Genomic DNA, 72,089 nt, shown 5'->3' with positions numbered 1-72,089 from the left:
GGGCCTGGTTTGGGCACAATGGATCTAGAAGCAAAACATGTCCACAGAATCCAAATCTGTGCACACAAACAGGTAGTTGAATATGCTACTGCCCAATTTTCATGTGCAATTAACCTTCTGCATGCACAACTACGCGTGTTGGGTTTTGGAGAGCAAGTGAGGGGAGCAGCAAATATGGGCTAGATTCACAAAAGGACATAGGCGCCTAACTGCCATTTTAGGCACCTAAATCCCAGAATCAGGCCCAATTGTGATTTACAAAGCTCTCGCTCAGCTGCTCTGAACTCTGTAGGCACCTAAAGTCACTGGGCACCTAAATTTCTGGAGTAAAAATTCCTGAGGCACTTATGTTTCTGCCTCTGGGCATGCACACTGCATTCCCACAGCAGGCATCCAGACACCCAAGCCCAGAACAATGCACAAACCAGGAGAAGACAGATGTTCCTCTGTCTAAATTGCTGGCAGGGCCTGATATGGTAAGTGTGCTCAGGCCTTGCCTACCAGATCTGATTCCTGTAAGCAAGCTTGCACATAACAGGCAGCAGGGGAAAGAGCAGCTCCCTAATAACTTTTAGGGTGGTTAGGGTGCTCACCTGGGATATGGAATACCTCCTCCCACTTTAAGTCCCCCCTCTGCCTGAGGAGAAGAAGGGATTTGAAGTAGGAGCTGCTGCCTCTTGGGTGCATGCTCTAACTACTTGGCTATAGGATATTCTGATCTGGAGCTCCTTCAGTCTCTCCAGTTGAAGGTGTTCCACTGTGAATAAATAAATGGTCTGCACTGCATTTTGAGGTTTGGGGGCCATCTTAGCTCTTTAATTTTTAGCATGTAATGGAGCTCAGATGCATTTCCCAAAGTTGTGGGCTGCCTCCAGCTAGTTATTCCATGCGTGATGCCATACTGACCTTGTCAGAAAACAATCACCACATCCATGGCCCTCTAGAAAGGAGATCTGTTGAGGCTTAAGAGGGCAATGGGTGGTTTCCAGACTGCCAAATATATTAGAGAACTATTAACCGCCTTACTTCCTCTTCCTACTCAATCAAGGGAGGAATGGATATGTTTATATTTATATTTATTCCCTTTTTATATTTCACTTCTCTTCCTAAAATCACATAAACCTTTTATTTGCTCATTCATCTAGTATGTAGTTTGATTACATAGTTCCAAAGCATGGGTGGTGCGTGACTCCTGCATTTGGAGAGGCTGGGCGTGAGCACCAGAAGCTCCCTAGAAGTGGGGGAGCCACCGACACCTGGACCATGGCCCCGCCCCCTGCTCCACTCTGAAGCCCCACCCACGCTCCACTCCCACTCCGGCCCAGGCCTGGCTCCCTCCTGCGAGACCCCCAACCCACCTCTCGTGCCTCCTTGCCCCCTCCCTCAAGGCCTCCCCCCGCCCGCCGCTCGCGCCTCTCTGCCCCGAGTGGCGGGTGCGGGATCCTCAAGGGTAGAGGAGGAGTGAGGGCTGGATCTCGGGGGGGGGCGAACGGTGGAACAGGGGTGGGAAGAGGAGCAGTGTGGGCAGGGCCATAGGGGAAGAGGATGAGCAGTTGGGGGGCCTCAGGGCGGAGCTCAGGCAGGGCTACGGCCCGGATGTCCTTTCGGTGGCAGTGCTCCAAAGGCAGCAGGCCAGCACGCCTCCAGAGGGAGATCCTGTTTGGGGAGGCTTAGCCTCCCCTGGCCTCTTACACCTGCCGCCATGTTCCAAAGATATAAATGGAGACAAAAAGCCAGGCAAGGCCTTTGCTCTCAGAAACTTACAGCTGAAGTACCTGATCCCGCACACTTTGCTCTGACAAAATCTCCAGTGAAATCAATGGGAGTTTTATTGGAGAAAGGACTGGCTGAAGGGCCTTTTTTGTCTAAGCTGTTCTGTATTATCTTCTTGCTATCAGCCATCCCCTTCACCCAGCTATGTTCCATTGTTTCTTCTCCAACTCCTGCTATGTCTTGCTTGTCCCCGTGCACAACCCTTGGATGGCGAAAGCTCCACAAGTTACAGTAAAACGATCACTTGGAGTATTTACTGTTTCTCTAAGGTACTTGTGTGGCCCCCATCACTGTAATATCCAAGTGTGACGTTACACTCCATATTCTTCATAGAAATATTGTTATGATATGAATATGGCATAACTAAGATATGTTTTATGCAAGATGGGTCATGTGAGATATCATTGGAAAGGATATGATTTGCTGAATGTGGCTCTCCAATTTGTATGCATGTATCATTTCTGTATCTGGATTTAGGATTATTAACTATGTAACAATTACAACTGTGTTTTCACCTGGGAAACGCCCACCAGACAGGAGGCAAAGAGTCTGGATGAGCCATTAAGGAGAACAATAGAACTTTGAAAATGCTAATCTCACTCTTTCCTGAGAAGATTACTGGGACGCTGCATTGACACAGCAGGGTCAGGTGACTGTGTCACCTGGTACTGGACAATGTCTTAACTTGCTGGTACTTTTCCACTGTAGGGGGATGGGGACCAAACAAAGGATTCCCGCCTTAGGTAAATCCTTTTCAAGGCTGGGGAGGGGGTTAATTCACTCTCCTCCACTGCCTGCCGGGAAGGAAGCCTGCTAAAAACATCTGGAGGGAAAGACAGGGTTGAGTTCAGGCTGAGAGAGGGGTCCAGTCTGCAAAGACAAATAGCTGGAACTCTAAGCTACAGAAACTCTGCAACTTGCCTAAAACAACATTGAGGGTGAGAAATTACATTTTGTAACCTGTTTCTTGAGTGTATTAAACCTAGTTTGTGTGTTTTGTTTTATTTGCTCAGTAATCTGCTTTGTTCTGTTTGCTATCCCTTATTATCACATACAATTTACCTTTTGTAGTTAATAAACTTATTTCTTGTTTATAACATAACCCAGTTTGTGCAATTCATATGTGGGAGGAGGGAGAGAAGCTGTGCATATCTCTCTCCACATTGAGGGAGAGGGCGATTTTTATGAGCTTGCGCTGTGCAGATTTTTCTATATAGTGCAAGACAACATTATTTTTGGTTTACTCCCCAAAGGGGGTGGGCACGTGAGTGATTGGTGAATCTCCGAACTGAATTCTCTCACACACAGCTGACTTCTGTCTGCGTCTACAGCTGGGTGTGGCCTTATGTGTGTGTGCTAGAGAAAGCTTGAGGGCCTGGCACAGCATAAACAGGGTGAGGAAGCCCAGGCTGGTGGAACGGGTGGGCTCAGTGAGACCCCAGCACATCAAGTGGCATCCCGGATGGGGCGTCCAACCCGTCACACCAAGCACCTCACATTTTCTAATGTTTTTATTCTCCTAATACCCCTCTTACAGCTGGGAAACTGAGGCACGCACAGGCAAAATGACTTGCATAAAGTCACAGAGGAAGTCTGTGGCAAAGCAGGGACTTGAACCCATGTTGGCAGCTAGCACTCTAATCACACAACCATCCTGCCTATTTGGGGAGACCTGGGAGAGAGCGGCCATAGCCAATCTTCCTCAGCCTAAGCAGTGATCTCCAGGATGCAAGGGCCTTGAAGGTGAAAATAAAAAGTCAAAAACAATGCAAGAGAGGGATCCTTGAAAGTCAATGAAGGGTTCAGACTAGCCATCCTCCCTAGGTGTGGAGGAAGGAAAACAATTCTTCAGTTCCAAGAAAAATAGCCGGGAGAGTGCTCAGGGCTGGAGTAAGGGGTTGGGGTGCAGAAGGGGGTGCGAGGTGCTGGCTCTGGGAGGGAGGGGGTTCTGACCTGGGGCAGGGGGTTGGGGTGCAGGTGGGGGTACGGGGTCTGGGAGGGAGTTTGGGTGCAGGAGGGGGTTCTGACTTGGGGCAGGGTATTCGGGGTGCAAGCTCCGGCCAGGCGGCGCTTACCTCAGGCAGCTCCCGGTAGATGGTGGCAGTGGGGCTAAGGCTGGCTCCCTGCCTGCCTTGGCTCTGTGCTGCTCCCACCAGCGCCGCCCCCTCAGCTCTGATTGGCTGCGGATTATGGCCAATGGGAACTGCGGAGCCAGCGCTGGAGGTGGGGGCCACACGCAGAGCTTCCCTGATCACCCCTGTGCTTAGTGGCCGCAGGAACATGCCGGCCACTTCCGGGGGCTACACGGAGCCAGGCAGGCAGGGAACCTGCCTTAGCCCCGGGCCCCTGCTGCACCACCATCCAGACTTTTAACAGCCCGGTCAGCAGTGCTGACCGTAGCCGCCAGGGTCCCTTTTCAACCAGGCATTCTGGGTCGAAAACCAGACACCTGGCAACTCTACACTCCCACCCTAACTCTGTGCATTTCAAGGCAGTTCACCCAGGACAAGGAAATGTTGGAGCCTAAACCTCTTCTCTGTATTTCCAGGGGGGATGTGGAACCCACACCCACTTTGGACACGGGGGGTACTATATTGGATGCTTCACAAGTATGATGGTACTAATGGCTCCAAACACTATTCCTAACATCTCCTGGATTAAACCACTCTAACACACATCAGGCAGAAAGGAATCATTACTGGGCCTGTGATATGACCAATCAGTAGGCCCAGGAGGAAGTTATTAAAGGAGCAACAGCTTGAAAATAGGTGAGGCCTTTAATTTATGGAATAATTTCAAGTGTAACAGTTCCTAACATGGAGGCGGCAGGACAGTGAGCTGCAGCCCTGAATACATGAGAAGGTGATGGTTGTGGATCTGCCTTTATTTCTTGGGGTTGGGGGAAGAGGGAAGAGAATTCCTTTCCCCAAGACTGACTCATTACAGTCCAGGCAGCTCCATTCCGCCCCCTCCATTAACCAGGTGGTCTGGTTCCCTTGGCTAATCCATTATTTTCAGGCTAATTCTGAAGGGGAGCTGGCTTAATATAATGTCGAGCTTTCTGCTGACACTTTCACTGAAAGTATGAAACAGCTGACTCCCTACCCTGAGCTCCTGGAATAAGACAGACATTCTAACATGGAAGCTTTTATTCAGTCACATTGTGCAAAAAGGAGTCTTGCATCATATTTCTAATGTACTTCTCAACTTACTACTGTGAGTTATTAGGGGGAAGGTTTTAAGGTTTTACACAGAGAGCTTTTCACTGGAAATGGGATTGTGAAATAGACAGGGGCATTCCCTTTTGTGTTCTTACTGTATCCTCAGTTCAATATAATGAAGTATATACATCTCAGGATTTTTAAAACAATGTGTGTTAAATACCAAATAAGATTTGGAGAAATTCAGGCAGGACTGCTGTGGCATAAGGGCTGGTTATTTCAGCTGTACTGAAAGATGTGTGAACTAGCTATTTGGAGCCATCTAGTGATACTTTAATTGCATGCAACTTAACTAAAATAACGTGTTTTCCAAATACTGTATCTTATTGGGGGGGTTTATTTGTTTTGCTCTCTTTTCCGCTTCTCTTCCTCTGCCCTGGCTACTCTTATTTCTTTCGGCTATCAAGAAAATAAACATTCAGACAGGGCCAAACTAATCCCTGGTGAAACTCCAGTGAAATTAGTGTCTGAATTCAGGCAGTCTCTGTGGTAGGGTTACTCCTGAAATGAGTATGGCTCACCATACAGGAAATTTCAAAGCAGCAATAGCAAGCATGGTAGAACTGCTGAGTAATTAAGACAGTACTGACAATGTTTTTCCCACATGGCCAACCAGTTCACAGAAGGGCACTCATAGGCATTGCTTGCAGTGTTGTTAAATGTGGGTTCTTTTGGTAAAAGCAGCTCTCTAGAACTGACTTCCATGTTTCAGACTCCAAGGGAGAGGAAACAAACATTAGGAGGTGAGACAGCCACAATGAACAGGATCAGTTCAAACTGCAAGTATATAAATTAGGTAGATTACATTATGCAATAGAAGTGACATTCATGGATGTGAGGGGGGAGAGGTTATCATGAACAAATTTCTGGAAGGCTGGTGAAATATGGGTAAAATGGAAGGCTCAGGAAGTAGGATTTTGTTGAAAGAGTGTCATAGACCTAGAAGAAAAGAGAGAATTCAAAGAGTCAGGTATTCAAATAAGCACAGAGAGGCTGTTTTAGGTGGAGGGATCAGCATGGAAAAAGGAGGAGAGATAGGGATACAAGCAGTACGAAAATTACAATTTCTAGGGATAGAATAGAAAATATGAGACGATACGGCCAGGAAGATGGAAGAGAGTGCCAGTCAGTTGAGCATCTCAAAAAATGAAGGGACAGAATGTGCACTAGATTCTGGAATAGACAGGAAGGCCTTGAAAATCTTTGAGGACAGAATATTTATATGCCTGCTTTTTGGTACTGAGTGATGGGAGGGAAGTGGAGGAGAGTCAAGTGCTTAGTGTATATTCTAATGTAGCTGCAATGGAAACTTCCAAAAATCCATGCAGAGAAATGAGATTGCAAGATCCAGAAGATCAAGGCCACAAATGGTTAAAGATGAAAAAGTATTAGGGAAAAGTTAAGCATCATCACATTATCTATATGCAAAGGAGAGAAAGTATTTCTCCATGAACATGTGCTGTATTACCAATGCAGCATAATAAAAAGTTGTGTAAGCCCAATAATAAAATACATTATGTATAATTATCAGATTAGATAAAAGTAATAAAATAAATACAAGAGCGAAGGCAGAGGAACAGCTGGCTGGGGAATAAAGAGAGGACAGTTCTGTGGTTAAAGCAAGGTCTGAGTTGGATTCTCAGCTCTGTCCCAGGCTTCCTGTGTGACTTTGGGTGAGTCATTTAACCACTATATGAATCAGCTTCCCCATCCATAAAAACAAAACACTCCTGCTAGAGGTTTTTGAAATTAAATTAATCAATGTTTATAAATTGCTTGGAGATCCTTTGAGTAAAGCTATTACCTACGTGTCACATATTATTATTCTATAGATAAGGAAAGCATTATCTCTGTGGACTTGATCATGTGAGGGATGGGAGGGAAACAAATTAAAGAACTTCAGAGTGGTGTTTAAGGCAAGTGAGTTCAATAAACATTAGGTCAGATCAGACACTACAGCAAAGCCAACTTTAGAAGAAGGAAGTAGGTTAAGTAATTTCAGTTGCCATTGATCATCATATGATCAATCTGGTTCTTATCTTTGCCATTTGGAGAACACCATGTCAGCTTGTGGATTTCACCATGTTGGAATATGGTTCTGCCGATGACTAGATCATTCATATTACAGAAATCAACAAGCCTCTCTCCGTTTTCATTCATGGTGCCATACCCACTGCTCTGTCACTGTTTGTGTTGTCCTTACCGAACTTGGCATTCAGGTCTCCCATGACAATAGTTAGGTCGTGGCATAGTACTCTCTCTCTAACTCCACCTGTAATGTGAGATAGAATTTGTCCTTTGCTTTTCATCACTGTCATTTGTCAGAGCACTGAATCAGAGTAATATTATTGCGTTTCCCTTTCAGTCTGTCTCCACTCCCTTCTTCAAAAGGATGGCAACACCCTCATGGTGTTGTCCATCATCCTGTCCAGAATACAGCAAAGTTTCTCCCGAGGTTATTGTTAATCTTCCTGATCCCGTCCATCTGCTCTCACTGACACCCAGAATGTGTAAGCTGTAGCGTCTCATCTCTGCTGTGACCTGAGTTACCTTCCCTGTTTCATACATTGTCCGTACATTCAAAAAAACAAGTTTGGTTTTTGTCTTGGTGTTGAGCACTTCAGTCTTCATGCCAGTGGCTTCCTTTTGGCTTTCATCACTGGCAATCATACAGGTCATTGACTCCTGAAGGCCATCACACACAGTAATGGTTGATTTCTCCGCCGCTGTTTCCCTAACATATTTTGTTTTTTACGGGACAGGGTTGTTAGCCCTGTGCCTAACCCACAACCTGGAGGACCAGGGTGTCTGTTTTGTCTGACCCCTCCCCCACAGACCAATCCAGCATGGTTGAACCTGCCTGGAGCAAAAAGCCCCCACCGACACAGACTCTGGGGATTCTTAGAGCATGCAAGCTGTCCTGCCATGTCAAGGAACGGACACCAGAGGACACTTTTTTGCTTTAAGTGCTGCTTAATGCTTGGTTTCAGGGCCAGATGCGTCTCTAGATTCCAGAAATGGTTGGCACCTTTAATGAGTTGGCAAATAGTTTGCTTTAGGAAGGAACCTTAGAAATCACTAGAAATTAAAGGAGGTTTTAGTATCCGCACCAGTTCAGTATGTTTTTGTTGCATAATTTCATACCTGGATGAAGTCTGGATAATGATTTACAAGGACTGAGAATGTAAATTGGTTTCAGCTCCAAACTGAGCAGCCATTTTAGGAAGACTTATTGAGCACTCAGGAACTTGTTGACTCTACGCACTTTGAATGCTATTGTGTATCAAAGTAAAAGTAATACAAAAATGTTTGCAATGTAATTATTCACACCCAAATACCATGGTAAGATAAGGAGCACCTGACACCAGGAGAGCACTTTGCCTTCTGCTTTATACCTACTATTACAAGTATGGCTCAAACTCACCCCCTATGTGATATATTGCACAATGTCCTATGCCATTTCATTCAGAGCAAAATGAAAGACATGTTGCAATGGTTTCAGCAATTTTTGTTAGTAATAATTCCCCTGTGTGAGGACACAGTAGACATGAAGTTAACTGTGTTCTTTCCATGCAGGATTCAGTCCTCCTCCAGGATACGCAGGGCTGCTTGCTGCCCTGAAACAGGACAATTGCCTAGCACTTATGCTGAGCATGTGGGCTATTGAGCGGAGAAAGGGCTAATTCCACATGCTGTACTAAAATGGTGTCCATTATGTGGCTCTGGAAGCTCAAAACTATGGCCCTCAAGGGCAACTGTGTTTGAGAAGAAAATTTGTATTTGAATATGAATTGGAGATATGGCCCCTCAACTGTGCCCTGTGGTTTTTAAACTAAAATGGCTGAATCACCCCTGTCACCATGGAGAGGAGGTGGGGCACCAGCTGTCTCCCTAGGTGCCTCCTATCATATGCTCTACAGCCCCGGGGCAGCTGTAGTGTGAGCTGGGTGCTCATGAGCAGCTGCTTTCCCTTTGCTGCTACAGCTGCTCCTTTGTAGATTAGTTGTTCCCCATAATTATTTGAACCCCTGGTCCAGTAGCTCCTCCTTAGGCTGGGGGAGGGGCCTTCAGACACAGGCAGGCTTACGCCCCCCACCTCCTGACTTTCAATAGTTGTTCCTCTGCTGGCTGCCCACTGCATCTAAAGGGAGGGAGGGAAGAGTAGCTCTGGCTGCTCTGTTGCCTGTTTCCCTGCCAGGCTGTGGGATTCCGCAGGGAGAGCTGACTTGACTGTCTCTGCCTGAACAATGGAGACTATCTAGTGAAGGATGGTTCTCCTCCTGCATACAGCCATCCAGGGCATCCTAGGAGAGAGGAGAGGAGAAGCTGAGAACCATCCACCAGTTATAGCCCCCTGATTCTCTCCTGCAGACCTGGCACAGGTTAGAGCGCCCTGTGGACTGCTCTAACTTGCGCAATCTGGCTATGGTACCCACAGCAGAGCACAATGGGAGCAGAAGAGGCCAGATAATCTGCTTGTAAGTATTAATTTTGGCCTTTTTGAGGTAAAATGTTTGACCATCAGGCTTAAAAGGTTGCACACCCTTGTTGTATTACATGGTGAAGGCCACAGTCTACTTCATTCTGTGATGAGAAAAAGTAGGCATGTTTGTAGTGCAGAGCAGGGGAGGTGAATACCCAACCAGTGACACTCTGTTTGCCCTTTGTCAAAAGTGTCTGTTATGAAGCCACTTGGAAGTCCAGAAATTGCTTCACCTGTAGCCCAGAAGAAACAGCCCTTTCACAGTTATTCCTATTGGGGATCAGAAGATATTACTTCTTTCCAGGGCTGGTTGAGCCAGGCTGCCAAGTCTGAAACTTCAGGGGATTAACGGCCAAGGGGGATGTGAAGACAGAGGTTGTCCATTCCATGAAGGAGATCTAAATGTTTTTATCGCTATCTTACGGCTACTCCAGGGACCTGAGAACTGTTGAGCCTCATGCTGATACCACATGGTATCCATGACAATCAGTATATAAAATCTCCATCCTTACCTAGTGTCCTTTGCAGCTGTACATTTAGTTGCTGCTCATTTGGCCCCGTGGCTGGTATAGCTGAGCAGTTAGCTTTCCGATATCTGGTGAGACATTTTTTTAAACCCAATAACCATAGATGACTCGTGGCTCTTGATACTGGGGGGGGAGGGCGTAATCTAAAGGAGAGGACACCTGACCATCCCACATTCTCCTCTGCCCAGCAACACCCCGCCCTGTCCCCAGCTCAGGGCTGCCACACAATCCCTGCCCCATCAGAATTACCTGTGGGGTGAAGAGGAGCTCTGTCCTTCTCTCGCTGCGTCTCCTCTCTTCCCCCCACCACCTCCCCCGCACCGGCATGTTTGGCCGCTCTCCCTAGCGGCCAGGCCCAGGCAGGGAGCGGAACGGAGCCACTGCTTACACAGCTGAAGCTGGCAGCTCCAGGTTGCTGCTCTGCACAGCACAGTGGCTGCCTGCGAGAGATCCTGGCAGGGGCAGGGGCAGTGGCCCACCCCACCCCCTCTCACTTTCCTGCCCAGGCTGGCTGCTGGGGACAGGGGCCAAGTGAGCTGGAGCCCCTCCTTTCCCCTCCAGCACGTTTCCAGCTTGCTCGGCCCCTGACCTAGCAGCTGGCCCCAGACAGGGAGCTGAGGGGGCGAGGCAGGCCGCCGCCCCAGCCAGGCTCTTTTAGGAAGCTGCTGCACTGCACAGAACAACGACCCAGAGCAGCCAGCATGAGAAGTAGCTGGTTCTGCCCCTTTTGCTCCCTGCTAGAGCCCGGCTGCTAGGGACAGGGGCTGAGCATGCTGGGGGGCAGGCGCAGTGGGAGAAGGACAGAGCCCCTCTCCCTCCTCCCCGGCAGGCCAAGCAGAAATCTGGAGGGGCGCTTGACCCCACATGCCCCCCCACCATGCATCATTTATGCCTAGGGTTGCCAACTTTCTACTCGCACAAAACTGAACACCCTTGCCCCGCCCCCTGCCCTGCCCCCCCGAGACCCCGCCCATGCCCCACCACTTCTCCAAGGCCCTGCCCACTTCATCCTCTCCACTCACTCACTCATTTTCACTGGACTGGCTCAGGGGGCTGGGATGCAGGAGGGGATGAGGGCTCTGGCTGGGGGTGCAGGCTCTGGGGTGGGGCCAGGGATGAGGGGTTTGGGGTGCAGGAGGGGGCTCTGGGATGGGGGGGGTGGAGCCAACGGGTTTGGAGTATGAGGGGGGCTCTGGACTGAGGCAGGGGGTTCGGGTGTGGGAGGAGGTGCAGGCTCTGGAGTGGGGGTGCTGGTTCAAGGGTGGGGCCAGAAATGAGAGATTCAGGGTGCAGGAGGGGGCTCCAGGCTGGGGCAAGGGGTTGGGATGTGGCGGAGCTGAGGGCTCCAGCTGGGGTTGCGGGCTCTGATGTAGGGCCAGGGATGAGGGATTTGGGGTGTAGGAGGGTGCTCCGGGCTGGGATCGAGGGATTCAGAGGGTGGGAGGGGGATCAGGGCTGGGAGTTGGGGCCTGGGAGGGGAGGGGTCAGGGGTGCAGGCTCTGGACGCTGGGCTCCTACGCGGAGGGATGGCCAGGCAGCTCTGCGCACTGCCCCATCCTCAGGCGCTGCCCCTGCAGCTCCCATTGGCCGTGGTTCCGCTTGGGGTGGGGGTAGCCCCCTCGCTGCCCCTACGCGTAGGAGCTGGAGGGGGGACATGCCGCCTGCTTCCTAGGAGCCATGCGGTGCGGAGGCTAGCAGGGAGCCTGCCAGCCCCGCTGCGCAGCGCCGCCAACCAGACAGTCAACGGCCCAGTCAGCGATGCTGACAGGAGCCGCCAGGATCTCTTTTCGACCCAGTGTTCCGATCGAAAACTGAACACCTGGTCACCCTACCTATGCCAATAGCCTCTCAAACATACCAGTTAAAACCAACCAATGGAGAGGTTGATTTTGACTTTGTGATAAACATCTATTTCCATGCGCTACCCCCCGACGTTTGGTGATGGATGTAGAACATACCACGTGCAGGGGAAGTGAGCATCTCCCTTTTCTTGGGATCCCACCCATAGCACCCAGCTAAGTATTTACATATCTGACTTTTACATGATATGTGGTTGTTTCATGTTTACATTATGCAAACATCAGCACATAACCCTCACCATATAAAGACCATATAAAGACAGTTCAGAGCTTGCTTCCTACATAGTTCCTGCACAATGATGTAAGCTCCATATTTAATATTATGGGATTCCTGCTTGGGTAGGCCACTTAATCCAGTATTCTGTGCTAAAAGCAGATCTTCCTTGGGTTAGCTACACGTACATTTTCAAGAAAAATGTCTCCTTTGGTTGTCAAGATATGTCACTGAACTGGCCTTTTGCATTAGGCCCGAGATCGAGTCTTAATGTACAATCCTTAATGCTATTGTGTAATTCTTAAATCTTTCACACTTGCCCCAGAGGGTTGCATGTGCAACATGCTGCATTAGCAGAGGTCACCAAACATTGTAAAGACTGCATTAATCATCAAATTCATCAAAATAAATCCTTCAGCATATACATATAGAGTGAGCATGACATAACTGCAGCACAAAGCTCCTTTTTGATTACAGGGATCTTGCTATTATGATCAAATCTACAAAGAAAAGATAAGCAAATGGAAAAATAGCAGCAATTCATCCTGGAATAAATATGAAAAACATCCTCCTGTTTTGGTGCCATTCGTGTACATAAGTTTAAGGAAAAGCGTGCCTGGCTCACTACAAAAAGGTCACCCACTCTGAGAGTAGCTTTCTAGTGATTTGGGTGTAGTGTCTTGACAATGGATGTTGAGGTGCCCGAAGAGAATGAGATCAGAATTTTCAGAAACAATTCAAAAGTTAGCCCCCAGATTTGAAACAAAATTGAATATTTGTCTCTGTACAAAGCCCTAATATAGATGTAATTGCCTAAGTATGAGAGCATATAATTCTGCTTGTTTCACAAATATTATGGTCTATAGTAATTTGGGGTTTGGTCAGTTTATCTGGGCCCGCTTCCAATACATGTATGATTCTGTGTGCCATCTGACCAAGTTTTCTTCTTCAATTTCATAGTTTGTACTGTGGTCTTCTAGCAGCTCATCAATTGGGGTTGTATTAGCCCATTGATTCAGACATATGGTTAAACTCCTACTAGCATTGATGGAAGTTACACACATTTGGTTAAATAAACCCTATATACATTCCAATAATCTGGAGGATTATTTACTCATGGTAATTAGTTGTCTTTTTACTATTTTCACTGTGTTCTTGTACTACTCCAATGCAAAAACAAGTTCTTTTTTTTTAACTGCATCAGTGTGTTTTTTGTTTGTCTCGTATTACAGAATCAATAAAGCTTTTAATCACAAAGGGACAAATCCTGTGAAGTCCTCAGACAGTTGTTATTCAGTCCTTATTTAGGCAAGACTCCCATAAACCTCAGTGTAATCAGTGCATGAGAATGGACTAATGGCTTGGCCCTCTGATGGGTGCGGCATAGCCTCATTTCTCATAGATTTAAGAGTGTTCAACATCTTCCAGGGTGGGACCCTAAATAAGGATTGGGATCAAAGTATGTTGTAAAGTAGGTAACGAAAAGAAGGAATACTAAACCCGTACAAATGAATTATCATTGTACACTGTTTTGTGTATATAATGCCTGAACTCTCTTGACTATGCCACGATATAATTTCTGAGTAATTTTGGTACTTATTAGCAGCATCCTCTATTTAACTGCAGACTGTGCCTTCAAATATTGTTTATAGTTTTCATTAAATCAAAGCATTGTATCAAATAGTTCACATTGCTGTGTCTGTTCCTGTTGACAATTCATGTACAGCAGTCTCGTGGTTCTCTGTCATTGCTCTTATGGGGATTAGGTGGAGAGAAGTCCATAACGGATATTCTTTGTTTTTTAATTTATTCACTATTCTATTAAAAAATAAACACAACAAACATACAGAGATAATGAATGAAGCTCCTCAAGCAAAGTATTATTTGCTGTAGTAATTCTGTAATCAAGGCTAATTATACATAAACATGGCAAAACAAAAGAACACACAAATTTCAATCCAACACAAACACCAAACAGCACATAGACTGGGCATAAATTAAGGCAGAGGTCCCACGCTTGTTCTTTGTAAACTCAATGAAAAAACTCCCATTGACTTCAACGGGAGCAGGAGCTGGCCTATAAATATTCTTGAATATTCAAGCAGTGGTGAACTAAGACTCCAGGCACTAATAGCTTGTGTTACTAGCTGGATAACAGCCCAGCAGCTATTGTGTATAGCAGAAATAACAGAACTGGGCATACAACACATGAAATCAAATCTCAAAGACATGGCCCATGTTCAGTGTGGGCTGAAGCTGACTTCTTGCCTCATGAAGTATGATGGAAATACCGACATAGAAGCAGGGAAGGGTTGCAATTAAATGTCTTTTATACTGGTGTTATCTCATCATAAATATAACTTGTGTGTGCCGAATGAACAGCCAGGTATGAACTCTTCTGTAGGAGTCATGTCACTGCATAGGTAATTTTCCTTGATTTGCAATAAAATCTAGGAGCCAGCTCTTTAGCTGGTGTAAATCAGTGTAGTTCCATTAGCTTCACTGGAGCTATACTGACTTACACCATCTGAATACGTGACCCTAGGATTTTATCTGACTCCAACATCATGAAATATTAATTACCCCAAAAAAGGGAATATACAGGCAAACGAGTCTTTCGTAGTCATTAGAATGTTATTAAATGACATGGATGTAATCAACTAATAGAACTCTAGCTTCTAAATTTAAATGACTTACACAGGCTATACCCATTCTTTAGGCTTTGTCTACACTAGCACTTTAGTCAGCAAAACTTTTGTCGGTCAGGGATGTGAAAAAAACACTCCCCCCGCCCCGCCCCCCAAGTGACATAAGTTTCACCGACAAAAGTGCTGGTGTGAACAGTGCTATGTCAGCAGAAGAGCATTTCCTGCCAACATAGCTACTGCTGCTCCTTGGGGTTGTTTAACTATGCCAATGAGAGAGTTCTCTCCCGCCGACTTAGAGTGGCTACACAGGAGTCCTCACAGCAGCACAGTTGCAGCGGTGCAGCTGTAAGGTCCCTAGTGTAGACATAGCCTTCGACTGGTAGCTCCACTACGTAATGTGTAAAAGGAAACATTTGAAACTACTCAAAGAGCAGAGATTGCTAGATTGTTTGTACTCTTGACGGATATATAGTATACTATTAGATGGTTCAGTCCTGCTCCAACTGGGGTCAATAGAAGTATTGTCAATCATTTCTCAGGGAATGGGATTAGGTCAGCAGGAGAAGTTTAAGGACATGAGACTGTAATCCTACAAATAGTGACCCACTATAAAGATTCATTCCTGGGTGGTTGTGCACATCATCTCCCTTTAATATCAACAGGACTTGAGGGGGCTCAGTGCACTGCAGCATTGTCCAGCGGTTTGAGTACTAGCCTTGGACTTGAGAGATCTTGGTTCAATTCCCTGCTCCATCACCACAGACTGTGTGTGACCTTGGGCAAGTCACTCAGGCCCAGATCCTCAGAAGTCAGTGGGAATGAGGTGCCTAAATACTTTTGAGGATCTGGGCCTTAGTCTCTCAGTGTCTTGATTTCCTATCTGTAAAATGGGGATATTAGCATTTCCTTACTTCACAGGGATTATACATTAAAGATTGTGAGGCATGCAGATACTATGGGGGTCACATAAGTAACTAAGATAGATCAATAGACTCTAAAATAGTGGGCAGTTCTAAATTTCCATAACCTTGTGTGAAGATAAGATATCATACTGCAGGATCAGCAACACCATTGCCACCCTGTAGCAGATCAGCAGAGGCTTGGGAGAGAATGTTGGCAATGTCTTTTGAAACATTTTTATAAATGAATATATTTCTATAAATGATGCTGTCAGATGTTATAAAATAACCTACCCTGCAATGTTGAACTCCATTTCACTTTTGGAGCCCACTGTAGACATGTGACTGCTCTATCCTGAAACCCTACTCATTTATTCTGCTTTATTTAATTTGTATTAGTTGTATGTGAATTTGGAGCTCAGACCAGCGAAGGATTAATAAAATTTGCTTGAGACAGAGTGATAGCCTCGGGGTTTTCACACAGCTCTGCTAATGCTTCTTGTTCCTGATGTGTCAATCCCTACTACTTCAGTCCTAGATTTTTTAAAACATTTATTTATTTATGCACACATTTCGGCTAGAGTTTAGGATGAAAATCACCAAACTCATTTTCAGTTCTGACCTGCGCCAGAGTTTACAGAGAGCAGACAGCTGCTGGTGTTTACAATAATTCATCCTTTTTTTAATGTTGCTATTAATCACAATCTATCAGTTTTACTTGCACATCATTTTTGGCAATATCCACCTCTCTATTATAAAACAATGTATGTGAAATGATGCACTGTACAAACTCTCTCTGCCTTGCTCCTGTGGAGTTAAACTGGAAGACAGTGCAAGGAACAGAGCCCATGGAAAACTGTACTCTTCTCATGTGCTTTTGGAATGTGAATAGGCTGAATTCAGTTGACTAAAGCAGTAAGATAGAAAACAAAACATGGCTTCTGGGAAACTAGCAGAAGGCTCAGTCTCACCTAACACTTCTCTTTAATATGATAAGCTTTTTTCTTCCAGGATCCTACAAACTGTCTCTTACAACAGTCAAATGCTTCTGAACTAACCAAACTATTGTTTGTTTGTATAATTCTCTTCATTTCTCCCCATGAGGAAGCAGAGGTCATACCCTGTATGATGAAAGAAAAGACCCAGAATCCCCTGCAATAAATGAAGTACAGCTTACCAAGGAAAGTGCTAGCAGAAACAGTCTCTTAAATGGATATCTGCAGTGACCACTAATTGACCAGTGAAGGCATGAAATAGCCTTCCCGGACAGTACAGGTCAGGTCAGGTTGAAATAATTATTATCTGAAGGTTTGTTGATCAAAATGTTTTGCAACTTTGTGATAAGATGCAGTAGATATTATTACACCAATTGGTGACTGTGGGCAGATGCAGGGAAATCCAATGGTACTTTTAGGTAAGCCTAAGTCTTGTTGCAAGAAACATTGCAGTTCGTTTTAAAACTTCTGCAGCACAATACAGAGAAAAACTTTCATCAGTGTGGATGGGGGAAAAAAAGAAAACAGAAAAAACAGCTCAGCAGAAGAGCATTGGTGTTTTTATACATTTCTAAAAAACAGTTTCTCCATGTTGATTTTAAAAGCATAGCATTTCATCCAGTTACTGTTCACTTATCATAGGTTTTATGGTAAATGACTTACAGAATATAACTCAGATATTTGCTATGAAGAAATACACTTCTTTATCAGTTCACTGACTGATAATACGGCAATTAAAGTGGAATTTTATTTCAGTAAATAAATCCTTTTTGCTTGATTTCCCTTAGCAGTAGCAAAAGAGGACAACATATGAATGAGAGATGCTAGTACATATTCCAGCTATTCTTTGCTTGAGCCTTACTTTTCCTTTCCTCTATTAAATGCCACCATCCACCTTTTACCAGACATTCATTTAAAAAAACCCTCCACACACTTACTAGCATAGAACAAAGAACAGATGGTAGAGCTTCTAAGAAGGGAAAGAAATATGGTTGTCTGCCTAAAGAAATGGATAGTAAACACCAAGCTCTCTAAATGGCTTTGTCCAAAGAAAGCCTGGGGTCAGAGGAACTGAGTATTGGCAATTTCCATTTGTGCTACAGCAGGAGCTTAGTATGATGGCAAAGTCCCTTTTCCTGCTGTAATAACAATGATAAAATGAATCAGCCATATGAAGATAATTTGCATAAGCACATAAAGATGAAAACCAGGGAAAGGAAGGATGGAAGAATTACTTACCTGAGGGCTCAGTCAAACCTACTCTGCAGTGACCTGACTATGTCCCTTTCCCCTCCTATTATGCAGAACACAGTCCTTCCCTGAAGAATTAAATGAGTTTCCCCACTTTATTCTTTCTGTCTTTGAACATGCCAGCCAAAAGTGACTATTTGGGCAAGCAATCCCATCATGCTGCCCACCTAGGCAGGGTGAGTGTGCCCATGCAAACAAGATCAGCTCCTGAAGTCCTTTTCAACAGCTCACCACTAGATGTCAGGGGAGAGCTCATTCAGTCTCTGCTTACACTAAAAATCATGAACTTAATAAAGACACCAGATTTATGGCTCATTACAACAATCTATAACCCACTAACTATAAGGTGATGAGTCATCCCTGAACTAGAGCCTGATTAAGCCACATGCACTGAATAGTTATTCCTGTGCTAGGCTCCAACCAAACCACAAACCAGAAGGTAGTCTGATGACTCTCAGCAGATGTATAAGCCACTATCAGAAACTGTGATGAGGATGTTGGGCCTAGTGGCCGGATCTGTGGCAGTTGGGCCTAATGATGCTGGAATCAGGAGTCCACAGCAGGACTGAAGCACAGCTGGAGCAGGACTAGGAACGTGGCTGAAGCAAGAGCAAGTGTGGAGCAGGCTAAGGCTAGTGGATCTGTTACCACTATCTGTTACCACTATCAGGCAAGGGAGAGTTCAAAGCCATGAAGTGACACTCAGCAGACTAAGCTGCTGTTTCTCCTGTGAAGCTAATATACCTGCCCTGAGGGTCATCAGACCAGCTCCTGGCTTGTGGACTGGCTGGAGCCTAGCACAGGAATGACTCATCAGTACATGTGATTTAAAAAGGCTCTTGTTCAGGGATGACTTGAAGGCCCACCAGGTTAATCTGTTGAATGATCCCATAGGGGCCTAGGTAACGGGCGTCTAGTTTCCTTGAGGGTCAAGAGGTATACAAGTGTTGAGTTGAGAGCCATACCCTGTCTCTGATGGCCATGGGAGGATGGTCCTGTTGATGGTCAGCGTATTGTTTGTAATCCTCCTTGGCAGAGTTTAGGTGTGATTTTAATTCCTCTTGATTGCAGTGGACATGTTGAATCAAATCAGAGGCCACCTGGACATGGGAGAACAGCAGTACAGATGTATGAAATGAGGAGTGGAAGCCATAACTGGCATAGAAGGGATTGTGGCAGATTGATCTGTGATCAGAGTTATTGTAAGCAAACTGGTGAAAGCAAAAGTCAGAGCCAGTCATCTTGATGATAGTTGATGAAGCAGCAGAGATATTGTTCTAGAACAGTAGGTTTCGACCTGTGATCCGTGGACCCCCAGGGTCCGCAGAGTATGTCTAAGATTTCCAAAGGGGTCCGCACCTCCATTTGAATTTTTTTAGGGGTCTGCAAATGAAAAAAGGTTGAAAATCACCGTACTAAAACTTGATTTACCCATTCTGTTTGTCTATCCATCTGGAGGTGATAAGCAGAGGAAATATGTAGGGTTTGAACCATGCTCCCTAAAAGCAAAAGTCAAATTGTTGCCCACGATTGGATGTAATGCCAGTTGATAACCCATGGTTATCATGCCAATCACCAAAGGAATTATTCCTCTTTAACACTGAACAAGGCACTTCAATAGAAGAAGAAATACAAAGCTACAACTCTGCTTCATGGGAGAGCTTCTGCCTAGAACATTCTCCTTTGTCATTCCTGCTTGACTTCCTGATATAGATTTTAAGGAGTGAATACACATATCATCATCAGCTTTCCAACTCCAGGTCTCTGAAGACCTCTAGAGCAGGGGTTCCCCAACTTGGTTCGCGGCTTGTTCAGGGTAAACTCCTGGCAGGCTGCAAGACGCTTTGTTTACCTGAGCGTCCGCAGGGACAGCCACTCACAGCTTCCAGTGGCCGCGGTTCACCAAGTTTGGGAACCCCTGCTCTAGACAGTTCAATTTCACCTCCCTATTCTCCTCTCTACTCCCCAACTTTAACTTCAAAATTTTAAAAATCTAATTCACTTTTCACAATTTAGTTACCTGGTGATTTTTTTCTTCTTCAGTGGCGGGGTTGTTTGGTTTGTTTGGGTGGGTGTTTTGTTTTGTTTTTGATTTGTTGGGGGGGAGGGGGCTGTATTGCACTAATGTACCTCTAATAAACTTAGGAAAAAATAAATGTTTTCACTGAAATTCAAAACAAAATTATTTAAAATAATTACATTAATATTGGAATTGGACTTGTACATATTGTTTCTTTTACAAAAGAAAATATTAGGCATATGCACATTTACAAAAACCTAAATGTTACACCTAGACTGATACTGCCCCTTTAATAAAGTTTAGGTGAACTTTTTAAAGTTCATCGAGTTACTTAAGTGTGGCAGTAATCTTTCAAGTTCCTGTGTTGCGTAAATACCAGTAACTCAGCTGGAATTATTACAAATCATAGTATTGGCGTCATTTCATATAGAGGAGGAGCAGTAACCGTAAGCTTTGTAAATTGCAAGATTCAACACATTCCAGTAGAAAAATATTCAGAAATATCTCAAATTACTGTCTCCACATCAGCAAACTGTGATACATTTTTCTAATGGCTGCAAGCAGATATGAATCAATTTTACTTATTCTCACTTTAACATTTTCATTTCCATGCTGCCTTGTGTCTCAACTCTCCTCTATAAGGATCACTATATGAGACATTCTTCATTTTAGACTCAAATTTACTTCCATCCCACACAAAAACAAACTGTCCTGTCCCTTTTGTTATGGGAAGCTGCTGTCTCCTTTTGTCCAAACTAAAAACATGGCCTGACTCTCCTCATGGATGTCTAGCCATCAGTTCAAACTCAACATGGATAAAAGAGAGCTCTGAGGCAGGGAACTGAACCTATGTTTACACCATGCCACAGTGCAGATTACAAGGGTGTGAACTGAAGAGTGCACCAAAGTGTTGTGGTGTATTTCCCCCATGTAATAATAATAATACATGGAGCTATACCTATCTCCTAGAACCAGAAGGGACCCTGAAAGATCATCAAGTCCAGCTCCTTGCCTTCGCTAGCAGGACCAAGTACTGATTTTGCCCCAGATCCTTAAGTGGCTCCCTCAAGGATTGAGCTCACAACCCTGAGTTTAGCAGGCCAATGCTCAAACCACCAAGCTATCCCTCACCCATCTAAAGGCTGCTGGCCCAAACTAAAAGATACTTAGTTCGCATTAACACAGTAGGGTGATCAAATAGCAAGTGTGAAAAATCGGGGTGGGGGGTAATAGGAGCCCATATTAAAAAAAGCCCCAAATATCAGGACTGTCCCTATAAAATCGGGACATCTGGTCACCCTATAACACAGTCCTCTTCAAACAGGAGTATGTTAACACAAACTAGGTACCTTTAGTTTTAGTTCATGTTAACACCACCCACACAGGGCAGTTACAGTGCAGGACTCTGGTGTGCACTGCAATTCACAGCCCTGTAGTCCAAACTGCAGAGCTGTGTAGACAAGCCTTTAATCTCCCCCCACAAAATCCTTCCCACTATCTCCTTTCTCAATCACTGTGGACAACACCAGTATCTTGACTGTCAGTCAGGGTTTGACTAGACTTGACAGTTGTTTCAGATCAATTTAGGGTGACCAGATCACCCAAGTCAAATATCGGGACGCGGGGGGAGGGGGGGGAGCGTGGCGGGGGGAAGTGGGGGGGAAAAAAAAAACACCACCCTTCCTCCACAAGCGCTGGAGGGAGGCCCGGGAGACGCAGGGGAAGCGCGGGGCCAGGGTGAGTGAGAGTCCGGCCTGGCCCCGAGCAGGCAGGACTCAATCGGGCGGTAGGGAGAGTAGGGGGGCGGCCCGCGGGGCCAGGCGGCGGCTGTTCTCCCCCCCTGGTCAGCGGGACTCGGGAGCAGCCACTGCTGCAGCTCCCACTGCTGCGGGGGGAGGAAGCAGCCGATGGCCAAGCTCGGCGGCTGCGGCTCTGGCGCCCCCAAGCCCCTGAGCCCGGGCCTGCTGCGGGGACCCAGCAGCGCGCACGCTGCGCCCAGACCCTGGCCAGTCGCGTCTGGGCTGCTGCCCATCTGGTGCAATCCTGCGGCGGCCCCGGAGTGGGGGCAGCCGGCCCCAGCCCCCCCGTCCCGCTCGGGTCCCTCAGGGGAACGAACGGGGCGGGGGGAGGGGCGCGAGCACTTCCGGGCTCCGGAGCATTTCCTTGTTTGTCCAGTGTCCCGACCGCACATTGGTCGGGACGCGGGACAAACAAGGAAATATCGGGACAGTCCCGATAAAATCGGGACGTCTGGTCACCCTAGATCAATTTGATTTTTGGAGGGATAAACTGTTTTGCTTCCACATACAAAAGTTTTTTTTCAAATTAACTGATGTCTCACCCTCCTTTAATTAATCAATTTTGGAAGCAAGTTACCAACATTTGGGATACGTTTTCCCACAATAAGGTAGGTGTGGACACATTCCCATTATAATTAAGCTGCTCTGCCTCTGGCATCTGCTCCTGGAACTCGGTCCACTGTTGCAACATAGGAAAGGAGCTCTGCTAGGGTACGAAAATATCAGGGACAATAACAGGACCTCTGGCAGACCTTGTATGGCCGAGTTGTGCTGTATTTTTGAAAGGAAGGCCACCATCAAACCCTGGCATGTTGTGGACTTCACTGAGGATGCCCCCGGGGACACGAACCAGGATACCTAGCAGAAGGAGATTGACCAAGACACCCAGGATCTCTTCAATCCACTAAAAAGTAAAGCAGAGACAGTACCAAAGACCCAGGAGATCCCTGAATCACAGGTGGAGAGCCAACCTGACTGTGCTGAAGAAGAGACTTCTTCCAATAAGTATGATGTGTTATATTACAATACAAATGTGCAGGGTTATTTAAATAACTTTAAATAACTTCCGGGTACTGTCAGGGCACCACCATTTTTGGCTAGACTTTCTTTGCCCCCTCAGATTTTAGCTGTGGTGTATTGAAAAGTGTGTTAAAACTAAAAGCTCTCACTTTAATTTGTAAGGGATTTCCTAGTCCTGTTTGCAGGCTAGGGGACTCTGTAGGGAAGCATGTGATCTGAATCAGCCTGAAAGGAGCCAGCCTAGATCAATGTGGATTGAGCTGTGCCTTTCTGCCTGCTTTGTCTCTCTCTGGTTTTGGTTCTTGTGTGTTAGAGTTCTGGATTCTAAGAAAGTAATGTTATGTTGCAACCTTCCAGAAAAAGAAAAACATAAAATACTCTAACTTCTCTGTGTGTATGCTGAGAACATAACATTAGCTATCCCCTCTGGCAGGCTCAAATGGCAGCTGCGCTGGAGAATTTAAAAGCTCCATACACAACTTATTCATCTGAAATATCAAATTCTACAAGCATCAGGAGCAAATGTTCTTGGTCCCTGTGACCCTAAGAGCCCCTTTATGCCAACTGGCAAACCCAACAAACTGTTGTCAGAATATTTAGCCAAACAGCATTATATAAGGTATATCATATAAAAACTGGTGAGCCACTTGTCATGGAAGTCATTGTGTGATATGTGTATGGGTTGTGTACAAAGAGTTATGTATGTATGCTGGTAATATGGTCTTAACACATGGTGTGAAGGCAGCTGATAAACAAGTTTATTCTAGACAAACAAATGTGGGTTTGCCTTTGTTTCCACTGTAAATCAAGCAAGCCAGTGCTGTAGACAACGGAAGTTCATTTGTACCTGAATCCACATGAAAGGCAAATTAAGAGGGTGGCAAGGAAGCAAGGATGGCATCAGCTTCCTGGAGCACAACCCGCAAGGGAGAAAAACTTTATCGGGAATATGTTTGTTTGAAAGTCTTCTTGGCTTGAATCCTAACCAGGTTAGCACAGCTCTTTGAAGAGAAAGGGCTGAGGGCTGCTTTGCCAGAGAGAAATAGGCAAGGACTGAGGGAGTTTTCTTCGTCACGGGAGAGAACTATCGCACATTTCCTGCATTTCCCCACTCCCTCCCCTTCGGGTTCACGTCTGGGCTCTGCCATCAGGGGACCTGGGACAACCCACTCCCAGCACCAGCTGTTTGCAATACGTGACCGCCCGCAGGCGCCGGCTCAGCCCCACCTCGAACGTTGGCCCGTTGCCCGTATCCTGCGCCTCGCCCCCTCCGCGCCCCGCGCGCTGATTGGCCGCCGCGGCGCAGCGTGTCGGCCGGCGCCCCCTGAGCCCGGACGGGAGCCACGCGCCGGGTACGTACGCAGGCAGAGAGCGCGCTGAAGACGCCGGAGAGTGTTTTGCCCTGCAGTCCCCGGCCAGGGTCGCCTAGGAGACGCGGCTCGCGAGCGGCTCCCATGGCTGCGTCGGACCGAGTGGTGCTGGGGCCGCTGGTGGGCGCGATCGACCAGGGCACCAGCTCCACGCGCTTCCTGGTGAGTGACTCGCGCCGAGCGGGCTCCGCCTGCTGCTGGGGCGGCGCGGTGCCCTGGGATGGGAGCCGGGCCGGGCCCGGGGGCCGGCCGGTGCCCCCTGGCTCTGTCCGCTGCTGCTGCGTCCAGTGCTCCTGTGGCCCGGGGCAGGGCTGTGCTCAGAGACCCACCGTCCCGCCTGTGGGCATGGGGAGCTGGCCAGCAGCACCTCTGGTAAGCGGCGTGATAGCCGGGCCCCGTTGGGTATGTCCACACGGAGCCCTGGCTCTGACTCTGGTTTGACCTCCCTGGGAGAGATCTCCAAGCCTTCCCTTCCATCTACACGTAAATCACTCTGACTCAGGGCCTGCAGTCCCGGTGCCTGCTTAGGGGTGGGTCAGAGCCTGAGTCCCCTTGTGAATTGGGTCCAAGCCCTGTCTCTTTGCAGGCCTGAATTACAAGGTCTACATCGGGGTTCTCAAACTGGGGGGTTGGGACCCCTAAGGGGGTAGCGAGGTTATTAAATGGGGGGTTGTGAGCTGTCAACCTCCACCCCAAATCCTGCTTGCCTCCAGCATTTATAATGGTGTTAAATATATTTAAAAGTGTGTTTAATTTATATGCACTCAGAGGCTTGCTATGTGAAAGGGGTCACCAGTAAAAAAAGTTTGAGACCTACTGGTCTACGTAGTGCACTATTGCTGAGTTAGCAGCACTGTGAGAACTGGGTCTAGCAATTAAGAACATAAGAACATAAGAAAGGCCGTACTGGGTCAGACCAAAGGTCCATCTAGCCCAGTATCTGTCTACTGACAGTGGCCAATGCCAGGTGCCCCAGAGGGAGTGAACCTAACAGGCAATGATCAAGTGATCTCTCTCCTGCCATCCATCTCCATCCTCTGACGAACAGAGGCTAGGGACACCATTCTTACCCATCCTGGCTAGTAGCCATTTATGGACTTAGCCACCATGAATTTATCCAGTCCCCTTTTAAACATTGTTATAGTCCTAGCCTTCACAACCTCCTCAGGTAAGGAGTTCCACAAGTTGACTGTGCGCTGCGTGAAGAAGAACTTCCTTTTATTTGTTTTAAACGTGCTGCCTATTAATTTCATTTGGTGACCCCTAGTTCTTGTATTATGGGAATAAGTAAATAACTTTTCCTTATCCACTTTCTCAACATCACTCATGATTTTATATACCTCTATCATGTCCCCCCTTAGTCTTCTCTTTTCCAAACTGAAGAGTCCTAGCCTCTTTAATCTTTCCTCATATGGGACCCTCTCTAAACCCTTAATCATTTTAGTTGCTCTTTTCTGAACCTTTTCTAGTGCTAGAATATCTTTTTTGAGGTGAGGAGACCACATCTGTACACAGTATTCGAGATGTGGGCGTACCATGGATTTATATAAGGGCAATAATATATTCTCAGTCTTATTCTCTATCCCCTTTTTAATGATTCCTAACATCCTGTTTGCTTTTTTGACCGCCTCTGCACACTGCATGGACATCTTTAGAGAACTATCCACGATGACGCCAAGATCTTTTTCCTGACTCGTTGTAGCTAAATTAGCCCCCATCATGTTGTATGTATAGTTGGGGTTATTTTTTCCAATGTGCATTACTTTACATTTATCCACATTAAATTTCATTTGCCATTTTGCTGCCCAATCACTTAGTTTTGTGAGATCTTTTTGAAGTTCTTCACAATCTGCTTTGGTCTTAACTATCTTGAGTAGTTTAGTATCATCTGCAAACTTTGCCACCTCACTGTTTACCCCTTTCTCCAGATCATTTATGAATAAATTGAATAGGATTGGTCCTAGGACTGACCCTTGGGGAACACCACTAGTTACCCCTCTCCATTCTGAGAATTTACCATTAATTCCTACCCTTTGTTCCCTGTCCTTTAACCAGTTCTCAATCCATGAAAGGACCTTCCCTTTTATCCCATGACAGCTTAATTTACGTAAGAGCCTTTGGTGAGCGACCTTGTCAAAGGCTTTCTGGAAATCTAAGTACACTATGTCCACCGGATCCCCCTTGTCCACATGTTTGTTGACCCCTTCAAAGAACTCTAATAGATTAGTAAGACACGATTTCCCTTTACAGAAACCATGTTGACTATTGCTCAAGAGTTTATGTTTTTCTATGTGTCTGACAATTTTGTTCTTTACTATTGTTTCAACTAATTTGCCCGGTACCGACGTTAGACTTACCGGTCTGTAATTGCCGGGATCACCCCTAGAGCCCTTTTTAAATATTGGCGTTACATTAGCTAACTTCCAGTCATTGGGTACCGAAGCCGATTTAAAGGACAGGTTACAAACCTTAGTTAATAGTTCCGCAACTTCACATTTGAGTTCTTTCAGAACTCTTGGGTGAATGCCATCTGGTCCCGGTGACTTGTTAATGTTGAGTTTATCAATTAATTCCAAAACCTCCTCTAGTGATACTTCAATCTGTGACAGCAATTGTAAACTCAGGTTCACAATTCAGTGTGTGTGATCAAGTGTGGGTTTGGAAACACTGGTACACCAGCACTGCAATGAGAGAGTCTCAGAGCCTGGGTCAATTGACTAAAACTCATGGAGCTCAGGCTCTGGGGCTAAACGTTGCAGTGTAGACGTTTAGGCTAGGTCTACACTGGGGGGGGAGGATCGATTTAAGATCCGCAAATTCAGCTACGCGAATAGCGTAGCTGAATTCGACGTATCCTATTCGACTTACCCCGCTGTGAGGACGGTGGCAAAACAACCGCCGCGGCTCCCCCGTCGACAGCGCTTACTCCTCCTGACGAGGTGGGAGTACGCGTGTCGATTTGAGGATCGATTTATCCGTCTAGATGAGACGCATTAAATCGATTCCCGAGAGATCGATTTCTACCCGCCGATCCGGACCGGTAGTGTAGACTAGCCCCTCGGCTTGGGCTGGAGCCTGGGCTCTGAGACTCTCCCCTTTTGAGGTGTTTCAGTGTCTGGACTCCAGCCTGAGCCTGAAGGCTACATGGCAGTTTTTAGCCCTGTGAGACCACATCAGCTCTGGGTCCCATGGACCTGGGCTTAGTGTGCAGTGCACCATTGAATCCACTAGATGTTTCGCCACTGAGTTCAGTGGCAGCAGGATTCTCCCCATGGCTCTCATTCTCTGCTGCTACATTGCAGCTTGCGTTGTTGCTGACACGTATGAAATGTTACTTTTCTGATTTGGGAGTGGCTTACATCCACGGTGTACCCAGTCAGCATGTGTGGATGTGACATGAGTAAGCCAGGTGCCTACACAGAATACAGTCCCATGGCTTGCCTTAAACTTACTGATGAGGAGTAGTGTAAAATAGCACAGTGACTTAACTGCACTGCCACCCTGAAGCCTGTTTCTGCCTGTCTAAATAATGACTCCTGCTAATGCCTCAGGTAGGCCCCGATTCTGCAAAGGCTTAGCACACACTTAACTTTACACACTGAGAAGTTCTAGTGACTTAAATGGACTTTTCACAGTGCATGAAGTTTAAGCATATGTGTAAGTCTTTAGTCTACAGGCCTTTGATAGGTCCTCAAATTATAAAGATAATTAAAGGCCCTGGTATGCACCACAGCTTAACTAAAAATATATTTGCGCTGAAAGCTAGTGCACACAGCTTAAGGCCAGTAATGGTTCTTTTATCTTATTTATTTAAAAAAACAAACTCTCTTCTGCTTCTTATTGCAGAAGTGCTCAGAGACCCCCAGTAAAAGTTAGGGTCCCATTGTGCTAAGTACTATACAAACACATGGGAAGAAATGGTTCCTGTTCTCAAAAGTTTAATAACCATATGAAGGGTGTCTGGAGGGGATATACTCATAACATAGAGTTTTATAACTGGTTTTGGATGTTCATTGAGCTTTTTTTTGTTACTTCCAAAGCAAAGGCTACCTCTACAACCAAAATACTCTTACACATAGGGCATTAGAAGCAGAGTAAGTGAATGGACCATTTTTATTTCTTCATCACTGGGTGTGTGCTCTATAACCACACAAGTAGATGTGGATGGCCTGAGTTGGGCTGGGTGGGAAGAGTAGTGTAGCCTTTTGGGGAACCAGGAAGCTTGCAAAGGGAAGAGTTATAGGTGCTTTAGCAGCCAGGAGCTGGGGGAGGGATACCCTAACTTTTTTTTTGAAATGTCATTTTGCGGTTACAGAAATATTCCAAATATTAATTTAATACATTTTATCTTTATATTTTGGAAAATACTCCCTTCCTTCAGCATTCCCTAAAAATATTCCATTTCCAGTATTTATTTGGAGAAACAAATAATTTTATATATAAAATTTTAAGTCTGTTGTATTTTAAAGGCTCATTAATATCTCAGTGTGTGATTTTTATTATAAACAAGGAAACAAAAATCCATGTAACATGTCCTGTTATCTTAGGGATTTATGAAGAATGTTTCTTTACTTAGCATATGTGCTGCAGTATCTCTTTAAAGCAGGAGTGGGCAAACTTTTTGGCCCGAGGGCCATCGCGGAATAGAAATTGTATGGTGGGCCATGAATGCTCACAAAATTGGGGTTGAAGTGCAGGAGAGGGTGTGGGCTCTGGGGTGGGGCTAGGGATGAGGTGTTTGGGGTGTAGGAGGGTGCTCTGGGCTGGGACTGAGGGGCTCAGAGGGTGGAAGGGGGATCAGGGCTGGGGAAGAGGTGCAGGTTCCGGCTGGGGGTGTGGGTTCCGGGGTGGAGCTGGGGATGAGGAGTTTGGGATGTAGGAGGGTGCTCTGGGCTGGGATTGAGAGGTTCGGAGAGCACGAGGGGGATCAGGGCTGGGGAAGGGGGTTGGGGCATGGGGAGAGGCTCGGGGGTGCAGGCTCCAAGCGGCGCTTACCTCAAGCAGCTCCTGGAAGCAGTGGCATGTCCCTTCTCTGGCTCCTACGTGGAGGCAGGGCCAGACGGCTCTGCACTCTGCCCCATCCGCAGGCACTGCCCCTGCAGCTCCCATTGGAGCACGTAGGAGCCGGAGCAGAGCCATGCCGCGGCTTCCAGGAGCCGCGTGGTGCGGTCCCACCCCAGCTGGACCACTGGAGCAAGGCTAAGCCGCGTGGTGCGGCTCACGGGCCGTAGTTTGCCCACCCCTGCTTTAAAGCCTTAACATGGAATTACCTTTCTTTTGTGAGTTGAATTTACACCTCTACCATTAAACTTGTGGTGGGAGGTTTTTGAGTTTTTGTAGCATTGAAAGGTGGATGTTCCTGTGCTAGCAGTTGCAATGAGTTTGGGGAGTTATTTGGGAGGGTGATTACTGGAATTGGTTATCAGCTTATTTCCCAGAATTGATTGTCAGCACGTTTCCCAGAGCAGAACGTGAAACTAAATTGTAGAGAAGGGAATTGTAAAAATAAATTAATGGATTATTTAATAATTAAATAAATGAATTTAATCGCAATGGAGGCCCCAGTCATTTGGGTGCTGTTTTACACCTCTACCCCGATATAACGCTGTCCTCGGGAGCCAAAAAATCTTACCACGTTATAGGTGAAACTGCGTTATATTAAACTTGCTTTGATCTGCTGGAGTGCATAGCCCCGCCCCTCCGGAGTGCTGCTTTACTGCGTTGTATCCAAATTCGTGTTATATCGGATCGCATTATATCGGGGTAGAGGTGTACTATAAACCTTCATTCAACCTTCCCACCATCTCACTGCATGCACAGCTCCCTTTGACTCTCACTGGTGATGTTATGCAAAAATTGTGGACTCAGCATATTTTTGTGACTAGGAATGAGTTTTAAATTATGTAAATTGCCGATAAATGTTTTGTTTCTGATCAACAGAGCGGAAGAATGTTGGACTGTAGGAGATCATAGTAGGCTAAAAAAAAATGTGGAAACTAATCATACAGAGAGAGAATGAAACTTACTATATACAAGGTGCTGCCAAATGCACAGAGTATACAAACTAGGGGGGGAAAGTTCTTGTTCTTGCAGGTTGCCAAAAAAAATTCCTATATGGAATCTATTCCATGCAGATAAGTTGCTGGAGAGGGAGACTAGTCTGGAATTGAGTGTCATCTTGACCTATGTGAAAATTTATTTCCCCTTGCCCTTCTCCTTACAGAATTGTCAAATGACAAAATAAAATCTGGGTGTGGAAAGGAATTCCAGACTGGCAGCTGAGGAAAGTTCTTAATGGTGGCAATACATGCAGCTACCTTGCATGTGCCGACTAGGAAAATGAAAATATGGAAAAACTTTAACACTTGAAGTTAGGTTGTCGCTTTTATTTGGCATAAGCCCCTTTTGAGTAGACTAAGAGACGCTCCCAACTTCAAAATTCCCTTTTTTTAATCTACTTTAGTTAGAAGTAATGTGTCAGGTTACCTTAACTATAAGAATTGGAGAAAAAGTCTGTTTTGTTTTGTTTTTAAATGTGTGCATTTGACAGCATTTTGTATATAGTCAGACTAGCTTTCACCCTTGTAAGATTAGTTTGGTTGTATTATAAACACACACAGAAGAGAAAAATATTTTTAAAAAACAAAAGTGTGATTGTAAATTTCCAGGAATATATATATATAGGTGCAGGTGTAGTACCTGCAACCACTGCTAATCCTTTTTTAATTTAATAAATTGCAAAATGTTGCTGTTCTCTTAAAATAGCAGTGTGATTGAAATATTACAAAACTAAAAAGTGCCGTGAACTTGAGTGTCAAGAGATCTCCTTTTACCTCAGTGAGCTGAGAGTTACCTCATAAACACCAGCATGGTGAAAAGAGCATAGAGGGACCTACCCCCTAGCACCCCATTCACTCAGAATAAATGAATATACATAAAATAGAAATGACACTAAATGGGAGGAGACTGTGCTGAGGGAGCATACCATTTTACAAGGGAAATGTTTCAGGTACCAATCTACTGTTACAAGTCTAGTGTTCCGTTAGTCTGTTTTTTACTAGATCTAGCCTCTTCTTACCTGTTCACCTTATTGTCTTGGCTCCTATGCATGTTTTCCTCTTCATACACCTCTACCCCAATATAACGCTGTCCTCGGGAGCCAAAAAATCTTACCGTGTTATAGGTGAAACCGCGTTATATCGAACTTGCTTTGATCCGACGGAGCGCGCAGCCCCGACCCCCCCCCCCCCCCCCCCGGAGCGCTGTGTTACCGCGTTATATCTGAATTCATGTTATATCGGGCGCATTATATCGGGGTAGAGGTGTATATGTCTTTCCCTATCATTTCCAACTGTTTTTCTTTCTTTTTATGTCTACATCATCCATCTCAGTAGGAGGCAACAGTTACTCATCTTGCTTATGCCTATTATTAATACAGAAGCACTTGTAGCAGCAGTGTGACTATTACTCTGACCATGTGATTTTAGGTAACTTTCAAGTGATATTTGCTATTGTCAGGAATAAAAATATGGTCATGGAGCTAAAATGCTGTGCGATTCTCTTCCTTAGGTGAATGAGAAAAATGTGTGTGAATCCTACATTGCATTTAAACCCCCTGGATACTACTAAAATGTATTTCAAAGCATGGCTGGAAAAATCAGGTAGACAAAACAAATACTCCTAAGTGGCCCAGGTGTGTAACTAATCACCAAGAGTATTTGGCATTTGACAGGGAATTAGACTGAGGGGTTTTTTTGTTTGTTTGTTTTTTGACTTATCCCTGTTCACATTGGACAGGTTTCCACAGCACAAAGCTACCAGCACTACCATCACTAATTGGCACACTTGTTGGCAGTTTCAGAGAGGCCAAGGATTGATGGCTATCAAGACTGAATTACCATCTCGCCCACAGAGAGGGTCCTGTTGGGTAAAGGTTGAGGCACTTTGGCTGGGTAGAGCAGAGAACCTCGGTGGCTGTTGCCTGTGTTGTGACTAAATCTGTTACCCCAGGTTCTAGGTCTGTCAGCCTGCCACTTACTCACTTTAAAAGAGAGGTGGTGTTATAATAGAATCTTTGTTCTGTTTTAACATTTATATAATGAACACTTCAGGTAAAATTGCATCAGAGTGTAAACACTCTTCCTTTGACTAACCAAAAACGGCAACTAGTTAAAAGAAACCTTGGCTTCCAGTAACTAAAGTGACCTCTTCAGCCTCATTCTGTTAACTAGCTGACAAGAGTAAGTAGCGTCATCTAACTTCTTAGGGCAAGGCAGAATTTATGTGAGCCTAGCCAACCAGAAAATACTTAAGAAAATTAAAATATTGCAGATATTCTAACTGGTACCTTGTGATAGGTCTTGACGATTACTTAAAAGGAAAAATAAAGTAAAATACTGCACAACTGCAGACTGTCACCTTTTGTCCCTTAAATTAGTTTCATCCTTTGTCAGGTGGCACGTCCTTTGTGTCTGTCAAGTGGCAGCCCTGGAAGCAACAGTTTATGGGAGAGGCGTTTTTAGTCTGTTCCCTTTTTACCAAAAATCCTATATGTTTGACTCCAAACACCCATTTCTACTTCTTTTTAGAGGCTGATGATTGTTTTTATGAGGGTTTTGTTTTCTTTTGGGGTGGCCTTTGTGCAGTTCCCAAACAGCATAAGACACAACTTAAACCAACAAAACTGGTCTAACTTAAAAACAAAACGTTTTCAGAATAACAAGGAGAATCACATTAAAAGAAAAGAAATGGGAGACCTAACATATAGCTTGACACTCTTTAGAGATGATTGGTAGATACTGGAATCTGGTAAACTTTTTTTTCACTGCAAGGAATATTCACCAAGCCCATAGTCTCTGTAAGCAAAATGACAAATACAGTAATAAAACAACTGACCAGTTTGTTCTCGTACTCTATTGTTACCTTCCACTTCTGAATAGAAAGATTTTGACTTACTCTTAGCCACATTAGTTTATGCTGCTTCTCCATTCTCATTTATACCTTTGGGGACTAAACATTATAATGGAATTCAATGTGTGTGTAATCACATGTGCTGGGAATTGAATGAGCACATAAGTCTGTGTATTGCAAAATGACTGCCTTGATGACAGCGTCCTGCTGGGGGTAAATAGTTATGTGGGAAACAACACCAAGGCTGGCAAAATGGGGATGAGTGCACTGCCTTCCCAGTGCTTCAGCCCTTGTTGGCTTAGGAGTGAAAGCTTGGCCTGGCTTAAAATGTGCTGACATTACGCTGTCTGAGTGACTTCACCCATTTGTGCCAACATCCTTCTTAGCTGAAAGAAAGACAGGAATACGCTGTCCTCCATTCGGGAGCATGTATGAGAGTATGAATGTTGCTAATGTGCCAAAAGATGTGTGTTTCTAAAAAAAAGTCTGATCTTAGTGAAAGAAATGCTTAGCAAATGGTTTTGTTACTAGGCTTCTGACTTTTTTTTTTTTTTTTTTAAGTCTCATTATCTCTTTCCTCTTGACGTGCACACACAAGCCCTCGTAATCATTAATGGAAGTTGGATAGGTGCACTGAGGAAGAGATTATTTATATTGTCATAGCACCTAAAAGTCCTGATGCTAGGCACTGTACGAACTTGTAGTATAGGCAGTCCCTTCCTGTCCTGAAGAGTTTACCTGTTCAGTCTTGCAATTAAGCTACACTAGATGAAACACAAGATGCGTAGATGGAGGGAAGAGGAAGGATGACATAACCATAGTATATTTTGTGTAATGCCACATAACTACCAGGCAAGGGGCAAGTTAACAGCTGGCAATGTTCTCTGGAATCATAGCAGAAATGAGTCTCTGATAATTTTATCACTCTGGACAGTACAGAAATGAAATCACTTTACTACCTTCATGACTGGCTACTTGACTTGGAAACATGGGTGGGGATGAAGAAAGCCGCTATCACATCTAACATCACTTGGTGTAATTTTACACACAGGCCTAGGTTGCTCAATTAGGGTTGCCACGCGTCCGGCTTTCAACCAGAACACCTGGTCAAAAAGGGACCCTAGGCGCAAGGGCAGCCACGTAGGCTCTGCCTGCTGGCCCTGCCCCGAGCACTGGCTCCACAGCTCCCATTGGCTGGGAACCGCAGCCAATGGAGCTGCAGGGGTGGCACCTGCGGGCAGGGGGCAGTGTGTAGAGCCACCTGGCTCCTCCGCCTATGAGCTGGACATGCTGGCCGCTTCCAGGATCTGCCTGAGGTAAGTGCTGCCCATCTGGAACCTGCATCCCCTCCGACACCCCAACCCCCTTTCCTGCACCCCAAACCCCCCTCATCCCTGATCCCACCCCAGAGCCCACACCCCCAGCCATAGCCCTGACCCCACCCCATCCCCTTGCCCCAGGTTGGAACCCCCTCCACCCCAAATCCCTCCAGGAGCCTGAACCTCCTCTTGCACCCCAGCCCTAAGCCCCCTCCTGCACCCCAAACCCCTCATCCCTAGCCCCACCCCAAAGCCCACACTCCCAGCCAGAGCCCGCACCTCAGCCCTAAGCCCCCTCCTGCACTCCAAACCCTTTGGCCCTAGCGCAGAGCCCTCTCCCACACCCTGAATCCCTCATTTCTGGCCCTGCCCTGGAGCCCACACCTCCAGCCAGAGCCCTCACCACCTCCCGCACACCAAGCCCCTGCCCTAGCCTAGTGAAAGTGAGTGAGGGTGGGGGAGAGCAAGCGACTGAGGGAGGGGGAATGGAGTGAGTGGGGGGCAGGGCCTCAGCGAAGGGGCAGGCAAGGGTGTTTGGTTTTGTGTGATTAGAAAGTTGGCGACCCTATGCTCAATGGAAATGTAACATACCTTCACTTTATTATTGTCTCCTCATATCTGGTTTGTCTAATCCTGTAGGCATCAATTTATTTAATCTGTATCCTTTTATCTGCAGGTTTTTAATGCGAAAACAGCAGAGCTCCTGAGTCACCATCAAGTAGAAATAAAACAGAAATTCCCTAAAGAAGGGTATGATCTCTGTATATCTTCTATTCCGTTTCTGTCTACCTTTCAACATGGCAAAAGCCTATTTAATAGGATCTATGTATGCATAATTACAATTGAAGCCAGTGAGTAATCTGTTAAGAATATGGAATCGGTTGCTAATGTTTTAGAGTGGTAGGAAAGAATAATTTAACAGATCCTTTTTTAAAAACAAAAAAAATTCCCCTCCTTTGTATGGCCTAATGGAAATCTTATTAACTCCTAAAAATGTTTATGAAAGTTCAACCCTCACAATAGTCTCTCACCCATATTCTTCCACTGTCCAATCTTGCTTAAAATGGTGAAACTACTCATTTTCTTGACTGACTTGCCTACATTTACATTCTCCAGCTTCACCTATGAAGTCTGCACAACTTACTCTCTATCTCTAAATTTGCTGTACACTGTTCACCTGGTGTTATCCTCAGACTCTTCCCCCTCTGTCCTGAGGCAGTATACATGTATCTGTAGAAGATAGGAAAAAGGCTCTTCCGATTTTGAAATATCCACATTGCATTTTTAGAGAAAAAGTGAGACTGACTATTCAAATTATTAGGCTGCTTGATTAAACAAACACTGTCTATATGATGCAGAATAACGTTGGTCATTCTGCCGTGGAATCAGAACAAGTTGACCAGAGGGAAAAACTAGCTGAGTTAATTTTTTGATACTCTTTAATAGTGTGAACATGTGACTCTATGGAATGCTCTTAGAATTCTTCTGCAGCTCTCCATAAATGTAACATCTGCCTCATATTTGCTTCTTTTTTGATTGCTGTCAAATATTTGTTAAAGATGGGTGGAGCAAGATCCAAAGGAAATCTTGCAGTCCGTTTATGAATGTGTGGAGAAAACATGTGGGAAATTGAACCAGCTAAACATAGACATCACCAACATAAAAGGTATTGCTGCAGTTTCTTACGTGTAACTAGCTGCTTTTCAGAATATGCTTTTGGGACTGGGGAAGGTCAGATCATCTAGTAATGAAGTCAGTGCTTAGAAAGGAAGCAGGATTTAGCCCCATGTCAAAAAAAGCTCTGCATGTTGGGGAAATAAGATATTGCTGACACTTACCAGCAGTGCATTGTTTTGCCAAATAGACCCAATAAAATTCTCTCTGGGGATTGCAAAGAGGTTAGACAGCTAATGGATGAAATACTGATCACATTACACTGCAGTGCCTGCTGTTACAAAACTTTAGTTTCTTTGTTCATGTCAGGTTGTGAACATCAAACAGAAGAATAAGAGATGTAGAGCAGGGTTCAATTTTTTTTGAAATGATAGAAAAGTGGTATACCAAGAATGTAAAAGGCACAAGCCAAAAGGCTTTTATTTTCCTTTCACTTCCTTTTCTTCCCTGCCTGCCCTCTCAAAATCTCTAAAGTGTACTCTTCCCCCCCAACCCCCTTTGTTTTCCAGCTGTTGGAGTCAGCAATCAGAGAGAGACAACTGTGGTTTGGGACAAGACAACTGGAGAACCTCTCTATAATGCTATTGGTACGTGTATCAGTGCCTACCTGGTGTATATAGCTTCTTAAAGCTTATATACTCTTCCTTTCAGTACAGCCTCGCTGCAGTTGTACTAGCAGATTTTTAGAAATCCCATATAAATCTTGTTCGAACCTGCTAGTAATAATGACAATTTTTGGTGGCCTTTCCCAAAAGCTGTATGTTTGCAACCACTGATGCTGCAGTTACACAGAAAAATATCCTAGTTAAATAAAGATAAATAATAAAGATGAGCTATCATTTCACAATTTAGTTTAATAAGTCTTTTAATAGGGCTTCAGCAAAATAGAATGTTCACAGCTTGTGTTTGTCTGTCAGAGCTCTGAAGTTCTGCCTTGTCTTTTAATGTAGAATTGAAGGGTCCTAAGAACTTTCAGAAACCTGAACTTGGCATTGCTTTGAGAGAGGGGATTTAAGTTCTTCCTTCCAAGTAGCTTTTTGTGTTTAATGTTCAAGTGTGTGATGTTTAAGACTTTATCTTAGGTAAAGCTGAGCATCAGTAATTCTTTAACACTGTTTACTGCTGTAGTTGAGTGTTCGCACAGAAATAGTAAATGATCAACCTATTACTATATGTACTTTAAGCTTTCTAGGTGGCCTTGGTCTTCTGGTAAACTATTAAGTATTGTTACTCAATCACTTGGTTGACCTCTGTATTGTTCATGAATAGACTGAGAAACACAAAATATATCCTTGGTAGCCTCTCTTTGTAGAAAGTCATATTGTTATGTTACGGACCAGTTAGGCTTGCAAATAGAATGAGGTTACCTGTCCCTTCTACATTTTTACAATGATACAGAAATATGCATATGAATATTTCTTTCCTGTCAATTTTTTCTTTACTAAAAATATTTTAATGTCAGTTCCCTGACTTTAAGGACTTCAGCAATTTTTAGCAGAAGCTATACAGTTCCACTGTTCTTTGGCTCTGACAAATAGCAAATGGTGGTTGAATTATTATAAATGTGTTGTGTGTGTGCTCTATTTTGATTTGTAGTGTGGCTTGACCTGAGAACCCAGCCAACAGTTGAGAGGCTTCTTAAAATAATTCCAGGGCAAAATACATCATTTTTTAAGGTAAGGGATTTTTCTAGAATATCCAGTTAGTAATGCTTTAAATTAAGATTTCCAAATAGTCTGTGTGTTTAATGATTTTCTATTTGAAGTCTTGGGCATTATGTACCAGATGCCTCTCTTAAACCCACTAAACTCAGAGTTAGGGCTTCCACTAGAACTAGTAGTTAATACTGTCTTTAACCCACTTTCCCATCCTATGTTTGTCATACTAAAAATTAATTATTAGAGTAACTTTTAATTTATAGCATTAATTTAATATGGCTAATTTGAGAGTTGAGAAGCTGTTTCACTAGGGTCCATCTTCCTTTCACATTCAGCTTTTAGCCTGGTGGCTGTATGCTGGCCAAATGATGTCCTGCTTCTTTGTTCTATAGCCATATCTGGTAGGAGTGGGTCAGTGAACCAGCATATCAACTTGCTTGGCTGTAAAGCTACAAATGTAACTGAAGGTTCATCCTTTCAGTGTCATTGTAACATCAGTTTGTGCTATCTTACCCCAGGCAGCTATCATAAACAAGATAGGATGTCTGTATATGCCTTTATCTTGTTGCCACGTGGAAGGTCTTTGAACTCTCAACTGATCAGTTGTTGTGATCTTTGTTCATAGGCATGTTGGTCTTTGGTTTTGGTGTGAGACAGTTTTACGGTATTGGGAATGCTTGGTCTTATTTTAAAAAAGAAGAAAAATTAGGTTTAAATAAAGAATCTTGAGTTTCCTTTCTCTTTCCCTAACTTCATAGACAAGTACGGTAGTCACTGGAGGGGATTAACTCATGGCATGTCCTAAATGACTCTCACTCTTGCAGACTAGGACTGGCCTTCCACTTAGCACGTATTTCAGTGCAGTGAAACTTCGGTGGCTCCTAGATAACGTGGAAGAGATCAGGCAAGCTGTTCGTGATGGGCGAGCTATGTTTGGTACCATTGATTCATGGCTTATATGGGTATGTGTATGGGGGTTATTTTATTTAAAAAATAAATTGTACAACAGATTTTCATTGTTCACCTTTATACCAACTGTTGATGATAAAGGCATCCTCTGGAGGTCACATAACCAGAACTATACCTGTTGTGGAACTTCCTCAGTACTTGTGTGGCTACAAGCAAAATTTTAAAAAGAAACGTAAAAAAAAATAATCAGCTGCCTTAGAACATATGGGTGGAGGAGAAATTAAAACTTACATAAAATTTAGACCGGTAACCTTTTATAATATCTGTTTTGTGTATATGCATTATATATTCTGTCCACTATGGATATTCTTGTCTAGCTCTTCATTCACATATTGCAAAAATATCAAAGTTCCAACTTATTTCAAGGGTGCAAAAATACTATTTCTGTTTCTCAAAATAGTTTATTGATTTCATTCTTACTAACTATAATACTGACTATTAAACTGTGGCTTTTCAAACTTTCACCTGTTACTGGTGGGCTAGTAACTGGATTATTTTGCTTGAACTGTTGACTAATTTTTTTATTATTATTATTATTATTTATTTACTAATATTCTTGGTTGCTTTTTCCAGAGTTTGACAGGTGGGAAGAATGGAGGTGTTCATTGTACAGATGTCACCAATGCCAGTAGAACAATGTTGTTCAACATTCATTCCTTGGAGTGGGATTCTGAACTCTGCCAGTAAGTCTAATTTTTCATTTAAATCTATTGAAATAGCTGTATTAATCAATGAGGTGTAAAGACAGACACTAATTGTGCTTTTCAAAATAAGAATCTTCCATCAATGCTTGTCTGGTCACATTTGTGACTAAGAAGAGCGATTAGTTGCATTTATTATGAATATAACAATTAGGGTTTATTCTCTAAATAGGGTGACCAGATGTCCCGTTTTTACAGGGACAATCTCATTTTTGGGGACTTTTTCTTATATAGGCGCCTATTACCCCCCGCCGACCCCCTGTCCCGTTTTTTCATAGTTGCTATCTGGTAACCCTATCTCTAAATAGCTACATAACTTCTGTTTGGATTAATGAAGAGGCCAGATCTTAGTGTCTTTCTATATTGAAAACCTGGTACACAGAAATGATTTAAATATTAAGTTTGCCTTTAATTTCTGAGTTATCTGACTGCTCCTTCAGCATATTACACAAGCATAGTGCAAAATGGTAGTCTCATTGCTTTAAATATAAACTTAAAAAATTCTTTGGTACTCCAGCATGTATTCACTTTATTTTATTTCAAAATAGGAATGATTTTTCCAACTGTAAAAATGGAGTTGGATCTGTCTATAAAATGCTGAGCAAAGCAAATATTGCTTCATAACTCAAACATTCCAATGCTCTCCCACATCTTACTAGGAAAGACATTAGGTCATGATCTAAGATATGGATATCAAAGTTCCCTTTACATTATGTTTAATTTGTCTCAAAGTAGAAAATGTAAAACAATTTCTCTAGCATAACTAAATGCAAAATATATATATATTTTTTTGCAGTTTTTTTGATGTTCCTATGGAAATACTTCCAAAAGTGCGGAGTTCCTCTGAGATTTATGGTTTGATGGTATGTTTTCTTAAACTTACTCTCAAAGATATAGCTATTGGGGCTGATTAAAAGCAAGCTAATAGCTCTCTAGTTTTCTAGAACAATGTGGGTTGCTTTATCAAACGGTATGAATCCGATGTCAGCATCTGATAGCCTTTTTAATAGTATGTCAAATTAAGATCATTGCAGATAACACTCTTGATGAGTGTCAAACTAGTAAAACTCGGAATGGTTTTTTTGAGACTAGTAAATATCTGATACTTGTGAACTACTTATTGAATTTTGATAAGTAGCTGGTGAATTAATCTATAAGCAGCAGATTAAAAGTAATAAGATAGCTTCAAATAGTGCCCTTCCTGGGGCCACCGTGCTCCCAGAACAGCCAAAACTCCCATGGGCAGCTTCCATGCGAGTCTTACTGGTGGTAGGCATGCTGGGTAAGTCCCTTTCAGTGTTGCATCCCTGTGGGATTGAGTAAAGGATTTGGTAGGGTTCTGTGGGAGTTGGAAGAAATGCACGTTCCATCTTGGATTGCCTCCTTTTGAGAAGTAAATTCTAATTGCTTGTGTGTCTGTAAAGTTTGTTACATAAACATGTTGGAGCATTGCTGATGTATTTGTAATCAAACGGTGCTTTTAGAGCACTTGCAGAGACTTTCCCCAGGAGTGATTGCTGAACCGTGGTCATGCAGTTGAAAAGAGGTGGTGCTTAATTGCAGAACTTAATAACAGAACTTCATGGCTGGATGAAGGCTGCAGGACAGGATCCTGTTTGCCTATTGGGAGTTTATTTTGCTTTGAAGAGTGTCCTTTTATCTTAACTCCAGAAAAAGATTCTGGATTGCTCTTAATTTAACAAAAAAAAAAACACTTGTAGCTTTTTATTTTAATTTTTTTTTAACCAGGTTCTAAATGTGAATGCTACTAGGAATCTTAGTTGGTGTCTACTAATTTGAAGGGGTTAGATCAGAGTGAATTTTATTCTTACTTGAACCAATTCAGCAATTGGAAGAAGAGAGAAAGCTGATCATGGGAAACGAGACAGGATAGCTGATTATGATCTTTTTTGTCTTTCTCCTTCCTACCTATTATTATTTTCTTGCTGACTGTAGAAAATGTGCCCTAGCCTGGTGAGTAGAGACATTCATTAGGCTGTCCACAAGTTATGTCTCATCCATTCTGTTCAGATACAGTGCATTTCCATTTACTTAGAGGCATGCAACATAACATTTGTAAAACTAACAGATCCAGCTAGTGTCTCCAGATTGAGACATTGCGGTTAAGTGACCAGTGTTACTAGTATGTTTGCATAAATTTTGAAGGCTTGACAATTTCATATTTATAAAGAGAAACAGGTATGTCTGGCTTTGTAATGAGAACAACACTTGGTATTTCAGTGTAATAGAATTAAGGTTTGTAATGTTTGTTTAAATAAATTTAATATTAAACTATCAAAAAGCCCAATCAGTTAAAATGGGAGTTGTGGAAACTACTAAGATTTCCTAATTGGAAATGCACTGTCATGTCTTATGCATGGCTTCAATGAAAATGTATAGTCACAGCTCAAGAAAGAGTAAAATATCCTTTGCTTTTGTTAACTAGTAGAAATAGGACTGATTCCTGGTGATGCCTTTACAGGAATACCGCTGAAGAAACTTTCTAGCACATGGTTGTTTTTTTGAAGTGCTGCTTAGATTGAAAACACTATGTGGTCTTAAAATAAGACCTCTGTTATTGTTTACTTGTTAAATCACCTTATCACAATCACTTGTAATAGGAAAGTGCCTGTTCATAGTATCTCGTTGAACCTTATTGTTACAGGCCACATGCTAGCATACCACAAATGACAGTCTGTTTCTTATTTTAACAAGATTGCTTTTTATTTTAACCTAATATGGAAAACTAACAACTAAAACTGGTTTCTGGATTCCTCTATCTTAGGCTATGGAGTAAATGCATGAATCTTGCTGTTTACTGTTTTGATTTTAGACCTGATTTGTTGGATTAAGCAGAGGTGCTGTGCACACAAGAATTCAAACCAAGCTGTTGTAGCGATCCAAATTCCTCCTGTAAGCACTAGGACCTGCTCTATCTCTTAACTGGAAGGCATCACTCTGCCTCAATGCTTCTCTCTTCTATTCTACAGAGGGGAGGAAGCCACTTACCCCACCTTCCCCCACAGGGAGAGTTGCTTTGGGAGGTGGATTACCTACGTTGATGGCAAAATGCCTTCTGTCGATGTAGAAAATATCTATGCAACAATGGTACAGTTGCTGCTGGAGTGCCTGTAGTATAGAGACTCCATGAGAAGGCAATTTTCTGGTGACAATAGCCAATGGGAATTATCTGCATTCACTTGTTAGATGTAGCTGACTGACTGGTGGAGGAATAAGTTGGAGTAGCTTTGAAGAGATGTCATTATGATATAAAGTGAAGTCAATGAGAGCTGGACCAAGTAATGTAGCTCTCAATGACACTTTATGGGTTCCTGAGAGTGGAAAGATCTTTATCTCAAAATTAGCGAGCAGACTGTTGATCTATAAATGCCATTTTTATCCATGACAGTTGTTACACCATATGGCATTGATAGTAAAATGAAAAAGTATGAAAACACAAACAAGCAGAAAGAGTTTTTACAATATTTTTGTGGAGCGCCTCTGAGTGGAAGGAAAAGCGTTGTTGCAAGCTGGCTTCTTCAACATAATATCTAGCTTGTGCCAAGAGGCAAATTTTCAGTATTGTTGAACCTCTTTAGTCAAAGCAGTTTTCCTTTACATGCTAATTTTTTTATTTATTTTTTTAAATTTTTAAAGGCAGTCTTTTGAAATGGCAGTGACACGCCTTGCTTTTAAGTTACTACCCATTCTGGTACGAGGGCTCTTTGCTGCAACTGTTTCTGTCCACACTTGAAGCATGCATATCTCCATTAAAAACTGAGGAGTGTCTTTCCTTTACTGCTTAAATGTTACAGTAATTGATAAGCAAGCAGTGTGAAATAACTGAAGTTTCTTTCTGTATTTTTGTCAGAAATCCGGAGCCCTGACAGGTGTGCCAATTTCTGGGGTGAGTTCTTCAATTTGAATTCTGGCATGAGGACTTGGCTCTGCTTGGAGAGACCCTCACTGGATATAACTTAAAAATAAACTGATTATTTTAGAAAACTGACTTTTTTTTTATTTGCAACAAAATTCAATCATTTTAAACAAGTACAGTATACTTGCTAACTTACACAAATAATGAAGACCATCGTGAATTAATGAATTAAGGCCTGATCATGCAAACAAGTACAGTAGAACCTCAGAGTTACGAACACCAGAAGTACGAACTCACCAGTCAACCACACACCTCATTTGGAACCAGAAGTACATAATCAGGCAGCAGCAGAGACCAAAAAAAAAAAAAAAGCAAATACATTACAGTACTGTGTTTAATGTAAACTACTAAAAAAATAAAGGGAAAACAGCATTTTTCTTCTGCATAGTAAAGTTTCAAAGCAGTATTAAATCAATGTTCAGTTGTAAACTTTTGAAAGAACTTCCATAACATTTTGTTCAGAGTTATGAACATTTCAAAGTTACATAAAACCTCCATTCCCCTGAGGTGTTCATAACTCTGATGTTCTACTGTATGTTAGCAATTTAACTCTCACAAATAGTCCCATGGAAATCTAGGACGCTTCACAGTAAGTAAACATCATAAATGGATAACTCATTGGAAAATGAAAGCTAGCCATATGACAACCAGATCTACATGCACAAATCTTGAAGTGAGCTGAGAATTTGGCGACTAATGTCAAACACATGCAGATATTGCACTTGATCACACTTACTAAATTAATTGTTACCATAGCTAGTGGTACTAATTGGCACTTTTCGTTGGCAGTTTCAGTAGAGGGGAGAAAGAATGAATGTTCGTGAAGACTGCGCTTGTGTTCACTACCTTCTCATTTACAGTGTACACGACCCAAATTGGGATTATAGGCCTAGAAGTAATTGATTTAAGGTTATTGTTGTTACACAGTGATTCATATGCACTTCTTTGCTAAGAACATGTCTATCCTTTCAGTGCCTGGGTGACCAATCTGCTGCTCTAGTTGGACAAATGTGTTTCAAGGATGGACAAGCAAAAAACACGTAAGTTAGCACAACAATATTGAAAGCAAATACTAGATCATCTTTGTCCTCCATTGTGAATGTAGGAGGGATGGGGGAAAGCCGGATAAGGTTACAAAGGCTAAACACTAGCAGTTTGTGAACGCAGGTGTCTGCAATTCCTTCTCCTTCTTGCTTCTTTTCCTTTTTAAAAAGATATTAAATGGCAAAAAAAATTAATTCTGTTAAGGTTGCCTGGCAATAGCTCGTGCCCTTCCAGAATGTCTACTTCAACAAAACTCAGACTTGTGAAAACCAGGAAATTTCTAGTTGAAGTACGTGCCCATTCAGCCTGAACTCTGCCCGCTTTGAGTGGTGCCCCAGTAAGCCCATGTATTTGCACTCTGCTTTTGCCCTGTAATGAACAGGAGCTACCTATGCCTGCTTTACACTCACACACTTAGCCTACTCCACAGAAAGACCACCACACCTACTAAACTCCTTCAGCCCCTTCATCCTTATGGACACAATGCCATCAAATACTGGCCTTCACTTACCCATCATTAGACCCTCAGACTACTCTTATCTCCCACCTAACTGCGACAGTTCCCCTGGCAAAACCACCCCATGCTCTGCTAGTGACATCGCCTACACAACGCAGTGCTGAAATGGGGCATACTGGCTATCCCAAGTTATGTGTTGTGATGCTTCCCAGGATTATGAAGCACCTCCTTACTACCTGCCCTTAGCATGAGGAATCCTTGTGTGTGCCTGCTGTGGGTCAGCTCCCTGCCTTCACTGGCCACAGGCAACACAAGCACTCTCCTCTCAGTGCACATAGGCTCCACTATCCCTCTGTAGGTTAGCAATAGGCACATTCCAATCTCCGAGCGTCTCTCTGGATTGTCCACTGGACACTCGCAGTATTCACAGCTTCCAAAAAACCAGTACATCCCAGCATACCAGATACACCTCGGATCACTGCTCCACTTAACACACAGCACTTGGATAAATCCATAGTGAAAACAGGTAAAAGTTTATTTAATGGAGTTAGAGATTCAAGTGGTAGCAAGTAGAAATATTGGAAACAAATAGTTGCATATAAAATAAAAGAGCACGCATTCTAGAACCTACACTGACTTAACTAGCTACTGTCATGACTTACAGTGAAAAGCTCTCACAAAATCCTTCCAGCGTATTACAGCCAACCTTGGCTGTGATTGTCATTCATAAGACAAGCATGCTGTTAGCTTGCCTGTCAGTGCAAACATCCAGGGTGTTTCCCTGTACCCCACCTCCGAAAAAACCCTGTTGTCCTTACTCGGAAACAGGATGCCCCTCCTGCTGGTTATGTTTTCCTTTGTGTCCCTTTCTTGTCAATTGCTAATCAAGAGATTGTGAATTCAGCTCAAATTGTAGCTAGGCCTCCATTGTGAAACACACCTCACAATATGCACATGACCAACCAGAGAGAAATAAATGTCTCTTCCCTCCTACCTAACAGGAGCATGTTTATCCCCTTCTGGGGACATGCCTTAGCTCTCATACCTTACGAACATAATTTTCAATACAGATACATAATTCTCTCAACATTATATATACACATACATTTTTGCAATGATTATGACAACCAGTTGGCTACTGGTTCTTGGTAGATGTCGTCAGATGCCACCGGTGTGGTGCTCTGCTCTGTTCAATGTTGATAACAGTCGGCTGTGTGCGTGTGTTCCCTCTGTGTGCTGCCCCGGCTCTGCAGATCGCTGGCACAGCAGACCCCAAGAGAACCTCCAATGACCACAGACTCCGATAAGGTATGAAGGCACCCGTCCGGGTTTATTGTCAAACGAAGCACAGTAATAGTTCCCCGCAGACTCTACAGGACATACTACGAATATGTGCCCCCTGACAATGGACCAGCTCAATCAGTGGCGGGACTCTCCACTGCCCCCTAGGCCAGACAAAGACGTCCACTGAGGGATGCATTCTTATACCCAGGTACAAACAGGTTACACATCATTGAACACATTGAGGTACAGCCCCTCTATGCATTAAGGTGCTGCCTTTCTCCTGGTACAGGTTGGTTCGAACAAACAAGTCTATCCATCATATTGTCTATCCATAATATTGTCCTTTTGACCCTGTCTTTAGGCTGGGTCTGCCTGTTCCTTGTTATCTGTGTGGGATGTGTTTGTACTGGGCTGTTCTGATGCCGTCCTAGCACACGTTCTTTTAGCAGCCTTCCTCTTGCCAACTTCTGTGAGCAGGGCCTGCCTCTAGCTCACAGCCTAACTTTTGATTTATGTTAGCAACATCTTGACCATTACTTCAGTTCAGGCCTCATACCGGGCCTCTGATACCAAGGGTTTATGTCTCAGGGCCTCATCTTACTACAGTAGATACCTCACATGCCACCTTCTGGTAAATATAATGGTGCATATATCTAACCTATAGGATCCCAATATGTACCCCCTCTGCCAGTTGACCAGAAACCTCTTGCTACCCCATGTGTCCCTTTTTCCTTTGGTCTCTCACACATAGAGATCAGAGAAGGGGCTCACGCACACGTGCGTGCACACCCACCGAGGGCCAAACCCCGATCACCTCTCTTTAAAGGTACTCCAACTTATTCCTCAACCAGCTACAGCTAACACAGTGAATGCAGATAATTCCCAGTGGCTATTGACCGCTCCACGGGGACAGAGTTAAGTTGCATGGACATTTACCTTAACTCACTATTTCCTGTTTTCCATAAGTTTGAGTTCTGCTGACTTAGACACTTTGAAGGCGCACAAGCTATGTTTGGGCAACATTCACTCTAGGTTAATGAAGCTTTCTAATGTTTGTTTTCCTATGGTTTTGTTTTGTTTTGGGTTTTTTGTTTTTGTTTAAAGAAAAATGTTGATAGGATTTAGTGGTCACTTAGGCCTTTGTAATTATCACATAGATGTGCTGTTCAGATGCTTCTGTGGACAGGTAATAAGTGTTAGCACTTACAAACGCTTTACGTCAGAGCTCAAGGAGGTAAAGTTATTTTTCTCCTTGTATAGATGGGGAAACTGAGGCACAGAGGTGACGTGACATGACTTGGCCACAGTCACCCAGCATGCCAGTGACAGAGCCAAGAATAGTCTGAGTCCTAGCCATTGGGGGTCTACACATCCAGCTGCAGCGTAGGAGGCTCAGTGGTGTGAAGTTGTCTTTTCCTTAGATGTTCTTAGCTGAATGAGAACACGCCATGGAGATGAATATGGCCTACAACAATACAGCTCGGAGACATGTGAACTCATATGAGGGGGTGTTACCATCCCCCTCCACAGTGCAAGGGAGCCTATGATATGCATATATCCTCACCCCAGTCTCAGCAGTGTTGTCTTGATGCATTCTCCAAGCATGCTTGTTCTAAGCTTACTCCACCCAGAGAGGCAGGGCTTCACCACATCCTATCTCACATCGGTGGGTGGGGAGGATAGAGAGAGATTCCTAGAGGGATAAGCCTCCCACATATCCCGACTCTCATGTGGTTGGGGGCAGGCAGAGGGGCTCAGATGCCCTCAGGAGGACTAGCCCACTAGCTCTCTGCTCACACAGGGATGTGGAAAGGGTCAGATTCCAGTAGTTGGGCAGAGGCCCCTACATCTCCCAACTCACAAAGGGGGTCAGGCAGAGGAGCTCAGATGCCCTCTCAAAATAGCAGTGTATCTATGGACAGCCACTTGGGCTAGCTGCTCCGAGTACGGTCCCACAGACACTCCTGGGAACATAATTGGGCAGCTTTCCCCACCCACTGCCCATGCTGCAGAGCACACACTGCTAGCTTGAGGACAGCTAGCATGGGTACATCTCTGTGAGCCGGGAGTCACACCTCCCGGCCTAAATGTAGACATACCCATAGAGTCGAGCTTTAAACAAAAAGCTGGTCTAGTCCTTACTGTGGTGGACCTGGTCTATTGTACTGACTTGTGGTAGGTGGGTCATGTTGGTTTTGGCTCAGTTTAAAATACTGAATACACTGAAACTTGATAGCTCCAAAAGTTTACTGCAAGGAACTAAATCAAATTGGAAGAATCCCCAGGATATAGTGGTGCGTCTTGCAAAATCTGAAAGTTATAAAATCTCCCTTCATAAATTGAGTCGCCCAAGCACAACAAACACAGGTGCTGGAGCGTGGTAGGATTACAGTGTAAGGGTGAATGGCAAGAAGCATGTCAGTGCTCAGCCAGCATGCTAGACCAGAAGGGAGGATTCCATTTTGGATGGAGCATTTAGCCTAAGGCCAGAAATGTTAGGACATCTTCACCTCTCAGCCTTGTCCCTTGGTAGAGTAGCTGATCAATTAAATTGGAGAAGTACAGTTTCAAAACATATCTGAAGTGTTTGCGGAGGTGGAATTAAACATTCAGCGGATGCATAATTCTTTGCTTAGTTGAGTTATTGTTCAGTTAAGCATCCAGCTCTCACACGATCACATGCTTTATTGAGCAAATGGGTACATGCAAAATAGAGCCTTGAAACCTGATGCAATCTGACTAAAAGTGTCGGGACTGGGTTGGGTGGGAAAGGAACTAGACCCGATCAGGTCAACGTGGGAGCAGCTGTCTGCCCAGCTCCTGCTGGCCGCCACTACCTTGCTGCGCTCACATGTGCAGCAAGGCAAGTATGCCAAGGAATTTCAGTACACTCGCACAGAGCAGTAGAGGGTGGTGAATAGTAGTACAGCCACTGCTGCACTGACACCACAGGCAGGAAGAGGAGAGCTGACCCTGGGGCAGGAGGTAGCAGTGGGGCTACCTAAGGTTCAGGGGGAAGGGTCGGGTTGGAAAAATGACTTGACCTGTAAGCATTGGGTGAGCTTGGGTCCAGGTCAGGTCTAAAAATTAGGCCTGAGCCAACCTCCTAATGCAAAATAGGTTTTTCACACAATATAAGAAAGAGTGCTCATTGGTAGTTGCATTTTGATCAATATCCTTTCCTTATTAATCTCCACTTTACCACCTGTTTATACCCTAAGTTACCGTTTAATTGTCTTCTACTTTACTGGAACACAAAATGATCTACGTAACTGACACAAGAATTTTTTTTTAACCCATAAGGGCTTTTGTTTAAAAAAAAAAAAAAATGCAGACACTAAAAAGTAGTGTTTTATTTTTCTGGATGCATTTTACTTGTTTCATATGCACATATCAATTGTTTTGTCAAAATATACCTTTGAAATACTTCATGCATTACTATTTTAAGCTAACCTGTTGCCTTCATGTTTGTTACAAAGGAATTTCTCACTGTGTTTTTAATTACACATGATGAAAACCTATTGTAGTTTATCTGAATTTTTTTATAAACATGTTTGTCAGCTTCATATTTTCTTAGAGAATTTGAAAATGTGCCATTCCCATTGTGTGGTGTTTCTGAAAATGTTCTCTCTTTAGTGAGAGTCTCTTGTAGTTATAGTCTTAAAATTACTCTTCCTATTACAAGCTCTGCAAACTGCCCTTCTTCCTTAATTGCTCACTTAAAAGTTGGAGACATAATTCAACTAAGTTTTATACGAAGTTCATTTTACAAGTTACTCCTAGACTAGTTGTAAGGTGGTGGTGGTATTTTGCTATATTAAGTTGCCTTATCATGACATTCCCATAACTCAACTGTGATAAATGAATGTCAAAGATGTCTATCTTCTGTTCCTGGTTCTTCATTTTCTTTTTATAAATTACTACCTTATGTCTTTTCCACTACAGGTATGGAACAGGATGTTTCTTGCTTTACAATACAGGTCAAAAGGTTGGTTGCTTGAATTGGAAATAGCTTGCTAGGAGTATGAATTTTTCAGTCAAGTTGCTTCTCTTGCTAAATAAGCAGATATTGTTCCATAAGCCCTTCATACATTTTCCTATTGGGTATCTCTTGAGTCACTTCACTTCCTTATCCCCCTATAAGTTTTTTTTATTGTTTTTTTTTTTTTTTTTCTTTTGGTGCAAGGTCATAAAGTGTGTAATCTGCACAAGATTAAGCAAGATTATTTTATGTTTTAAAATGAAGAACAAATGATAATAGCAGACAATTGAATATACAAAAGGTCTAAAAGGAAAATAGCTCACTTGTGTGCTCATGTGCTGTCTTGTTAAGCATGAGTCTTTTAAAATAACTTCTGCAACGTTTTTCTTATTCCACTTAAAAGTTGCTAATATAGTTCCTACAGGTGCGGAAAAAGGGCATTTTGTAATCTACAAGACTAGAAAGCAACATTTCAGTCAACATGTCGCTTGCCGAGGCTCCATTTCCTTGTTTTGTGGTTCCTAAATTGCTAAAAAGGGAAATGACAAACTTTCATAATCTCACCCTGTTCTTTTGCATATGCTTTTCTGCCTCTACCTACATGTTTCTCTGCCTGTTGGTTCCCTGTTCCCTTAGCTGTCTGCTCCTCTTCTACTCCCTTGACTACTTCCATTGCCTTCCCTCTGTTTTCTTGGAAATTTCTTTTTTGCCTCGCAGTTCCAGTCTAGAGGCAGCTAAGCTTGAGTCTGATCCTTGTTACCAGCTGCTTCTGCAGGCCTCCAGTTTATTCTTTGCGGTGAAGACCCTGGAAGCTTCTGGAAATAAGCAGCATCAACAAGTTTCCATGGGTTGCGGATTGGGAACTGTGCTAAAACATTGGCTAATTTAGTTTCTAAACTTACTTACCTGTTATACTAAAGATTTTGTTTTTTCTCCTTTACTCTTTATAAATAAGGACATCTCCTTCTAATTTTACTATTTTACAGTATTTTATGCAGTAATTTCTCTTAGAAATGTGACTCCTGACTTTTCCCATTCAAGCACTATCTATGTTTTATTTTTTAGCCTGTTTTGTCTGAACATGGCCTTCTGACCACAGTGGCTTACAAACTGGGCAGAGACAAACCTGTATATTATGCACTAGAAGTAAGTATATGTGGCAATTGCTCCCGCCCTCTCTTTTTGACACCATTCTTTTTTTCTTTTCATTCTTGGAATCTTGATTCAGAAAAACTGTCCAGCAGATGGAAGAGTAAATCCTTCTATGTGCACAAAAACCTTAATTATGTCAAAACGTTTCCAGCCTTATGACAGACCTTTACACATACAGTAAACAAAAAAGAAAAAATAAGAGGAAGTCCTAACATTCTATTCCATTCTTAAATATACACTGTTACCCTTAAAACTAATCATCTTCACTCAGGGCAAGCGTGACTAGGTATTGCTTTGTCATCTAATGCTGTTGTTTTTTAGAGCAAACTTCTAAAAGATCAGGAGCATCTACCAAACCTGTAGGAAGGCTCAATGTTCTTAGACATTGATCCTCCAAACACTAAGCACATGAGTAGTCACTCCAAAGTCAGTGGAACTATTCATGGGCCTGAAGTTTATCATCAGGATTTGGAGGCCTTAGGTTGGAATACATAAGGCATTCAGACCTCGCAACTGTGTATACTGAAGTCCAGATGTGACAGTTCAGGGGCCTGGGCCATAAAGCCAGTCTGACCAATATCTTGACAGTTCTTCGGGGGGGGGGGGGGAAATCTCCATGTGGTAGAGAACTGGAGTAGTGTTGACTTCCCTGTACTGCTGTGCTCTGACACTCCCCCAGCCGCTGGACTGCCTGTGGCTCCAAAGGGTTGTTCAAGTACAATTTAGAGCTCTTCAAAGATGATAGGCATTTTTGTCCCACCTTTCTGGACTCTTGATTTTTTTTATGCTAGAAATTAGTAAACTGCATGTATGACCGTTCTTGTTTCCCTAGGGCTCTGTTGCCATAGCTGGTGCTGTTGTTCGTTGGCTAAGGGACAATCTTGGTATCGTAAAGTCTTCAAGTGAAGTTGGTGAGTATTCATAACTTGTAAATGTTTTTCAAACTGAATAGAGGGCGAACACGGTCTTGAAGTCTCTAGTGTTGAATAAAAGGTCAAAAGATGCAAGGAAAATAGAAGAGCGGGACTACAGTAAAACATGCATAAGTTTATACCAGTCCTTTTTGCAATTACTAAAAAAGATTATGTAAAGTTACATTTTTTACATATAGCATTGCTGCTAGTCTAGCAAAACCTCGTTACTGCTGAAATATGTAGAAATTACTAAGAGCTGTGCTACACTGACATAGCAGATTTATTGGTTCATTTTAATATTGAGACATTTGGGATAAATAGTATACAGGTCTCACTGTGTAGTCCACTGAAAATTATGTCACAACACCTACAAACTTGTTCCCAGACTAAGAAATGGGGGACTGAAGCCCCAGACCTGCAGTGCGCTCTGTGCAAGGGGTGCATGGAGTTCATTGAAAGATTAATACCTCCATTTGCTGGACTGTACCAAATGGCATTTAACTTGGAATGTGAATGTAATATCTGAGAATGATCCATTTTGCCTGAGAATGGATTAACCAGTAGAAACCTGGGTAGCTAACACTTTTATATTCTTAAACTAAACTAAAAATGCAGGTGTGTAATGCTTTGAAATTTTGGAACAGAATTGACTTCTGAAAAATTAACCATATACAAGGGATAAAATTTTGAAAAAGAAAGGAGCCTTTGTTGTCATTGACCAAAGTCATTTGGACAGTCTTGTAAGTTTTACACCAAATCTGAATAGACTTTGTTTTGTATTAAAATAAAAAAAAATGGTAACAGTCAAGTATCGAACCTATTTTCTAAAATTAGGCTCCTAAATCCATATTTCGACAGATATATCCAGAAGTGCTGAGAATCCACAGTTCCCACTGACTTCAGTGGGAGCTGGGGTTGCATAATTCCTGCACAACAGCAACTGAACTTCTGAAAATTTTAATGTTTAATCTTCAGTTTTTGTCAGCATTACTCAACATTTAGGAACATACCTTTATTATTCTCATCTGTGGTTGATCCCAGAGAACTTCTTTAGAGGGAAAATGTATTGTCTACACATGAATGCTTTTTTAAAGGGACATTGTCAGCATAAAATCTATTCAGTTTCAGAAGAGTTGAAAGTAGTTGCAAATCCCATGCATGACCCTAAGTTCTCCTCACCAATTTTTGTAGTTTACAATTGCATATTCTTATTCTTGGTTTCTATGTTCTGATCCACACAAACAGGGGAAATTTACTTCACAATACAGGGGAAACTATGAAACAGACCCTACAGTATTGTCAGATGCAGAAAGCAAATAAGTTGGATGGGAGAGGAAACCAAGCAATACTCTTTTCCATCATTTTTCAGTTAAGGTTGACACAGGTGCTACCTTTAATGATGATAGGTAAAACTTTCAGAAGTGCAACTCTTAAATATACTGTCCCGTCCAAGAACCAAATGAAATATCCAGAATTGCAAAGGGAGAAATAAAATGGCTCCTCATAACTGAAATCTAAGGGTATGTCTACACAGGAGTTGGAGGGGAAAATTCCAGCTCAGATAGACATACCCATGCTAGCTTTGATTTGAGCTAGCGTGTTAAAAAACAGCAAGGTAGCCTTACCTACACCGACAGCCGGATAGGCTAGCCACCCTGAGAACATACTTAGGATTTCAGATGGGATTGTACTCGGGGTGACTAGCCTGTCCCACCAATCTTTAGTGTGCCAATCTTTATTGCACCAATCTTTAGTGTGCTAGCTCTGATCAAACTAGTGCAAGTATATGTATTGAAGCTGGAAAAGAAACCTTCCAGCTCTAGTGTAGACATAACCTAATCGGGCATTGCTCAGACCCTGAAACATCTTGCTTTTCAGAAGTAAATAGATCCTAGTCCTGTGATATCAATTTTTTGGTGTGTTCCTGGTAACAAATTTCAGCTTGGTTTTTTTCCACAAGGACCTATGTGGGGTTCGGTGCCCAAATTCCATTGAATAACTGGCTGAATAACAATAATACAACCATCTAGGTATCAGAGTAGCTATGTGGTATCTTCTAACTGCAGTTAATTTTGTTAACGGTTTTCATAAATGTGTTGTGTGTTTGAGCATTTTGTCTCTTAAATAATCTCTGGAGCAGATGGCCAAATCAAACATTTCTTTAGCCTTAGATATTGTATTTGTGCAAAACTAAAGGCTTTTGTATGTGTGCTAGAAAAACTTGCTGCAGAAGTGGGAACTTCTTATGGCTGCTACTTCGTCCCAGCATTCTCAGGATTATATGCACCTTACTGGGAACCTAGTGCACGAGGGTAAGGATAACTATTATATTTGCAGGAATGGCTAATTATATTATGAAAAATCCATAGGTGGCTGCTAGAGGGCAACCAGAACCAATAACCATCCTGGACCTTTCAAAACATAAATTTTCTTGAATTTGTTTTTGGGTCCCCTGAGAGCACCATCCCCTGTTGTCTCACCAAAAGGGGCCTGGAGCAGGGGCTACTTGTGGTACACAGCCGGTAGTAGTGATGGCAGCTGCTGCTCAAAACAAACAGCTATCTACAATACACCCATGAGCAGGAAGTTCTGTGTTCAGCATCCTTCCCCAAAACAAAAAACTCAGTAGAGAAATCAGGGAAGAAACCTACCCTTGAGAGATGCGGCTGCCTGTGGACGAGGGGAGAAGGGGAGAAGCCAAAGTCTCCACCTTACCTCAGGAGCCTGGCAGTCTGTGGTAGGAAGAGTGAGGCGGAAATTAATTGTGATGGGTGAGTTTAGGGGGCAGTGCTGCAGAAGATCTCAACCTTCCTTACGGTTGCGTTTTCTACTGCTTTCCTTTCCATATTCCCTGCTGGTTTCTGGTGCGCTTTTAATCTGCCACAGGAAGAGTTGAGGAAGCAGAGCTTGTGTGTCTTCATCTCCTTGCACATACCTCTGCACATACAGTACATGGCCTACTTCCTCTCCTCTAGAAGAGTCACTAGGAACCAGCAGGCAACAGCAGTAGGAAGTGGGGAACTCGGTACTGAGAACTGTCCAAGTTCAGTTCATCAGTGCTCCCCACACGTCCTCCGGATAGTTTTAACTATCCCATGGTGAGAAGGGTTCTCAATGTGGGTCCCATAACTGTCGTTCCTTTGGGGGAGGACATATGCTCATGGCCAGCTCTCCCTCTTTCCAGCCTATTGGGTTCTGTCTAGTGTATTCCCATGCCCCATCCTTGTTTCAGATTTAACCAGCTGCTGTTTCAAGTAGTAACCTCTTATGTTTGCGCTCTGCTGCTGCTGACTTTCCCCGGTCTCAATGGGCCTTGGCAATGGGACATGTGGGAGCACCACAAGCATTATTTAAATGTGAAATAATTTTCTTAAAATTCTTAAGAGGTCATTTAATCTTCCTTCTTTTTTTGGAAAAAAATAAGGAAGGAGGAGAAAGTGGGGGTAGGGTAGCCTCACCTGTTAAAACTTTAAAATAGGCATCCCATTTAGTGACACACCTGTGCAGTCCTGTTGAACCTCTTGTCCGCCTGTTTAAGATTTTTTTTATTAATACAAAATTCTGTATAAAAATACTGATGCTAATTTTTCAGGCCATTGTTTAACATTTGTTAGCTGTGACCCATGCCAAAATCAATTCTAAGAGAATGTCTAAAATCATATAAAAAATTGGCTTGTACTCCTTATGGTGTCAAACTGGGTTTATGTGTACTGTATGTTAATGCATCATTCAGATGCAGAACTGTTGGAGAAATTAGGTTGACTTATCATATTCAAAGTACCTTAACTTGATGCAGTTTATCTAAGGGCAAATACTACATTACTTAGACCCAAAACTCCTTTTGTTAGAACTCTTGACTATTACTTGTTTAAAGCAGACTGGGTAACATGCCAGTTTAACATACCAAGAACATAGTCCTGTCCCCAGTGAAGCCCTTATGTGAGAACTGAAAGAACAGATATATAGTATACGGTGGAAATCAGAGGTTCTTTTGAAACATAAGATGGTTTGCCTGGGGAGGTCACCCTGTTTGCACACTTCATCTTTTTGGGGGGGAAAAAAATTAGTAGAATGTAATAGTTGGTTTGTTTTTTCCCTGTGAGGCAATGAAATAAAGTGTCCATGTTATAAAGATAATCGTGTTCTCAATGTAAAACAGAGATTTTTAGTATTAACATTCAAGGAGAGAATATTCAATGGGATTTTAAAACATTACCATGAGAGGTTTTTTCTATTTTTAGGTGCTCTAACTTTAAACCACAGTATCTGTACACAGTGCAATACAAATGTGCTTGAAAATCTCAGGTGTAAGATTTAAACATAATCTGATCAAGATTAGTGATCCTAGTCGCTTATTATCTGTTTTGTCTTAACAGTATTATCTGTGGCCTTACTCAGTTTACAAATAAAAACCACATTGCCTTCGCTGCATTAGAGGCTGTCTGCTTTCAAACACGAGAGGTAAAGGCAAACTTGCTCCTAACTTCTGGGGTTTTCTTGTTTTTGAGTTTGACTACGAACAATAATGACTTGTGGTATTTAAAAATTTCTCCTACAAACTGATGAAAAGATCCAGTTAAGTTTAGTAGCCCCAGATTTGTAAAGGTATCGAGGCATTGCTGTGCTCAGTGTTGCAACACCTACCTGATTTACGAGCCTAAATCTCATTTTCAAAAAATGATTTAGGCATTTAAGAATCTAAATCCCATTGATAGTCCATGAGATTTAGGCTGTTAAATCAGGTAGGTGTTGCAATATTGAGCACAGCAATGCTTCGATAGCTTTACAAATCTGGGCCATAGTGCATATTCCACCTCTAGAATTGTTCTCCTCTGTAAGTGTTTCACCTTGTAATATTAAATACTTGTTATGATAGTGTCTGGTGCTAATTTGGGCCCCATTGTGCTGAGCTCTATACCAAAATAAAAAAAGTCCCTGCTCTGATGGGCCAACAGTCTAATCCTGAACCACTCATGTATCTTTATACTGATAAAATGCACATGCGCGCGCACACACACACACACCCTGGTTACAGGGGACTGCAATTTGCAACTTCTGCGGTTACAGGCCTGGCTGTAATCACTGGTGGGTGAGGAATATTACTGGGGAAAGGCAGCTAGAATTTTACCTCAGGATTCATACAGCTTCAGTGATGTAGGCCCCCTAAGAGAGGTTGGAATCAGTACGTCTACTGGTTGGCCTGGTTCCACCTCCTTTTGAGGTTGGGCTAGCTGGCACACTGAGCCCCCTGAGATAAAAGAGCAGTGAGTGGAGTTGCAAGCAGCTTGGTGTCCCTGCTCATGCTGTCAGGAGTGAATCTTACCTATTGGCTTTGTGATTGTTTTAAGTAGTCTTGTCTCTCTCTGGTGCTTATTTGGCCCTCATCACAACAATATATGAGCCCCTCGTTGGGTGTCTGACTGTGCTAAAATAGTAAATTGAATCTCCTCATTTTATTTTCTTTCTGCTTGGAGGCTCGCACAAAATGCAGGTAAACTTGTCACGGAAATACTCTTCCCCTGTCCCTATTTTGCTTTTTCACAAAAAGAATCAGAACATTTTTCTGTGCTTTAAATCCAGTTGATGTTGGAGGTATTTTACCCCCTACAATAAATCACAGCATTCCAAGTTCATTCTTTTTATGAACTGCCATCAGTAAATCCTTATGACCCTCTTTCACCTCAGTTCCTCTTCCTTGCCCAAGGAACTGTTGAAGACCTCTAAACAACCGGTCTAGGCAGTCAAAGGTCTCCATTTGGTAGTCTGAGTCTCCGGGGTCAACTTTGTGTGAAGATGAAGCCATCTTCTCACCTCTAGAGGTTAGATCTATTTTTATTCAGGTCCTATGTATATGGGCCTTTTAAGCATGGTTTGTAGACTCTCTACATGTCTAGTAGTAATAAGAATATAACACCTTTCCCGTACACACATTTTAAGAGTATATTGGAATATGTTTGAGTAATGTGGGAGCAAACCAGTATTGTGTCTGCCTGCTTTCTGTTTTGTGGAGGAATAGGACTTCAGAGGAATGTTCTCAGTCTGGAACTCTTCAACAATCTTTCTTTTTGTTGAAAGAGGATCTTGTGTTTCTGCACAGTGAACTGTATAATATGTAGTGCTCTTCTTTCAGATTTTGGATGCTATGAACAAGGACTGTGGGATACCACTGAGTGAGTTACAAGTAGATGGAGGAATGACCAACAACAAGATTCTCATGCAGCTTCAAGCAGATATTCTCTGTATTCAAGTAGGTAAGTGCAAACTGACTGTTTACACTTCTTAAAAACAAAATAAGGGTCTAAAAAGCTGAACAAACCTCAAATGTGGGTATTAGCTTTTTTGCTGCTGTCCTTCCCATCACTGTTCGGGGTGGGGTGGGGATTTAAATAAAAGCCCTGTATAGCCCAGTTTGTGGGAGGGGAGTGTCTGAGGCCCAATAAGGATTGTAGTATTCTAGAGGTGCTTGGCTCTTTCTGACTTCTGTTACTGAAGCATTACAGCACCATAGTAGAGGTCTAAGATCTAATGCAGGTTCTGCTTAGGCAAGGTTTCTCATCCGAGTTCAGATTCTAAACCCACATGTAGGTCATTGGAGTCTGATGTAGAGGCCAATTCACAAGACTGCACCCCAGCTGCATCATACATATGGGGGAGCCCTAAACAAAATCGCCAGTAGGGTGGCAGCTGCTAGGAGTTGTACTCTTTTCCCCCCTCCCCATTCTGCCTTCCCAGCTCTTCCATGTGGCTTAAGTGGAAGGAAGTTCCATGACACAGTGTAGAACCGGGATCGGCAACCTTTGGCCCTTACCTTTGGTAAGCACCCTGGCGGGCTGGGCTGGTTTGTTTACCTGCCACGTCTGCAGGTTTGGCCGATCGCAGCTCCTGCTGGCTGCTGTTCGCCGCTCCAGGCCAATGGGGGCTGCGGGAAGCGGTGGCCAGCGCTTCCCACAGCCCCCATTGGCCTGGGACGGCAAACCGCGACCAGCCGAAGCTGCGGACACGGCAGGTAAGCAAACAGTCCAGTCCGCCAGGGTGCTTACCCTAGCGGGCCGCATGCCAAAGGTTGCGGATCCCTGGTGTAGAATGTGGAAAGATGGAAGAGAAAAGTCACTGTCTTCTGCACCTAATGATGTGGGAAGGAAGGGGTATCTCCCACATTGGCTATGAAGAGGAGGGTTGAGAGGGAAGAGAAGCAAATGGAAAATCCCTAAACTATGTATTAACATGGTGAATGCAGTGTAGAAACCTAGATAAGATGCCTCCCTCGGAAGAGGCAGGCTGAGGGGAATAAAGAGCCACTTCTTCAGCAAATGAAGTTTCAGAGACCAAAGGTATTGATACAACAGCAGCGCAACGTGATTATAGTAAAGGGCATCAAGCTGTGCCTGCAAAGCCATTGTATGGTGAAAAGGCGCTTCAGCTCTTGAGACTGAGTGCCATTGCTCTAAGTGAGTTGCTGTTTAAAGCCTCTTGCAGTATTACACCAGAAAACTTTATAGGATTGCAGAACTTCAGCAGCAGTGAGAATAGAACACGTTTCCCAAACCCTTATTGTCATACTGTTGTGACAGATGTGGAGCTGCTGTGAATACTTATATGTAATTTATTAATGTGGTATCTGACCTGGCCAGGGTAGTTTCCGTATAGTTGTATTGAGTTAATAGAATTTTCTGTGTCAGTGTATTGAGCTAGCTTAATATGGGCTGCTGGAAAAACAAGCAGGAAGGCAACACAATGGCTCCCCGGTAAGAAAGCCCTGGCACACATTTCATAACTTTGAGAATCCTATATTCTGTCTCCATTGAAGTTGCCAGCCTTGTTTTTGCCATTGCTGAGAGTTAACAAATCAAAGGGTTGTAAAGAATTAAAGCGATGTGTTCTCTGAGAAGGGAAGTGATCAGAAAGACTGAGCAGAGACAGGAGGGAGAAGTGTCTCCCTCCTGCTTCCCTTCCCCCTGTGGAAGATGAAGAGACACCTGTTTAGCTAGATGTGTGTGTATAGTTTGTCTATTATTTTTAATACATTTTCTCTGAAATGTTTTTGTTCTAAATAAATAATACTTAGCTTTAAGAAGGCTATTATATGGTCACTGTGATAACCACAAGTCACTGACCGAGGGCACAGAACTGCAGGACTGAACATAAGTCGTGCTTGTTGAGGTAATAGTGGTTAGCATCTGGGAACCACAGCCCGAGGCCCACTCTGAGAGTGAGAAGCCTAGAAGCTTGAGGGGTGTGTGCTCCAAAGAGGTCAGACCTATTAGACCAGGAACCGTGATGACTGTGTTAAAGGGAGGTTTGCAAACTTTAAACCTTAAGGAAGCTAGGTGTATAATAGCCCAGTTAGACCTCTTTGTCTATGCACTTTTGACCCATAAAGAAAAATGGTTTATGTTCCTTTGTTTCACTTTAGTGAAGCCATCAATGCCTGAAACAACAGCACTAGGAGCTGCAATGGCAGCTGGAGCGGCAGAAGGAGTTGGAGTTTGGAGTCTGAATCCTGGGGATTTGACAGCAGTGACATGGGAACGATTTGAACCACAGATCAATCCCGAGGGTAAAAGAAATTTGAAGTTTGAACTTTAAAATGATCTGAAACCCTCCTTCCCTCCACCCCCCAAACCCTTTCTGTCCGCATACATGTAAATTTAAATTGAATGGTTGACCAAACTCTGTCATTTCTTGATGCCATTGAACACCCCAGTGTAAAGATGGTTATTGATAATTAGCAGTACGAGTTCTCAGACTGTGGTGACAGGTCTGCAGTGCTTGATGCTCTGGCTTTTTAGGAGGGAGGTGTGGGTTCCATCTGCTTGCTTTGCCCATAGTTGGGTAATAATGATGGAGCAGGCAAAAATGACTTCATACCATAGCTCTTTATATAGGAGCTTGTCATTTAGTGTGGCTTGATTTGGAGGCTTTTGGTTTCAACCAATTAAAAACTGATAACATCCCACTTCCCCCTCTGATTCCACACTGTTGAAAATTGTTGGCAGATGATGCTAGTGGCCCCTAAAGATTCCACACAGTTGCCAGATTTCAAGGCTTCAGAAGGGGCCAACTTTTTATAATTTTAGGGCTGTCTATGTAGAGCAGGTCGTTATCTTTAAAATTAGCTCACTGTTCTAACTAATGTGTTATCTTGCATCTGTTCTTAGATACTTCTGGAGACAGAAACTTGGCATTATAATTAATACATATGCAAGACTCAAGCATTTCTCCCTTTTTTAGTAGAGGTTTTTAATATTTGATTGCATATGCTCTTTGCCCAAGCTTTCTGTCTGGGTGTTTTTAACAGCAATACATTTTCTATCAATTCCCTCTCCTGGTATATTAACTTCAAAGGATTTGAAACTGACTACTACTGCTTCAATTTGGATTATACTTACAAATCTGCCTAGTGAATTTGTTGGGGAAAAGTTGAGTTTTAAAGCCTGATTCTCCACTGCCCATATCCCAGCATATTTAGTTTCACCTGTATTGAGTCACAGTTGAGTCAGAATGACAGCAAATAACTGCCTAGGAATGAGTACAGCAGAAAAGGATCTGGGGGTTAGTGGATAATAAACTAAATATAAGTCTACAAAGTTATACTGTCTCCAAAAAAAAAAAAAAAAAAAAAAGCCAACATCATTCTGGGATGTATTAGCCAGGAGTAAGGCCTCCAGGTCTGGGCACCACACTTGGGAAAGATGTGGACAAATTAGAGAAAATCAAGAGGGAGGAGAGCAACAAATGATCAAAGGTCTAAAAAACATGATCTATGAGGACAGATTGAAATGGAAAAAAATGAATGTGTTTAGTCTGTAGAAGAGAAGACTGGGGCGGGGGGGAGGAGGGACATAAGTCTTCAAGTACGTACAAGGTTGTTATAAATTGTTCTCCTTAACCACTGATGTTAGGACAAGACGCAATGGGCTTAAATTGCAACAAGGGAGGTTTAGGTTGGACATTAGGAAAAACTTTCTGTCAGGGTAGTTAAGTGCTGGAACAAATTACTTAGGGAGGTTGTGGAATCTTGGTCATTGGAGGTTTTTAAGAGCAGGCTAGACAAACACCTGTTAGGGATGGTCTAAAATAATACTTAGTCCTGCCGCAGTGCAGGGGACTGGGGTAGATAACCTACTGAGGTCCCTTCCAGTCCTACATTTCCATGATTCTAAGTGATGTGCAGTAGAGAATAGAGTATGTAATCCTTACTCTGTAAATATTTGGAGTTGTGAAGAATTGATAAATTGCTAGTTGCTCATGCATTAGTTGTTGGTTTTTTTTTTTGTTTTTTTTTATATCACTTCAGACATTCTGTTGTAATGGGGATGAGTTCTTAAGTAACTGCTGTGTGTGCTTTGGGAAATCTTTGCAGGACAAAGGTTTAATGATGAATTTAATGTGTGGAAAAAAAGTGAAAGTACATTAATTCCTCTTTGTGATTCCAGAAAGTGAATATCGCTATGCCAGGTGGAAGAAAGCTGTAATGAAATCAGTGGGCTGGGAGATATCTGAACCTCAGGCAAATGGTAAACCATTATATTTCATACTTCAGTGACTAGCACAAGTTGAATGTCCTTCAAAACCTCAATAGCCCTCTATATTACAGAAATGTATTTTTCTCCTGTAAAAGACAGAAAAAAAATCCTTACTTCTTGTTTTTAAAAAATTGCTTTTTATTAAATTTTAGAACTGTCTAGCTCTGCTTCTAAGAAAACAGCATTTAACATTTAAAATTCTTTATCGCTGGAGCTCTGAAATCATGTAAAAACAAGCTATTTAACTTAAGGATTAATTATTCCTTTTAAAAAATAAACTGTACAGTTGAAAGGATAATGGCCTATTTCCTTGTTGGCATTATCAGATCCTTTAGCTTAATTGAAAAAGATATTATTTGCAGTAAAAGGGCTATAGATGTAAAACAAATCAAACAGGAAGTAAGTGCATTTTGCTATGTAATTATTAATGAGATTTACTTGTGATGTTTGAGTCAATGCAAAGATATTAAAATCTTGGGGATGTAAACCAAGAGCAGACTGTAGCTTCCTCTGAACTGCATCAGTAAAGATGTCTGCATTAAGAGTGCAAACACAGTATAAAGCTGGGACAGCTATGAGTTAATACAGTGGTTCTCAAACACTTCCATAACATGACCCCATGCTACAAAAGGAAAATGTTTTAGGACCCTCTTGTCCCTGTTTTTAAAACAAAAAACAAAACAAAAAAAAGGGGGGGGGGGTAAGGTGTGAGAGGAAGGTGGTCATAACTCCTTGAAACCTGAATTGTGACCCACAGGTTGAGAATCCATGTACTAATTTTTATGAAGTAAAAATAACATGGGACTTACTATATGCCCCATACAGAGAAAGCAACAACTTTCTGAACAACTAAACAGTAGCTACATTTTTAAAGTAGCATATCATTTCATACTATGTGGTATTAGCAAGTTCAATTTAAACAAAAGCTGTCCCACTGCTGTTGCCGGATTTGGAGTGTAATCATCCACTAATTAAGAATAGTCTAGATTCAGGCCTATAAAATAAGGCTGATTTTGATCTGAGCTAAATGAGCAATAGAAATGGTCTATGCAGCATGCTGCCCTCTCTCAGTGAAAGGGCAACCCGTCCTCAAAGGGGGAGAGAGAAGTTGTAACTCAAGCTTCATGCAAAAGACATTTTCAACCCATGTTGGTAATGTAAATGTAGCACTGGCCTAAGATCAGTGAAAGTATTTCTGACCATGTTTGAGCTAGACTACTCAAATTAGGATTATAATAAATTTATTTGGGGAAGGAGAGAGATTTAAAGCACACAATGCTATATGCATTTCTCTAGAGCACACAAAAAATACTACTATCTTGCAATGTTATAAAAACTGGATTTAAGAACCAAATTCAAGAGAAAATGAAGAGCTTGTGAGTGAAGCATTTTGAAAGAGGGAAGCTGCAGCAACTAGAGGGAATTACCTTGCTCCTGGGGACAGCGTAAATGCATAATAATTGGACATCTTATTAATTCAATGTACATTTAAACACTCAGTTCATTGTCATTTTTTAAAAAAGGATTGGACTAGGTAAACATACTTCGTTGAATGTCACAAGCGCAAAAAACAAATTTATCTGGAATCCCTAGAAGAGCAAATACATAATCTTAATACAAATGATAAAAGTTCTTTTTCAGTAAACTGTCAGTTGTGACTGGGATGCCTTACGTGGGACAAACTCTAATGTTATGTACCCTAAAATCCCCAGCAGCCAGAGAATGAAGTGTGTATACAGGGTGTTTCCCCATTAACAGAATTGAAAATTCTGCCAGCCCTCAAAAAATATGCTTAATTCCCTTTTCACCTGAAGTGATAAGCAGAATATAACTATTTACCAAAATCTGCTTACAGTCATCTCAGGTTACCACTGGGAGAATCTTTGGTATTTGCCTTCACTCTTGTTTTGGAATTGTTGCACTTGCTTTCTGCTTGTTGCTTTATGCTGAATAATATTAGAGATGGGCTCTACCTAATAACTTTGAAAGCTAGAGGATTCTGGATCCAGATTCAAATGTATATGGCTTGGGCTTATCTCTATATGGTGTGCATGTAACACTTTTAATAACATTTTTGCAGATGTTACTACTCTTTTGTAACTTTTTGGCTGTTCATGAGATTCTTAACACAAATATTGCAATTTATATATATTTCTCTTTTGATTTGCTTGACTGGAAACTCCTTCTACTGGATGACATCAGGTGACTCTAGTATCTTCTCTAGTCTGCCTTTGGGTTTTTATATAGTGAGTAGCATGATAATGTTAATCGGAGCAAAGTACATCTCAGGTTAGTTATTTGAACTAGATAATTCTACAAGGTCTCTACACTAGTTTAAATGTATTTATCTTCCTTTTGTTCTCAACAAGAAAGTTTTCAGTGCTCTTTGTTGCTCATGCACACAAAGAAAAGTTAAGGGTGGGAATTAAGACTATAGTTAGTAAGAAAATTCAGGTGAATGCTGGAACTCATCCCATTGTGCTGTAAGTTTTTATGCAGAATTCTGCATAAAAACTTGGACTGTATAGTCCATGGTGCTTTTTTTTTATTTGATTTGTACATCCAGTATACAAGATGTACCCTTTGAAGCACGCTGACGGAGGATCATATTCTCTGCAGTAGCATGGCATAACTGAGAGTTAAAATAAGCGTTTTAGCCTGTGTCCTGTACTTCTTTTCATTTAAACTACATTGAGGGCCTTGCTTAAAGTCATAAAAGGCAAATGTATTTTCAGCTCTCCTTGCAAGAGATATAGGAGTTCAAACAATTTGAATATGTTTTCTGTTCTGATCCACTTGGAACTATTGGTCTATTTGTACAGACTTAGCAAACTAAACAGCTTCATAATTTTGCTCATATACACTTTGCATCCTCCAATATAACTAACTAGACTTGTCCGTGTGTGTAAAGAGAAGAGAGCCTAGTAGGCCTATGCATTTTAAAAAAAACAAACTTTTTTTAAATGGGAAGAATTGTGTGCATGTGCAGTAAATATTTATTTTCAGTCACAGTTGATCTTTTGTTTAAAAGGAAGTTAACTGTAGATCAACAAGGTTTAAAAATAGTGTATTTGAATAGCAGAAACACAAATGGCTTATTTATATACATTATTTTGCATTCTTACAATATAGAGACCCACGTGGCTTATTTTGAGCTTTTTGTTTTAAAAAAAAATACAAAAGGCAAGTTGTCAGCCTGAAGCAGATAACTTAACAGCACAGTGGCCATAAATTTCTGAAACAGTGTTTCTGAAACACTGACCCAAACCCTTAATGACTCTGGAACACTTTTCTAATGATCTGAAAATAATTTGTTTCAATTCAGTCTGTTGCTCATACTGTTCAATGCTACTTTTTTTTCCATGGTCTTTAAAGACTGTGTGTGGCCTGCACTTGTCAGAAAGTTTTATGGTAAAAATCAAATTGAGAGACTTGCCTTTGATTTACTAACTCTGGAACATATCTGAAAGTGAGGTTGATGAGCTACCGCTTAAGTGGATAGTGCAGCACTCGAAGGAGGGCCCTGGCTGGAAAACCCAGTTACAAGTCAGTACTTTATAAAAACAAATTTATACAAATAGGTAAATTTTTAACAAGCTTAATGAGAAAACTCTTCAGTTTTAATTGCAGTACTGATTCCTGACCACACATGGGACACCTGCAACAATATGAAATTTGACATTAGAAAGCAAGTTAATACTTTGCCCACTTCTGTTTGTTATGATTATTATTTTTCAAAATGTTGGGTTTATTTGTTTAAAAATGCTTTCTCCAGTAATCTAAGTGCATATCTAAACTCTCATGCTTGGAACCAATGTCAATCTTAATTCCTCCCCACCCACTAAAACTAAGTCTTGTCAGCTCTCACATGACACCTGCAGGAATAAAGGTCTGGGAAAACAAAATCTCTGAATCACTCTGACCTTCAGATCATGTTCCTCCTTGTTTTCAAGTTATCATGAGGTGAGGGTTCACTAACTAAAGACAAACTTAAAAATATAGCTGAGGTTTTGAAAAGAAATTAAGGCAAGCATGCACAGATGGGCTTTTAATGTATTATTTACACGGTAGGCTTCAGGGGGGGAAATATAAAATTGAAACTGGTTAACAAACTCAAAAGGAAAAAATCCCTTAATTAGAAGGTACTTCCCTCCTAAAACAGTCACATTTGGTCATATTCTTTCTTATTTACAGCAGTGTAACCCCAGTGACTCATTTGAGTCTTGATGACTGCATTGGAGCTGCAGTGTCAATTAGAAGATAATTTACTTAATTTAACAGAGGGTTAAATTTCCTGTCTTGTATGCAGTGAATCAGCACCAGGCAACAACACAGTTGTTAATCATGTGCCTTCTGGGCAACCTTGTGATGCTAGAGCTACTGCAGGGGGAAAAGAATCTCTCTCCTTGCTAGTACAGTATCTGGAGCACTCGTGCAGCAAGGCCATTTATACACCAGCTGCCAAATTGTAAATTGTCCTTAACTTAGTAACTTCATCGCTGCGTTTCACTGTACCAGAAATCAAACAGGAATCACTTAATTATTAACACCTAAAGACCTCAGAGTATGACCTTTTGCTCCAGAGCAAAAAAGACTAATGGTGCATCTAATAACCAATGTTTTCATTGTAACTTATGCAGTATGCTGAGTCCTGGTGCTGCGATCTCATTAGATTTATTTTTTTAAGCTTAGCTATTTGACTTCCCACTTGATGTGAGATCTCTAACCAAATATAAAATAAAATAAAACCTTGGGTGTTATTTGAAGTTGCACTAATTATTTCTTGTAGTGATTTTCTTATTTTGGCAAAAATTGGCATTCTTTCCTTAGAGTTGGAACTGAAGCAACGTCTCTGCATGGTGCATTGTGCTGTCCAAGTTTCTTCCTCTGAAAGATGGTATAAAACAGAGGGGTTGGCTGCATCTAGTTAAGATCCCACAAAAGGCGGCATCAGCCCTGCTGATGAGGCCATGTTCCAAAACATGTCATATAATTCTGCCTACCTAAATTCCCGTGCTATTGCGCATGGATGAGACATTCTTCCTCACCTTTTGTCTCTTAAATTGCTGGGTGTTCTGGTGGCTACTGCATTCAACCACAGAGATGGCTATGAAATTGAAAACTAGTACAGATGGGCATTACAGCACCCACCACGAAATGCAGAAAAATCTGTGCAAATTGGCTAAATTAGGATTTTAACTGTGGAAAAGCTGATCCCCATTTCAAGAGCATCCCATGTCATCCCCTCCATGTGGTGTTAAAGGCTTTTACCCATCTTGTGTGTTGTCTCCTCTCCTCCACCACACAACAAGAGACGCAGCCCAAGCTCTGGGGCATAGTGAGTTACAACAGTACAGTGGAGTCGCATCATACGCACATTTAACTTACGCGAATTCAACTATACGTGCTTGACAAAAAAAAAGAGAGAAAAATAATGATTCCGCCCAACATTCCACTCAATGAGCGTATGCCCCAGAGTGAGCGTGAGATGGGAGACGTGAATCTGCTGTTCCCTCAATCTGTCTCAGTTCCCAGGTGCGCCTCATAGTGTGAGCATCTCGCCGTGCTGAGTGTGGTTCTAGTGTTTAAAGATACTGTCAGAGGTGAAAGTAAGCCAGTACGGTCCGGTATGGCGTACCGACAAGAGCTGGTACGCCGTGTCGGACCGGACAGGCTTCCCCAGGCTGGCGATTTAAAGGGCCCGGGCCTCCCTGCAGCAGCTGGTGCCCCGGGCCCTTTAAATCACTGCAGGAGCCCTGCCGCCGCTACCCCAGGGCTCCAGCAGCTGGGCTCCGGCGCTGCGGGGAGCCCCGGGGCCTTTAAAGCGCTGCCTGAGCCTGGCTGCCGCAGCCCCGGGGTAGTGGCAGGAGGGCTTGGGCGGCGCTTCAAAGGGCCGGGCTCCTCGCAGTGGCCCAAGCCCCGGGCCCTTTAAATCACCGCCGGAGCCCTGCAGCCTCTACCCTGGGGCTCTGGCAGCAGGGTTCAGGAGGTGATTTAAAAGGCCCAGGGCTCCAGCCACTGCAGGGAGCCCCCGGGTCCTTTAAATCGCCAACCTGGGGAAGCCGGTCTGGTCCGGCATCGCATACCGGCTCTTGCTGGTACACCATACCGGCTTACTTTCACCTCTGAGTATACTGTACTTCATGGGCGATTTAAGGGATTTTCAAGGGTAATTTTGATTATACGTTCGCCTTATGCGTTGACTTTAGAACCTAACCCCCGCGTAAGATGCGACTCCATTGTATGTATTTGCCATGTGAAACATCTAGTTATAGCCTCATTTTTGTAAATTGGCTAAGAGCTAGTAAAAATTATGGCATATTCCTTTTATAGCATAACTGAATGATTCCATGTTATAAAGATATGTTTTATGGTACATTCTGTACTTCTGATGCATAATCTTTTCTGTTTAAGGAATTGACAAATGAGGCTACTTAATGGATTACCGGAATACAGCCTGTTTGGTTTATGTACGAAGAGAGAAGAATCCAGTTATCTCCCAATATGATGGCACTGTTTGTATGATTAGTTAATTTATAATCCCATCTGTTGTCTGACCTAGAGAGACATCCAAGACGATGGATTTCTAACCTGAAATAAGGAAACTAAGCTTCCCGCCCCCCCCCCCCCCCACACACACACACAAATATGCCCTTCTTTTCTCCTCCCTGATCCCCTCCTTTAAGTAGCCTTTCAAGGTCCATAGGTCCTAACTTTGTTTGAGGACGTGCCATAAATAGAAGTTGTAGCCTTTCTAATTGTTGGTACTTTATTATAATGCACTATAATAAGTCATAGAACAGTACAATTATTTCCCAGCTGCTGTAACTATTACCGTAGTTATATTTCTATGGTTTCTAAAAGCATTTTTTGTTCAGTGGCCATTGGATTGAAACATCTCTATTGGTATAGTTTGGTGGTTGTTGTTGTTGTTGTTGTTGTTGTTGTTTTTTAACACTACGCAGTGTATAATCCATACCGGGCACTTTAATATCTGCTGGTAATGTCTGCAGACTCTTCTTAAATATTCATCAAAACATTAAATGAGGTTTGTTTTATTGTCTCTTGCATAAATTCATGGGATGATCATTGATAAGAACTATTTAAGACACTACATCCTAACTGTCTCTCTTGGGAGGGGGTAGGCAAAATCAACTTTTTTTTTTTCTTTTTTGGTAAAGGCCATTTTTGTACGTTTGCATTGTTTTAAAAGCCAGATTTTACACTGGCACACTGGCCATAAGCAGGGCCGGCTCTAGGCACCAGCAAAACAAGCTGGTGCTTGGGGCGGCACATTTTTAGGGGCGGCATGGCCGGCGCCAGAATGCCGCCCCTAAAAATGTGCCCCGGCCGCCCTAGCTCACATCCGCTGCCGCTCGCGCGCCGCTACTCGCCGCGGCCACTCGGAGTCTCCCCCTCCCTCCCTCCCTCCCTCCTAGGCTTGAGAGCCTGGGGAGAGGAGGCAGGGCTGGGGATTTGGGGAAGGGGCGGAGTTGAGGCGGGGCCGGGGGTGGGGTAATTAAAAAACGGGGGGGGGGGAGGCGGCCAAAATTGTTTTTGCTTTGGGCGGCAAAAATCCTAGAGCCGGCCCTGGCCACAAGGGAGCCTCGTAGTCCTTAACAGGCAGTAGCCCTTACAGTTAAAGGGATGTATTGACCCTTGTTGTCCAGTGCTGCATTTGGTCTTTTCTCATTCCAGTTTAGGATACTACATGATGCACAGAACTTTAGAAAGATGCAGCTATTGCTGTTTACAAAACAGGATCCACTCTAAATAAGTTGTTCTCCCTCATCACTTTCTGTTCTTGATCACATTTAGTGTATCTTAGGGACCAAAAGCTGCTTCTGAATTTGCATGACCATGTTTTTACTTCACAGTGAGCTTGTTTTGTGTCTTGAATTGTGGTGATTGCAAGCCCAAATCCAAAGCTTTGGGATACACAAACTTGAGTATCCATAACTAGGCACTTAAGGTCTAAGCCACAAATTTAGAAATTGTTTTCAGTCCACTTAAAAGTTTAGACCCTGTATATCTGAACAGATAGTCATCTAAAATGATTATAGGTTCTTCTCACTTTTCCTATTTGCATAGTGACAATCTGACAGTAGCAACATAAATTACTTAAAAGTTTATTTGGTAGGGCAGAGAAAATGTTTCTGCATAGGCAAAATGATACTAATGTTACAGTGACACTGAGGAGGAGGGTCAATGTGGGAACTCTCCTGTCATTTATTTTGAATGTTTCTCATAGGTGCACTAGGAGCTAAAGGGAGTGCTTTTGTGTTCAAAAGATCTCTGCTGGTCTATTTTATGCAAAAGCAGTCATTCTTTAATAAAGCTTTATTTCTTCCATAAACTGTAAAGGAGGAGCTAGTAGAGAATATGAAGTATTGGAGCTGCATAAAAGTTCAGGTCTGAACATGTATTTAATATAAACTGCCTGTTTATTATCAAGTGCAATGAAGTCTGAAAACTTCTGCTTTTTAAATGTTCACTGAGGAATATATTTTCCCATTGGTGCTTCAATAACTGATTGATATTCATGGGAGTCTGATGCATTGGTGGAAATATATAACCTCCCTTCATACCCATAATCTATTCACTCAGTCCTTATGTCACTTGAATGTACTTTGTCCACACTAACTTCTGTAAATACCTAGTCTTTGAATACGTGTAGCAATGAAGGTTTCTGGTTTTCAGTATGTATTCAGATGTATCTGTAGAAGTATACTGAAGGAGTGTCATCAGTAAATAATGGTAAAACAACAAAGCTCCTCAACTTTACACAATTCTCAATCTTCATACCCTTCGTGACTTACTCTCTACAACCTCACATCTATACTACAGGGACTACATTGGCATAGCTACGGTGTAGTTATGCCAGCTTAATTCTGTACTGTGGCCGCAGCCTGCTCCAAAGAAGTTTTTCCATTGGTATAGGAACAGCACCTTGCCAGGCGAAGGTATCTTGGTTGACGGAAGCATGCTTTTGTTGACCTAGCTGCATCTACACAGGGGGTTAGGTCGGCATGGCTACATCACTTTTGGGAGGTGAATTTTTCACATCCCTGAGCAATGCAGCTATGTTGAGCTAACCCCCAGTGTAGGCCAGACAAACACCAGGAACCAATGTAGTGCTAATAGCCTTTGGAGGAGGACACCGATAAAGGGTGGTGCATACCCTAGAAAATGGGGTTTCTGGATAGTTATTTGCCAAAATTACTTCCCAAGTGGTTATTTTCTCCAGATTAATGCTGAAACAGGAAACCTGTAATAAGTAATGAACCTGAAATCATTAATTTCATTGTGTTGCCTTTTACACTGGTGTATCTGTCTTTTGCATACAGTATTGATTCTGCTGTTTTTCTGACATATCAAACCTATTGTGAGATGATGCTGTTCCAATTGCAGTTTGTGAGTAAATGACTGTAACTTATTTTTTGTGAGATTCAAATTACTGTTGCAGATATTTTTTTAAAAACT

At 42.9% G+C, this 72,089-nt stretch overlaps 1 protein-coding gene across 1 annotated transcript; it reads left to right on the top strand.

Annotated features, from left to right (window-relative positions):
• Positions 1 to 24,077: 24,077 nt before the first annotated feature.
• GK (glycerol kinase) lies at positions 24,078 to 69,207 on the top strand. The gene is made up of 20 exons (XM_065405912.1): positions 24,078 to 24,241; positions 34,985 to 35,058; positions 35,868 to 35,974; positions 36,492 to 36,569; positions 37,579 to 37,658; positions 38,465 to 38,602; positions 39,183 to 39,292; positions 40,107 to 40,173; positions 41,267 to 41,284; positions 43,182 to 43,217; positions 44,220 to 44,287; positions 49,978 to 50,020; positions 51,080 to 51,160; positions 51,999 to 52,077; positions 54,296 to 54,392; positions 56,457 to 56,541; positions 58,211 to 58,331; positions 60,494 to 60,637; positions 62,517 to 62,597; positions 69,021 to 69,207. The coding sequence occupies exons 1-20, from the start codon at positions 24,164 to 24,166 to the stop codon at positions 69,032 to 69,034; spliced, it is 1,599 nt and encodes a 532-aa protein (XP_065261984.1). The 5' UTR covers positions 24,078 to 24,163; the 3' UTR covers positions 69,035 to 69,207.
• Positions 69,208 to 72,089: the final 2,882 nt, after the last annotated feature.

Source organism: Emys orbicularis, chromosome 1 (genome assembly GCF_028017835.1).
Source record: "Emys orbicularis isolate rEmyOrb1 chromosome 1, rEmyOrb1.hap1, whole genome shotgun sequence".
In the NCBI taxonomy this organism is placed as follows: Eukaryota; Metazoa; Chordata; order Testudines; family Emydidae; genus Emys; species Emys orbicularis.
This window is presented reverse-complemented; position numbering and strand designations above follow the sequence as displayed.

Excerpts from the sequence above, each read along its gene's own strand:
- GK (XM_065405912.1), top strand. The coding sequence starts at position 24,164 with ATGGCTGCGTCGGACCGAGTGGTGCTGGGGCCGCTGGTGGGCGCGATC. Across the intron at positions 38,603-39,182 it reads TTGATTCATGGCTTATATGG|AGTTTGACAGGTGGGAAGAA; the intron begins GTATGTGTATGG and ends TGCTTTTTCCAG. Across the intron at positions 60,638-62,516 it reads ACCACAGATCAATCCCGAGG|AAAGTGAATATCGCTATGCC; the intron begins GTAAAAGAAATT and ends TTGTGATTCCAG.